The 72089-nt window shown below is 42.0% G+C and overlaps 3 protein-coding genes across 3 annotated transcripts; all 3 read left to right on the forward strand.

The window, feature by feature from the left end:
* Positions 1-30336: 30336 nt before the first annotated feature.
* Positions 30337-32824, forward strand: LOC147864946 (tubulin alpha-1 chain). Its single transcript, XM_087317623.1, has 4 exons — positions 30337-30488; positions 30909-31143; positions 31241-31611; positions 31896-32824. The coding sequence occupies exons 1-4, from the start codon at positions 30396-30398 to the stop codon at positions 32550-32552; spliced, it is 1356 nt and encodes a 451-aa protein (XP_087173749.1). The 5' UTR covers positions 30337-30395; the 3' UTR covers positions 32553-32824.
* Positions 32825-34964: 2140 nt separating this feature from the next.
* On the forward strand, positions 34965-37434 carry LOC147864947 (30S ribosomal protein). The gene is made up of 5 exons (XM_087317624.1): positions 34965-35359; positions 36120-36266; positions 36375-36596; positions 36716-36824; positions 36918-37434. The coding sequence occupies exons 1-5, from the start codon at positions 35030-35032 to the stop codon at positions 37025-37027; spliced, it is 918 nt and encodes a 305-aa protein (XP_087173750.1). The 5' UTR covers positions 34965-35029; the 3' UTR covers positions 37028-37434.
* A 12031-nt stretch (positions 37435-49465) lies between these two features.
* Positions 49466-59261, forward strand: LOC147864948 (mitogen-activated protein kinase kinase kinase YODA-like). Its single transcript, XM_087317625.1, has 10 exons — positions 49466-50448; positions 51346-51574; positions 51661-51989; positions 52428-52515; positions 52612-52674; positions 52789-52949; positions 53896-53971; positions 57338-57397; positions 57541-57648; positions 57859-59261. The coding sequence occupies exons 1-10, from the start codon at positions 49907-49909 to the stop codon at positions 58471-58473; spliced, it is 2271 nt and encodes a 756-aa protein (XP_087173751.1). The 5' UTR covers positions 49466-49906; the 3' UTR covers positions 58474-59261.
* Positions 59262-72089: the final 12828 nt, after the last annotated feature.

Here is a 72089-nt window from a genome sequence, read left to right on the forward strand (position 1 = left end):
GAGAGGTGAAGTTTGGAAAGTTTCGATTATTTCCATCACGTAGTAACGCGACATATTTGGTGAACCCGACGTGAAGGGCGGGAAGGGAGCATGGAGATTGAAGAAGACTTCGACTTCGAGGAGATGATGGCAAAGATCATGATGGATGCGCGACGGAAAAAGGCGAGGCGAGATGAGGCTCAACAAGCCGTCAAGAGGGTGGTCAATCGAGTCAGCCGATTCAACGGGGACGATGTCCCGAGGTTCTTGGAAGCGTACGATGCCGAGATGGCGAAAGGGGGCGTAGACAAGGCGATGCGGCTAGAGCATTTTCCTCGAGTGGCGGCCATATCGGTGCACAAGGAGGTCAAGGAGCTACGAGAAGCTCATGAGTCGTGGGTGTCCTTTGAGGGAACCCTATTGGAGGCGTACGGGTACACGGAACCGGAAGGAAGAGGTCGACATGAGTTCGATCGGTGGGGGTGCCGGCAACATGATGCGAGGCGGTCGGCCACAACACGGCCCGCGAGTGGCGGAGAAGAGAGAGCGGTGAGTGGGTATGCACTACCGCCAGAAGAGAGCTCAACGCAAAACGGTTCGGAGGAGCTCGACCTAGAGGTGCTAATTGTTGGAAGACAAGGGGCCGTCAGTGCGGAAGATCAAGAAGCATTCGATTGCTGTTGAGTACCTGCGTATAACAGAATTATAGATCGTGCACAGAGAGAGAGAGAGAGAGGCACAAAAGACTTCCTTATTCACAAAGCAATAATACAACACCCAACCTTACAAAAAGGTTACAAGGTCACTATATATAGTGACCGACTTAGGGCAACTACCATTTATGCTAATTACACAAATGGCCCAAAGGGATAGTGTGAATACGTCCATTATACACTTGTATTCGACACTCCCCCGTAATGGGCGTATACATGGGTTATCTAAGATTACAGGTATAGACTTAGGTTCTCGGACATATCAGCTTTGTTCGAGTCGGCAGGGTCCGAAGGCAGAAGACCGAACTGGTCGGGTCGGAACAGTTGAAGCCGATCATTAAGGAACTGATGTCGGTTGTCGGGAACCATCCTGCGCTGTGTCCGGCTCTAACCGGACTGGTTTGTCGTTACGCCCATCTGATGCCGAAGAGACCGAAAGCGGTCTACCGAAAGACACTTGGTCATTCCATCTGCGACATTGTCAGTTGTAGATATTTTCTCTAGACCGATTTTCCCTGAAATGACGCAGTCCCGAACGAAGTGATATCGAACGTCGATATGTTTGGAGGCGTTGTGGTGAACCGGATTTCTCGACAAGGCAACAGCACCTTGACTGTCGCTATAGACAACTGGGGCCGAGTCATGGTCGACTTGTCGAAACGTGTGCGCCAGCCGACCGAGCCACAAGGCTTCTTTTGCTGCGTCGGACGCAGCTACATATTCTGCTTCGGTCGTTGAGGTCGCTGTGCACTCCTGAAGTTTCGACTTCCACGAGATTGCTCCATTGCCGAATTTGAAGCAGTATCCGGTTGTTGATTTCCGACTGTCTATACAGCCGGCGAAGTCCGAGTCGGTGTAACCGACTACGCCTGAGGTTCGGTTCGGACCGAAAAGAATGCCGTGGTCTTTTGTGCCAGCCAGATATCTGAACACATGCTTGACTGCGTTCCAATGCGATCGGCCAGGATTGTGCATAAATCTGCTGACGACTCCTACGGCGTGAGAAATATCAGGCCGTGTCGCGACCATCAGGTACATAAGGGAGCCGACTGCCGGTGCATACGGTACCGACTTCATATCTTCCCCCTCCGGACCAGATGTCGGGCAGTCTCGCTGAGAGAGCCGAAGATTCATGGGGAGCGGGGTTGAAGTAGATTTGGCTGATTGCATGTTGAAGCGTTCCAAGACACGTCGGATATAGTCGGTCTGAGACAAAAAAAGATGTCGTTTATCGCGATGCCGACTAATCTTCATGCCGAGTATGTGTCGTGCCGGACCGAGGTCCTTCATGGCAAACTTCAACCGCAGTTGCCGAATGAGATCGGCAAGTTCGCCCGCGTGGCGTCCAGAAATTAGCATGTCGTCCACGTAAATGATGAGGAAGATGGGTGATCCATCTTGAGCTGTGTTGGTGAAGAGACAATGGTCCTCATCGCTTTTTGAGAAGCCGATCGATTGGATGAAGTCGTCGAACTTCTTGTACCATTGTCGTGGTGCCTGTTTGAGGCCGTATAGACTCTTCCTGAGTCGGCAGACTAGATGTTCTTGGCCAGTTGCCACGAAGCCTTTTGGCTGCTCCATATAAATTTCCTCTTCAAGATCACCATGGAGGAATGCTGTTTTGACATCTAGCTGAATCAGTTCCAAGTTGTCGGCTGCCACTACGCCGAGTAGAAAACGAAGGGTTGTCATTTTCACCACTGGTGAAAAAATCTCGTCGAAGTCGACGCCATATTCTTGTCGGAAGCCCTTCGCAACTAATCTGGCCTTGTACTTTGGGGTGGTCGAATCAGACGTCTCTTTTAGTCGATAAACCCACTTGCAAGGAAGAGCACGTCGATTCTTAGGTAATTCGACCAGATCCCAAGTCTTGTTTGCCCGAATGGAGTGCATTTCCGACTCCATCGCCAGATGCCAGGTGGCTGAATCGACAGATGTCGATGCTTCTTCGTAAGACGTCGGTTCGCCGGCGTCGGTGAAGAAAATTCCAGGAGAATACCTCTCCGGAGGTTGCGACAGTCTCTCGGATCGTCGAGGTATGATTGGACTAGTCGCATCGGGTATCGAGGTCGGATGGTCCGACAGCGGATTGTTCTGCTGTGCCGAGTCGGAGTTGTCCGAGTCGGTAGTGTAAGGTTCAGCTACCCGTGAAGCTGACCGTGTGTTGAGAGCGGGGCCTTCTTGAAGGGTCGGCACATCGGAAAATGTTACCCTTCGGACTTCGATCGGTTTTTCGACTGATGGATTCATAGCCGACTCGTTGAACACAACGTCCGAACTTCGAACGATTTGTCTGCGTTCGGGGTCCCAGAGTCGGTATCCCATTTCGCCGTCGGATCCATATCCAAGGAAAATGCATTTCCTGGACCGAGGTGCAAGTTTTCGGCGATCATCTTTCGGAATAAGGACGTACGCCTCGCATCCGAAGATCCTCAGCTTGTCGTAATTCGGCTTACTGCCGATCCATAGTTCCTGAGGAATTTGAAGTCCTAGAGGTCTACTTGGCGACATATTGATTATGTGTACTGCCGTGAGTAGAGCCTCTGCCCAGAAGCCATCCGACAGTCCGGAGTGTTGGAGCATGGAAACTATCCGTTCTTGGATTGTCCGATTCATTCGCTCTGCAATCCCGTTTTGCTCCGGACTGTGTGGTGTCGTAAATTCACGTCGGATGCCGCGTTGTCGGCAGAATTTGACGAATTCTTCTGATTTGAACTCTCCCCCATTGTCGGTCCGAAAGCATTTCAGTTTTCGGTCGGTTTGATTTTCTACCATAGCGAGCCAATCGGAGAAGATCGAGAAGACCCGATCTTTGGTGCGAATCGGATATGCCCACACCTTTCGAGTCGAATCGTCAATAAAAGTGACGAAGTAAGAGGCACCGCCGAGAGACTGATGCGGCATTGGGCCACAGACGTCCGAGTGGACCAAATCGAGAGGTCTCGTTTCTCTTGGTGCTGATGTCGGGTGTGATGCGGCTGCTTGTTTGCCATACTGGCAATGCTCGCAGAATTGATGGTCGGAGAAGGAGAGTTTGGGGATGTATCCGGCTCTAGATAGATGCGTAATGCCGGCCTTGCTGAGGTGTCCTAATCTTCGGTGGCATAGGGATGACACAGGAATATCCACCAAAAACAGGTTACCCTCTCTGAGCGTAACATGTAACGGATACAGTGAGTGTATCTTGGGTCCTCTAGCAAGTAGGAGGTTCCCCCTGTGGAGTGTCCACCCTCCCGAAGAAAAACCGGCACGAATGCCGTCTTCATCTAGTTGTCCGACTGAGATCAATGGCCTTGAGAGCTCGGGTACATGTCGGACATTGTGGAGTACAAGTGTAGAGCCACCTGCAAGGTTGAGCTCTACTGTGCCGATTCCGATGATGTCACAGTGTTGTGAGTTGCCGACTCGAACTGAGTCGGAGTGACGGATCGTATATTGCCGAAATTGGGATCGATGAGGAGTCACGTGAAATGACGCGCCCGAATCTAAGAGCCATGTGCTCGACTCTTCAGTCGTGAGTAGGACTTTTGATTCGACTGGATTTTCGATTGATAGTATATTCGGGTCGTCTGGTAGCACATCAGCTGAGAAGCTGACGTAATTGATCTCCTCATGCCGGCCACTCTTCTTGTTGTTCTTGTTCTTGAGTGTGCGGCAGTCGGCTTTGATGTGTCCGGGTTTCTTGCAATAGTTGCAGATTCGGTTATCCCGTGACTGGCTCCGTCTTCGCTGATTGTTCGGCGGCCGTGAGGAATCTCTTCCTCGTATGTTCGATCGGTCTGTCGAACCTTGTACTACATAAGCGTCGTCTGTTGAGTCTTTGGCGAAAGACTTTCTCCGAGCTGCTTCGGTCAGGATTGCGCTCGTGACTTCGGAGTATTTAACAGCCGTGGTTGACGCGTTGCACACGGTTGTGACGAAAGTTTCCCATGATGAGGGAAGGCTACTCATGAGTATCATTGCTCTGAGTTCATCCTCGATTGCCGTCCCCTGTGACGAGATTTGGGAGCTTATGCTTTCGTACTCATTGAGGTGTGCTTGAACCGAGTCGGATTCTTTCATCCGCAAGTTGTAGAGGCGCCGGATCAGAAACATCTTCGTTGCGGCGACCTTCTTTTCGTAAGTGTCCGACAGTGTTTTCCACAGTTCGAATGTTGTCGTACACGATTGCACCGTAAAGTATACCGATTCCGATAGGTGCATCCGAATCGTGGCGCGGACGATTCTGTCCAACTTCTGCCACTCAATTGGTTTGTATCCTTCTGGAGGTTCTTCATTTTCGATGGGATCGATTTGCCCCTTGACTATGAGATAGTCTTGCATTTGCTCCTTCCAGAAGTTGAAGTTCGATCCATCGAACTTTCGTAGACTCATTTCTGACGAGCCGGATGTTGATGCCATCAAATTTGGTTTCGGTTGACGAAGCTCGGTTCGGAGTTGACTACGAACCTTGTTGGAGTACAGCCGGTTGGCTCACCCGATATCGTTCTAGTCGGATTTGAACCCGAGTCGGTTCGGCTTCGGATATATGTATTGTTGAACTTGCTCGAATTGACTCCGGTAACTTGAGGGACAGAACCGACTGGTCTTCCCGAATGTTGCCGAGTCGGAGTGAGCCCGGTTCGCTTCGGATATATATGCCGAATACCGATTATTGAAACCGATTATCTGGACCGATTTTGCTTCGGTTGACTGCAGCAACGAGAGAGACGGATCCAACTGATCCTCCCGAATGTCGATCAGCCAGATGAAGCACGAATTTGGGGTTGTTGTCTTGAGACCGATCTGCACCGAGTGGTTACAACGAGCGGCGAGCAGCGTTCAATGACCTTTTCGGATGCCGTTTAACCGAGTGGAGCACGATCGTGTCAATGTTGCACAAGAGGATTTCACCTCGAGCGTTGCGATCACAAGGAGCGGAGTACAACCGGCTGGCTTACTCCAAGCGAAGATGATCTGACGCGAAGAGATGCAGGCCTCGTTTCTCTTCTTCTTCTCTCTTCTTCGAATGACGCAGGAAACCGAATGCTGTGCAGGCTGAGACGACTGCCGACAGCAGATTGAAGGACCGACTACTGTGCAGGCTCTGATACCAGATGTTGGAAGACAAGGGGCCGTCAGTGCGGAAGATCAAGAAGCATTCGATTGCTGTTGAGTACCTGCGTATAACAGAATTATAGATCGTGCACAGAGAGAGAGAGAGAGAGGCACAAAAGACTTCCTTATTCACAAAGCAATAATACAACACCCAACCTTACAAAAAGGTTACAAGGTCACTATATATAGTGACCGACTTAGGGCAACTACCATTTATGCTAATTACACAAATGGCCCAAAGGGATAGTGTGAATACGTCCATTATACACTTGTATTCGACACTAATACGGGAGGCATGCGAGCTTGTGAAGGCGAAAATCGGAGCCGAAGAAGGGCTTGTTATGGAGACGGGCTGGAGGCAATCGGAGGATGCGGAGGAAGAAGCCTCCCTAGACGAAGAAGACGGGGCCTATACGGAGGCCGGGAGAGCGTACGATGGTGACATGGGAGAGGGTGCGAAAAGAGCGACTCTCTCGTCTTGCGGCGAATGGACGGCCATGGAGGCCGGTAACTACGGATTCGGGACATGGCAGCCCGAAACATCGAGGGAGGAGGAGACAAGCGGCGGTGCCGCGACCTTACACACACCGGTCCTAGAGGCACTGGCGGTCGGCCCGATTGCCGGCGTGAGACCTAGAGCAACGGGCGGCAAGGCGGCAAGGCGGGCAACCGAGACAACGGTATGGAGACCGTGGAAGAGGAGGCGGCAAGCATAATTGATGCTTGCATATACGGAGGCGGGGTAGCCACGGACGACGATGTCCGAATGGAGGTGGCTACGGGCATAGCATCGACGAGCGGTGGCGTTGCTACCTTACACACACCGGTTCAAGAGACCCCGGCGGCCGGCCCGAGTGCCCGCGTGAGACTTAGGGTAATGAACGGTGGCGGCGGCAAGGCAGACGACCACGGCGACGATGTGGGAGAGGGTGCGGAGTGAGCGACCCTCTCGACTTGTGGAAAGAGGACGACCATGGATGAGGCCGATATCTACGGAGCAATGGACGCCACTTCGAGAGTGGGTGAAAGTTTCGGGACGCGGTTGCCCGAAACGTTCTACGAGGATTTCGCGAGCATACTCGAGGCTTGCGAAATCGAGGAAGAAGAGGAGACGAGCGGCGGTGCCGCGACCTTCCACACACCGGTCCTAGAGACTCCGGCAACCGGCCCGAGAGCCGGTGTGAGACCTAGAGAGACGGACGGTGGCGGCGGCAAGGCGGGCAACCGAAATGACGAAGAGGAGGTTTGTAGCGGACGGAGGCGAGATCCCTCGACACCGGGGCCAGAGACTTTGGCGGTTGCGCCCGAGCGCGGACATAAGACCGGGGAGATGGGCGGTGGCCGTGAGGATGAGAGGCCCGGAGTGGGCACATGCGAAAAGACCGAAGGAGAGGTCCGGAGCGGCATCGAGGAGCGAGTCGGGAACCGACCCGACAGAAAGATGAGCCGGTCGGTAATCCGACCCGACCGGGAGGCGGAGCGGAAGAAGAGTGAAGCGGGGGCTGGTCAACCGGGCACGAACCGAAGGAAGCCGGCAAGACCGGGATTGTTTGATCGATTCGTAGCCGACGGGGTACGGTTACGGTGGGAGCCGGTGAGAGCGAGAAGGAGGCCTAGTGGGCACGGTGATCACGGCTTGCTAGAAGACCGAGAGCGAGAGGGACCTTCCACACCCATTCTAGAGACTTCGGCGGTTGCGGATCAACGTGAGACCGGAGAGACGGCGGGTGGCGGCGAGGAGTTGGAGACCGACGCGGAGGTCGGGTCTACGGCGGAAGCATGACACGAGACGCATGCAATACGGCCGGTGGAGGGCCAAGACACAAGCATGCATACGGCGGATGGGCGACAACGATTGACCGACGATGACGGTCGGGTCAAGCCTTCGAGAGGCAAGCGCGGGACGAAGGACGGCGCGGCGAAACACCAAGATCGACGACATGGGCCGAGCGCGATCGGCATGAGCGGAGAGTCGTATCTAGGAAAACGGAGGAGATGCGCCGAGAACAACGGGGCACACACCGGGAAGAGAAAGCGCGGCGGCTTCCCAGAGGGCATACAAGGCCAAGCGGGCCAAGAGGGCGCAAGTCGAGACGAGGCGATAACGAGAGCCTCGAGGGACACCGACACGGAGGTCGGGATGACGATACGCTCTACTACAAGAGAGCACGGCGAAAAAGGGGAAAGCGAAAAACGCGTGATGGGGTCATCGAAGGACCGAAGCACGAGCACACATTCGGAGGGCAACATTGACATACGGGGAAAGCCTACGGAAGGCAAGCGCGGAGCGGAGAGAGTCGGCACGCCGAGGCGTGCGGCACGCAAAGGGTGGAATCCGGCATGCGACCAGAAGCGCATCCGGGGGATATACGAGGCGGACAAAGGAAGAGCAACCGGGTCGGCGACGACGTTCGGGAGGACCGAACGGGGAGGAAAGCACGGGCATCGGATACGGCGGGTCGGATGTAGTCAGTGGTTCAAGGACCCACGGTGGACGTGGCGGATCGGGTGGAGGCAACGACTCGGCGAACATCGTCGAGTGTGGCGGATCGGATGGCGCCGACGGTGTCGTGCCTTTCGGCTCCGGATCGTTGCGTGAGTCGGGTGGGAACCACTGGGGTTTTGGACTAGGAAGAAGAGAGTTTTAAGGCTAATAAGAATATAAATATGTTGTAAGAAAGAGTTATAGCAAACTCGTGAATCCCACGAGTGTATTGTATTAGATTAATCAATATGAATATAAGAATATAAACTTCGGTTGAAAGAGAATGATATAGAATTCTCGTGAATCCCACGAGTATAGTTTATTAATTGGTGTTTTTTAGAAACATATCCAGTTTCCAAATATTTTTCACACGCCTATTACATTGTGCTCCCCATCCTTATGTAGTGATGGGAGAGACTAAGCATAGCTACATGCTTTTTTTTTCTAATATGTTCATGCACACTAAATGTGCATGTGATGCTTTTCTAATCCTTGCTTTTATTTGCTAAATATAGTGCTCATGCACGCTAGATGTGCATGAGTCACTTTTTAGTTGCTTGCGTTTTTCTATAAAATATTCACACACTCTAAAAATGCATGATTTACCTTTTAATAAAGGTAGGCGTAAATAAAGCAATTATACTTATTAAATCTATTTATAGAACACTAAAGATAAGGTAGCATAATGGTAAAGTTGAAGATTGTCTACGTGGAGGTACAAGGTTCAAATCTTGCCTTATGCACGTGATAAATATCTTGATATTCTTATTTTATTTATTGGTGATAAATATCTTGATATTCTTATTTTATTTATTTATATGTAATTAAATCGGTTATATTATTTTTACTTTTTCACGTAGTGTATGAAATACACTACGACACTCGCCCCCTCCGAACCCGCACATCCTCCGGTATGTGCCGAAGTTGCCGATGCTCGTTGTCTCCCCTTCATCCTCCGTTTGTCCCGCTATGTCAACTTTGTCTCTCCATTTTGAGTAGACCCATTCTTTCCACCCGAACCATTGTTGCCATCCGATCCAGCATATTCTTTGTTCTCTCTCGTCATATTCTTGGCCCTTGTCATTCGTGGTAGTGTCTTTTACTGGCCTCTTTCTTGTCTTCATCAACCTTGACTTTTTTCCGGATCGCTCTCGTCCGATCGACTTTCGGTTTGATCGGCTTCCGATCGGATTCGTATTCGGCCGAATCGGAATCGGTTGTTCGGTTTCGATTGAGTCGGTCCCCTTCCGGCCCGGTTTCGATCTATCGGTTTTGGTTTCGGTTGGCTTTCTTTTCCTCGTTTTCACCAGCCTCGACCGGTCCAACCTACGATTGAGTCGGATTAGCTTCTTTCCGGATCGGTCTCGTCCGATTGGCTTTCGGCTAGGTCGGCTTCCATCCATATTCGCGTTCGGCCAAGTCAGACTCGGTCGATCGGTTTTGACCGATTCGACCCCTTTTCGGGTCGGCTTTCTTTCGGGTCGTCTTTCGGCCGAATCCTCATTCGCCCGGTTCGGCTTTCGTTTGTGTCGTCTTTCGGCCGAATTCTCTTCCTTTCGGTTCGGCTTTATTTCGGATCGGAATCCCGTCTGGATCACCTTCCATCCTAATTGGCTTCCGACTTTACCTTTCTTGCCGCCACCTCCCGTCTCTCCGGTCTCACGTTGCTTCTCAGACACAACCGCCGAAGTCTCTAGGATTAGTGGGCAGGAATCCTCGGTATTATCATCCTCCATTGTTTGACCCATAGCCATATTCTCGGCTATCTCTCTGTCGTATGCATCGACTTCGACCTTTGTTTTCTCTCCGCCACCTTCCGTCTCTTCGGTCTCACGTTGCCTTTCGAACGCAACCGCCGGAGTCTCTGGAATTAGTGGTGGGGAAGTCTCGATATGGCCATCCGTCGTTGATTCGTCCATAGCCACCTTCGATTCGATGTCATCTTTCGTGGCGACCTCCTCAATCAAGTCCTCCTTGCTCTTTTTCACTGCATCAATTATGCAAACATCAATTATGCTTACCCCTTTTTCACCCGATGTTTCGGACACTTGTATTCCGAAATCTTCTTCTACACTTGGGTTATCGGCCTTATCCTTCACTGTCGTTCTTTCGCAAGATAAGAGGGTAGCTTGTTTTACACCCTCTTCCGTCACACCATCATGTTGTATTTCGGCCTTCATATCGGCTCCATCGTTTGTCTTCAATCGACCATCCTTCATCGGCCATGTCGTTGACAAGATTCTCATCTTCCTCTCATCATGTCTCCGGCATACCCTTTCGACTTTGGCCCAATCCTCGGTAAGACCGTTCGCACCGTCATCATCTTCGAGTTTGATCCCGATGTCCATCCTTTCTTTTCGATCGATCGATTTTACGAACATTAGGACTTTATCCTCCCCCACCAATCGTTGTTCCCGCTCTGAGAGTTGAGCAAGACGATGCTCGAACTCTAGGAATGCTTGTGTTGCACTTCGGTGGGTCTTCTCCGATGCCACCCATTTGTCAAACTTGCGTTGATCTCGTCCCTTCGATCTCTCATAGTCATATGCCTCTCGTAAAGCTTCTTCAAAGGACCCCCATGTTGGATTTTGTTGCCGTATCTTGTAGATTCTTTCTTGTAACTCATCCGTGGCTACCCGATTGAAGGATGTCACTTGCAATCCTTCCGGTATCCCACATCGTATCATCTCCGCCTTGTAGTCACGTAGATAGCGTGACACATCGTTTCCGTTGAATTGTCCGTTTCGTTGTACGAGCCGCTTTACTGCCCCCGTGATCTCCGACATCACTCGTTGTTCTTGTAGCATCCGCTCGAACATCATCATCATCGTTATACTCATTGCCTCTTGTTGATTCTCCATCTCCTTGCCACCCGCCTTCACGTCGGGTTCACCAACTGTGTCGTGCCTTTCGGCTCCGGATCGTTGCGTGAGTCGGGTGGGAACCACTGGGGTTTTGGACTAGGAAGAAGAGAGTTTTAAGGCTAATAAGAATATAAATATGTTGTAAGAAAGAGTTATAGCAAACTCGTGAATCCCACGAGTGTATTGTATTAGATTAATCAATATGAATATAAGAATATAAACTTCGGTTGAAAGAGAATGATATAGAATTCTCGTGAATCCCACGAGTATATTTTATTGATTGTTGGTGTTTTAGGAAATATATCCAATTTCCCAAATATTTTTCACACCTATTACATTGTGCTCCCCATCCTTATGTAGTGATGGGAGAGACTAAGCATAGCTACATGCTTTTTTTTTCTAATATGTTCATGCACACTAAATGTGCATGTGATGCTTTTCTAATCCTTGCTTTTATTTGCTAAATATAGTGCTCATGCACGCTAGATGTGCATGAGTCACTTTTTAGTTGCTTGCGTTTTTCTATAAAATATTCACACACTCTAAAAATGCATGATTTACCTTTTAATAAAGGTAGGCGTAAATAAAGCAATTATACTTATTAAATCTATTTATAGAACACTAAAGATAAGGTAGCATAATGGTAAAGTTGAAGATTGTCTACGTGGAGGTATAAGGTTCAAATCTTGCCTTATGCACGTGATAAATATCTTGATATTCTTATTTTATTTATTGGTGATAAATATCTTGATATTCTTATTTTATTTATTTATATGTAATTAAATCGGTTATATTATTTTTACTTTTTCACGTAGTGTATGAAATACACTACGACAACGGTTCGAGACCATTCGGCGAGGATGGTGGGCCGGAAGGCGGCGGTGGTTCGTGTGGACAGGGTGGTCTTGCTCGAAGTGGAAGACAAAGTCGGGCGGGCCCACGAGGATGCTAAGGACTCGGTCGGTCGTCATGGCCGAAAATCTTGTGTTCTCTCCCCTATGTTTTGGCACATACCGGAGGATGTGCGGTTAGGTGGGGGCGGATGTCGTGAAGATTTTCGTCCACAAGCGGAAACCCGAGCAACGAGAGCCAAAGAGCGATGTGCAACGTTGCACATGTACATAATGTATTTGTAATAGTAATAAAGGTATAAAGGTGATGTGGTTGTACGCACATCCACGCGAGAGAGAGAGAGAGAGAGGTACTATGCGGTACATAGGTACCTAGTTGTTTGTGAGGAGGTGGGAGTTAAGGGGCCATCAATCTCACCCTCCCCCAAATCAAGGCAAATATCCCCTTTGAATGAAAGGGGATATTTTAGTCTCACTTTTGTAAGCGGTCTTCCCTCCTTGTGCTATAAAAGGAGAGAGAAGGCACCATTGTGGGGGTTGCCTATTTTGAGTGTGCGAGGTATACCACATAGGTCGAGCGTTAGGGTTCGGTTAGGGTTTTCTTCTTGGGTTTTCCTTTAGGGTTTTCTTATAGTCGTTTGGTGCGGCCATGGCGGCCACCATTGTAAAGCGTTTATGTTTTCTTAATCGAACTTCTTGTTGAGTATCTTGACTCCATCTTCTTCATCTTCTTCTATCATAATGTCATATTCATTCTCTTCTCCTCTTGAGCTATGAGCTAATCTTCCATTCGTTGTCTTAACCTTTCTCCTCTTCTCCCTAGTCCAAGATCCCCGTGGTCCCGCCCCTTCTACACGCACGCGCGTAACAACGTGACAACGTGGTTGCCGACTATTTGAGCCCGTTAGAAACCGGCGAGACCTGTTATGGCGTACCAGATGACTTTTCAGACGTTGAACTGTTTAAAATCATGAAAGAAACCACGGCAGATAGGACAGTTCTAGACGAGGACAAATGGCTAACAAACATGCATCAGTTCTTAAGCACAGGATTACCACCGGGAAGAGATGAACAGGGACGAGCGGAAACGATTGGCGGTCCAAAGCCGGCATTTTTGTTTATTACAGGACACCCTATACCACAAGGGAGTCGATGGGATATGGCGGAGAGATGAAAAGGACACCATATTACGGGAAGCACATTGCGGAGTCGCCGGAGGACACTATGTTTGTGAAGCTACAACAAGAAAGATATGGCGCAGTGGGCTATGGTGGCCAATGACATTGAAAGATTCAGTCTGATATATGAAGGAATGTGATTTGTGTCAACGAATGGGCTAATCGACAGAACAGGCGCGGATGCCTCACCAGCCGGTGCAACCCTTGGAACCATTTCAAAAATGGGGGATGGACTTCGTCGGACCATTCAAGCCGCCAGCCATGCGAACCGGCAACAAATACGTCATTGTCGCTACGGATTACTACACCAAGTGGGTAGAGGCCAAGGCTTTGCGCGACAATACCGCAGCATCAACAGCGAAGTTCCTTTACGAATACATTTGGTGCCGTTACGGATGTCCCATCGAATTAATTAGCGACCAGGGTGGACACTTCCTCGACCAAGTAGTGGAGAGCCTAACAACGTTCTACACGGTAGTACACAAGCACAGCACTCTGTACTACCTGGAGGCCAATGGATTGGCCGAGTCCACAAACAAGACACTACAGAACATCCTCCAGAAGATCGTCAACGAGAACTGGACCGATTGGGACACGAAGTTGCACAGTGCATTATGGGCTACCGGATGGCATATAAAACAAGCATCAGGACAACACCATTCCGGTTAGTGAACGGGCACTTTGAAAATGTGTGGTTGGTGGCTAATTAAAGCCTCTTTAAAAGCCGAGCATGTGTCAACCGACTACTATAATAGTACACGACGTGCATGCATGGGAATCAAGAAAAGGCGCCAAGCATGGAGAGACAAAACCTCCGCCTCACAAAGTCCCTCTCATTTCGCAAGAACAGAGCACTAAGTGCACACAACCGATTAAGAGTGATCAAACGAACGCAAGAGGAACGCACATACGTACTAATCCTACCAAGTCCCATAGACTCAAATGGCGAGATGGAACACATGGCACTCTCGGAAGTAGCCAAGAAATGGTTCAAACAACATGACTTGGAAGGGTTCCTAAGAATCGTCGAGGCACCTCCGCACAGCGAGGCAGAGAAAGTCGTGCAGGAGATCAATACGGAGGTCATCACAGAAGAGGCCATCTGCGCCATGACCGGCCTACTAGAGGGTGGATTATTCTCGATCGACAACCCTTCCCCGCAGATGCTCACGAAGTTCTTCGGTGAGTACTCCCTGGCCAGCAAGGTGTACCGCACGCAAGGTGGCCAGGACGTTCTATTCTGAGAGGTTGCTCGTGTGCTTCATGAGTATGGGCATGTACACCCTTGACCAAAGAATATAAAGACTTATGAGGGGGTACAGGTGGATTGGCCGGTGATCATCACTGACAATCTGAGCGCGACCATAGCCTCAGTAAAGGATGGCAAGAAGATGTGGACGGCGGTGGCGCAATGGCTCACCCTTTTAGCGCCACCGGTAGAGCCGATGTGGCCGAAGAAGCGGGGGAGACCGACTGAATCAACCCCCAACCAATCGTCAAAAAGGCAGCAACTACTGGCTAAACATGCGATCGGATGGAAAGCGGTCGGCTCCTCACAGAAGGCGAAGGAGCAGCCTAGCCAGAAGCGTACGGTAGAGAAGGAGACACCGGTGGAAACACCGATGAGACCCTTAAAAATTAAGTTGCGCCGACCCGAACCACAATTGGAACAACCACAAGAGCAAGACCCCTTGGCGGCGTTAATCAATAGCGACACCCTAGCAGAGGAGCAGGAAGAAGAACCTGTCGAGCCCCTAGTACGTCGCAAATAGACACACGACGAGGGCCACAGAGGGGAGGAATCAAGTCCAGTAAGGGACAGTATACCAAAGCCCCGCCCCAAGGAGCCGCAACCAAGGGAGGAGTCAGAACCGGGTCAATCAGAGCCAGTGTTATTAGCACCTGTGTGAAAAGAAATAACGGAACCGGATGTTCAAAAACCGGTGATTGAATTGTCGGTGTCGCCAACGCAACAGCAACAGCAAGAACAGGAATTGTCGCTAACCACCCAGAAGAGGTTCCCGACGAGTGAAGAAGCCACCCCACAACCAGAACCAGCACGGCAACAAAGCACCGGCAGCCAATGGCTACGGTGGATAGGAGAGCAAGTGACCGGGGTGGTGTGCCACATAGAAGCAGAAGAGAGGGCACATATGGACCGGTTGCTCACCACAACCGAAGAACTAGAGAAGGCCAGGTCGAGAATCCGGAGCATGGAACAAGAAGTGGAAAGGACCAGAGAAGAAGCGGCGAAGCTGGTCATCGAAGGACCACAACAATTCGAACTGGTGGCACCGGTGAGTGTATAGAATAATAAGACCTCGGTGACTGAAACAGTTCCAGATAAGAATAAGGCACAGGAACAAGAACTCGCCACGCTGAAAGAAGAATTGGAAGCCCAAGAGGCATTAAAGGCTAGAGAACGTGAAGGGAAGAAGGCGGCGGAGGAAGAACAAAGAAAATTAGCCGAAAGTCTCCGACGAGTCGAAGAAAGCCTGCGTAAAGGTCATCAAGCATATGACCGGCTGAAGGAAGAAAAAGAAAATCTCCTGCAGGAAAAGGACAAACTTTGGCACTTGGCGGAAGTAGAGATCGAGCGACTCAAGGAAGAGCTCTGACAACAAAAGGACCGGAAAGACCATGCTCGCCGTCTGATCAATCAAAGGCTGAAACAAAAAATAGACGACTTTGATCGGCTGCACCGGGATCACAAACATTTGGATGCGAAACACAAGAAATTGATCACTGAAAGTGACCGGCAGTAGGAGAAGTTACAGGAACTTCGGGATGAGGTTAACCGGACCGTGGCAGCCTTGGTAGCGGAACAGTCGAAGGGGGCTGAAGCAGCGAAACGACTGGGGGAAGCGGCGAAATAACGAATAGAGCTAACCCGGCAGCACTCGAAGGCAACAGAGCGGGCTACAATGGCTCTGAACAAAGTTCATACGACCTATTAGACACAGCTCATCCACTACAAAAGCCAAGAAGCGGCAATCGCGAGCCTTATCAAACAATTGAAAGACGAAAAACAGGTTGCAGAGAATAAGTCGAAGATGGAGCTGGGGCGAATCCGGGATCTGGTGCGGACATGGAGAGACTAGACGAAGAGACTGGTGGAAGAAATTTCAGTTCAATGGTGGTCTCAATGGGCTAAGCAGGCACCGGAGTTACAATTGCTGAGAGCGGATGCGGAGAACCGGCAGAAGGACGACGACGATTTCTATAAACTAGACGAGGAAAACATTGTAGCCATAAGGGAGGAATTGTCGGACGACTTCCTATCGTTATCCGGGGACCAATTGGCGGCGGTGAGGCGATTGGTGGAACAATTGGACGACGACCAGCTGGATACCCAACTCCAGCTCGAGCAATATGAACACAAATGGCGACAGCCAGAAGTGGTGAGAAGAACTACGGCGATTAATATCAGTGATGAAGAGCAATGTTCGGAGCAGGCGTCGAATGAAGCCGAAGTTGGGGGAAGTCAGCTAAACATAACTCCAAAGGAGCAGCCGAAGGATGGAAACCTGCACACTGGAAACCATCAGCAGGACGAGCCCAAACCAATAAAACCATAACCGGAAGCCTCGGGACCAGTCGAACCGGAGATACCAAAGGAGGAGCAGCAGCAATAGGAGCAAGAGCAGGAGCATCAACGGACGATGGAGCAGCTACCCGAGGAGCCTTTAGAACCCTTGGACTAGAGCATTCTTGACATTTTGGAAGAAGAGTGAAGGGCGAACCATGGGATTCAATGTACAAGGTACTGTCCCACGAGCATGCCATGTGTTGGCCGGCAAAGACTTAAAAGTCGGATAAGGTCTAGAATGGGAAAGGGATAATTAATCTATAATTATTATTATTTTGAGAAATGAATGGACGGACTCGGAATCGGTATGCCGATCCGGATCCGGACCAATTCGTAGCCGGTTGTCGGTCGGCTCCGGTTCGCACCCAGGGTCGGTGACCTATAAAAGGACCCGGTTAGATTGTAATTAATTAGTGGTTTATTAATGAAAGTGTTGTTCTGCTACATCTTGTTAATCTGTGAAGCTTTTAGTTAATTACCATTTTGTACTTAATATAATCTATCTTACGCGTGTATTATGATCATTAACCACGCCGGTTAATAACTGGTTAGGAATACGTTTGCATTACGGTCTGCGCCTACCCCACTTGCTCCACCCTTTGGTGAAGTATCCTAGAGGGACACCCTATGTTAGGGCTAGTCCGGCCCCAAGAGGTAACAGGAGAGTTGTGAGCCGTTCCGACAGGAAATCGATATGGTCGGTAATCCGACTCGAATGGAAGACAATCCGACCGGTATTCTGGCCCAAACGAAAGAAAAACCGAACGGGAGCCGATCAACTGGGCCCAACCCGAAAGGGAGCCAATTCCGTTGAATGCAAATACAGAAGAAGGCCGACCGAGCTGAAAATCGATCGGTCGAGATTGATCCGGACAAGGGCTAAGCCAGCCTAACCAAAGATCGAGGAGAATAAGCCATAACACCCGGTTCAAGCCTGTGAGCACGAGGAGGAGGCCAAGCGGGCACAATGACTAGGACTCAGAGGAAGATCGAGAACGAGAAGAACCCTCCACACCTACTCTTGAGACTTTGACGGTTGCGGATCGATGTAAGACCGAAGAGACGGCGGGTGGCGACGAGAAGTTGGCAGGCCGAGCGGATTCAAGAAGTGTTCGTCGGGAGGAAACAACGATTACGGAGGCTATAGCAAACGCCAACAAGGATGATGGAGCGACGGTACACAAGGAAGGGCGAAACGAGAAGTGTGCAATTCAATCACGTAAGGGCCTAGAGACGGGCACATATTTGAATGAGGTCTACGTCGACATACGGGTAGAGCCTTTGGAAGGCAAGCGTTGTCGTGTGGTTTTTCACACACGATATGAAAACTAGTAAAACAATTACTTAAGATTAGCTTAATGTATTCATATAGATAAATGTCATGTGTTTTTTCACACACGATATGAAAACTAGTAAAACAATTACTTAAGATTAGCTTAATGTATTCATATACATAAATGTCGTGTGTTTTTTCACACACGATATGAAAACTAGTAAAACAATTATTTAAGATTAGTTTAATGTATTCATATAGATAGATGTCTTCAAGAGCTTCATAGTGTATTTTACTACGCATGAAACGGATAAACAAGTATTAAGTTATGTGAGTGTGAAGTTTGAAGAAGAAGAAAGAAAAGACAAAATTGTAAGATATCCCACATAGATAGGACAACATTGGAACCCAGGATATATAAGGGAAACCAAAACATATTCATTCTATCAATGTGTGGAGTATAAAATGTTCAAGGTGACGTGGGCTACATTGTGTGGTGTGCATGCTTTGGGTGGATGTGCATGCTTTGGGTGGATGTGCGTATGCATGGTCATGTTAATGCTTTGGGCGTATGCGCTTGTGCATGGCTACGTGTACGTTTTCAAATGTACACGTGTGTGCAAGTTTCGGGCGTACACGTGCACGGACGCATATGTGTGAACGAGCGCGCGGATGCGTACACGGCGCAGTCAGGACATGTGCATGTGTGGATACGTACACTACACCACGGTCGGGACTTTTGCGCGCAGACGCGTGTGTGCGAACAAGGCGCAGATGCGTACACAGCGCAGTCGGGACGTGCACATGCGTAGATGCGTACACTGCGTGGTCGAGACTTTTGTTAATGCTTTGGGCGTATGCGCTTGTGCATGGCTACGTGTACGTTTTCAAATGTACACGCGTGTGCAAGTTTCGGGCGTACACGTGCACGGACGCATATGTGTGAACGAGCGCGCGGATGCGTACACGGCGCAGTCAGGACATGTGCATGTGTGGATACGTACACTACACCACGGTCGGGACTTTTGCGCGCAGACGCGTGTGTGCGAACAAGGCGCGGATGCGTACACAGCGCAGTCGGGACGTGCACATGCGTAGATGCGTACACTGCGTGGTCGAGACTTTTGCGCGCGGACGCGTCTACAGTTTGGTTGTGACGCACGTATGAATCGCGCACGAGCTAAACTTTATGGATGATTGGGTCATTTGGCCAAATTATACGGACGGTCGCATGCAACTAAAAGCCAAGGCCATGCAAATAAAAGTAAAATGCATGCATCTAAAAATAAAGGCCATGCAACTAAACGTGGACATGCAAAGTAACATTGGGAAGGAGGATCAACAAAGAGTTTAATATATGTTCCATTTTTTTCCCTCTACTTTTTTTTTCCCACTTCCTTCTTCTTCTTCTCTCTCACATTTCCTTGGGGAACAAATTATCTCTTAGATTGATATCAAACTCTTGGCTTGGCTTGCCTAATCTTTCTTGACAAAAATTATCTCTCATATTCATATTGGACCACTCCTTACATGGCTATTGGCTCCTTTCTTTAAAAAAAATTATCTGTCATTTTCATCTCCAACCCGTTGTAACAAGATTCTTGAATTATAAAAGAATCTATTTTCTTATGCAATAAACTAACGTTTTCTCTCATCTACTCGTCTTATATGTGAATTGCTTGTGTTGTATGTGTTGCACTAAATCCTTCCAGTCCAGAACCCCGGCAATTCCGCCTCACGATCCGCACATAGTGACGGATTTTCGCGACAACGTGGAATGGAGGGAGACGGCACGCCGAGGTGCTTGGGACAAAGAGACGATCGGTTCGAAGGAGGGACATGAGGTGCACAAGGGATGGTATCTGACATGTGGTTGGAGTGGTCGGGAGTCCAACCGTAGGTCATGTGCAGAGGACAAAGGAAGAACGATCGGATCAGTGACATTGTTCGGGAGGTCTACTACAATCGATCAGGGAGGAAGGTGCGAACACCGGATATGGTGGATCGGATGGAGCCGATGGTTTGAGGACATGTGGCGGACATGGTGGATCGAGAGGCTACGGTGGTTTGTATGGAAAGGATGGGCATGCTTGAAGTCGAAAACTAAGTCGGGCAAGGTCAACGAGGATGTGAAGGAACTTGGTTGATCACTATTGCCGAAAATCTCACCTCTTCCCCTTTCTTAGCACATACCAGTGGATGTGGGGTTTGGTGGGGGTGGATGTCGTGAGGATTTTCAGCTATGGTGAGAAAACCCGAGCGGGATGGATAAAACGGGATGTGCAACATTGCACATGCACATAGTAAATTTGTGAAATAAGAATAAGAAACAAATGTAAGGTGCTAAAAGTGCACTACAAAGTTCATGACGTGTAAATGTGATGTGCAATTATGTGCACATGCACATGTAGACTAAACGGGAGTACGTGGAAGTATGGGTGTAGTGAGTAGTGGGCATGGTTGTGTGTGTATGAGAGGAGAGGGAGTTAAGGCCCCATCAATCTGTTCTCCTAAGATCAAGGCAAATATTCCCCATTAAAAGAGGGGAATATTTGGCCTCTTCTTTTGTAATGAACCTCACTCTTTCTACTATAAAAAGGAGTGAGGGGTCACCATTGGGAGGGTCGCCATTTTGTCATTTTGAGGTAGTCGGTTGGGTTTTAGTTATTCTTATCCCATTTCGTTTTAGGATTTTGCTTCTAGGTTCCACTCTCCATCATTTCCTTTCATTAGGGTTTAGTTCTTCTTCTTCTTCTCCTTATCGAGTTAGGTTTTGTCTAGCGGTGCTTTAAGTTCGGCCTATATGGCCACGGTTGTAAATCATGTGGGGTTTGTAATACAATTTGTTTGATGAATCTCCTCTTGATCTAGCCCTTAATCTTTCTAATCTTTGCACATTGTTCCTCCCCCTTTTGTGCTCGGAGGCTCGGTTAAGCTCCCTATTTTCTTTCCCTTCTCTTATCCCTAGTTTATGACCCCAATGGTGCCGCCCGGATCCGACAACGCTACAATGAAAGTTTGATAACCTTCAGGGGCCCTCTGACGCGAGTGAAGAAGCTAGATACTACATCCTGCTAAAATGGAGAGGTGTTCCGATGCTACATATGGTGGATGGCAATGCAAAGTGGATTTATCAGCCACCCTGGTGGTTGTTTCCTCCAAGGGTACCAAACATAGTGGTGGGTGTTGAATTGTAGAGATTGGAGGATGTCTTTGCTGAATGTGGGTTGTTTGAGGCTCATGTTGAGGGGATTATGTCGAGTAATACTATGATGAGGCTTTGTTGCTTCATTTATACATGTGTCACATACGTAGACAAGGGCAAGGACAAGTAGGCGAGCTCAATATTAACAAAGAGAGAAAGATAGATATATAGATAGAGAGGAGTGTAGACAAGAGAACAAGAGAGAGAGCGAGGGTAGACAAAAGAGCGAGAACTAAATTATGCTTCCGTAACTGGTGTTGTTCACCTTGATTGTAATCAAGGTGCCCCGAAGTATTTATACAAGAATGTGGTGGTATGCATGTAAGCTAGGAAACATCAAGAGAATGCATGGAAACTTCTAGAGAGTGCATGTCTATGCATTCTCTAGAAGTTTCTTGAAACTTCTAGTGATTAACTTACAATGTAATAAGTTGAAACTTATACAATACAATAATGCATAGATGGAATGTAGCTCAATTGGTAAGATTGCCCAATAAGACCAAGGGGTCATGGGTTCAACCCCCTACATTCCATCGTGTCTATGATATTATCCTCCCTCTAAGGCCGTCTCTTAGGACTCGAGGATAGCTAATGTGGGTATTGTTGATGAAAATCACGAATGGCCTCTGGAGCATTTTGTAAATGTGTAATTGGTTCCCATGTGGCATCCGAAATGGGGTAACCTTTCCATAAGACCAAATATTGGAGTTGTCGACGACGATATCGAGAGTCGAGGATTTGGTCAACCTCATATTCTTCGCCCGTCGACAATTCCATAGGTGGCGGTGGAGGAGGGTGTCGTCCTGGAATTCGAGAAGGATGGTAGAGTTCGAGGAGGGAAACGTGAAAAACATCGTGAATCCTGAATGTTGGAGGGAGTGCTAACCGGAAGGCGACTGGGTTGATCCACTCGATGATATGAAAGGGGCCTAGTCTTTTGTAGTCCAATTTAGCACAAGGACGTGTGGTGGCGATGTGACGACATAACAACCAAACCATGTCGCCGATTGCAAACGTTGGTGCAGCTAAGCGATGTCGGTTCGCTTGATCTTTATAGTGGTCACCAACAACACAGAGCTCCAAGGAGAGGTCACAATGGACATCGTGTAAAGCGCGGGCATGTGTCTCTACCGAAGGATTGACCGAAGTTGCAGGAATGGAAATGTTGAAACGAGGGTGAAATCCATAGTTTGCAAAGAAGGGGGAAACCTTAGTCGAAGCATGGATACTATTATTGTAAGCAAATTCCTCCATTGCAAGGAAGTTCACCCAATCCTCCTGTTGGTAGCTCACGGTACACCGAAGGTATTGTTCGAGGATTTGGTTGACTTGCTCCGTTTGTCCATCAGTTTGAGGATGGTATGCTGAGGACAATTTGACAGAAGTCCCGAATGTTTGTAGAAGTCGTCGCCAAAAGTGGGAAATGAACTGAGAACCTCGATCAGAGATGATATCCTCAGGTAAGCCATGTAATCAAACAACATTTTTAAGAAAAAGATCAGTTGTCTCTTCCCCGTAAATGGTTTTGGAACATGGAATAAAGTGAGCCATCTTCGAAAACCGATATGACTAGCATCGTGTCATGTCCACCAACCAAAGGGAGGTCGGTGATAAAGTCCATGGATAGAGAGACCCATGGTCGACGTGGAATGGGGAGCGGGTGGAGAAGACCATATGGCTGATGGTGAGGCGTTTTGGACCGAGCACATCCATCAGATGTCTTGATAAATTCCTTGACAAATTTCCAAGGTTGGGGCCACCAAAACCCTCGAGATAGCAATTCTAGGGTTTTCGTAACCCCAAAGTGGCTGGCAAGAGGATCATCATGACAGTTTTGTAGAACCCGTGTACGACATGAACCTTCGGGAATGTACAAGAGATGATTATGATATAGTAACCCATCCCGGGTTGTAAATTGGTTGAGATATGAGCTTTTCCTGTTCAGAGATGGATCATTAATGCGGCCCATGATTTCTTTGGTGAATGGGTCTGACACGGTTGTCGTGGGGATCTCGTTGAGCAAAGAATCATCATGTAACATGCAGGTGGCGAACATTTGAAGTTGATCGGGTCGCAACAAACAATGAGATTGTTGTGAATATGCATCATCTCCTAGGCGCAATGCAAAATCAGGTCGTCGAGAGAGGGCATCAGCTTTCCCATGTTGATCTCCGAGTCGAGATCTCAAAGTCGTAATCGGCGAGAAAAGATGACCATCAGGCTTGACTCCAATTCAATGTACGACTGGTGGTGAAGTAAATTAGATTTTTGCGGTCACTCAGCACCTAGATGCGATGTTGGGCCCCATCCAAATAGGGTCGCCATTCGGTGAAGGCAGATATGATTGTTGCCAGCTCCTTGTTCTAGACTGGATAATTGATTTCCGAGGCGGTAAACTTCCGAGAGTAGAAGGCAATAGGACGTAGTGTGCCCTCGTCGTCTGGTTGGGACAGGACAACTCCAATGGCAAAGTCGGAGGCATCGGTTTCGACTTGGAAGGGCCTTGTGGGGTCGGGGTGGACCAACACTGGGGCTATGAGAAAAGCTGCCTTGAGGGCATCAAAAGCACGTTGCGCCACAAAGGTCCAAAGAAATGGAGTATCTTTTATTGTAAGGATGATTAGAGGTTGTACTAAAGACGAAAAACCATTGATAAATCGTCGATAGAAATTTGCAAAACCAAGAAATGATTGTACCTCTTTCAACCGAGTAGGGACAGGCCAATCGGTGATTGCCGCTACCTTGCGTGCATCCATTGTGATTCCGGAGGGTGAAATCACGTAGACTAGGAATTCGACAGAGGTCTGAGCGAATTCACATTTCTCACTTTTGGCGTAAAGTCCATGTTCCCGAAGTTTGGATAGGACCAATTGGACGTGTCTGGTGTGCTCCTCTATGTTGGAAGAAAAAACTAAAATGTCGTCAAGGTAGATCACCACGAAGTGATCAAGATACTCCCGAAATATATTGTTCATCATGTGTTGAAAGACCGTAGGGGCGTTGGTGAGACCAAAAGGCATCACCTTGTACTCGAAATGTCCATAGTTGTTATTGCTAGGGCCGGACAACAGCCTAACACAGGGTGTCCACTTAAGACACGTCACCAAAGGGTGGTACGGCAGAATGACTTACAGCACAACGCTTAATTAGACCTTAATCGATTACTTAGCCATCCGTAATTAACACGCGTAGGATATGACAATAATCACAGAACGGTAATCAACACTTGAAGATTAAGACCATAAGCTTTATTAATTATCCGCTCCTGATTACATTGTAACCGGGCCTTTATATAGGTCTCCGGTGCGAAATACAAAACGGTGCCAAACGGCACCTTTACGGAATCATTCCGGATCCGGATCGGCATACCGATTCTGGTCCGTCCGTCCACATCTTCTTATATAATAATATGTATATATTAAGACTACTAATTCCAATAGTTCCCAAATAACTATTCCTTCACACTTTGGTTTGGAGTTTGGACCTCCTTTAGCCTTCTTTGCCGGCCGGTAACAATAGCGTGTTCGGAAGGCCGTTTTCCACACGTCGCCTAGCTTGATACGCACCAGATTGTAGGCTCCTCGAAGGTCGATTTTGGAGAAGATACGCTCGGTTTGAAGTCGATCAAGAAGTGTTGGAATTAAAGGCAAGGGGTAACGATTACGTACCGTAATTTTGTTGAGACCCCGATAATCCACACAGGCGTAATGAATCATCCTTCTTCTTGACAAATAAGATTGGGGCTCCATCTGATGATTTGGAGGGTTGAATGAAGCCCTTGCTTGGCGAGGTTTTCATCCAGATATGTGTGAAGGGCCTCAAGTTCAGGTTCAGATAGCCCATAGATGTGCCCAAATAGTGGGTGTGTGCCATCTTGGGGTTTGATTGGGCAATCATAGGGGCAATGTGCCGGCAACCGGTCTGCATTTCGCTTTTCGAACACGTCCAAAAAATCGCTATATCTTGCGGGCAAATTAGTGACAAAAGTAGGGACGCCTTGTGACACAACGAGCACGGAAGTGACCACGCTAGAATCGGCCACAACGGAATCGGCAACGTCGGAGACTGAGTTGAAATCAGAAGAATGTGCACCCAAGTTGAAAGCAGCCCCCACACAAGTAATAGTGTTTGTGGAAATTTGATGAAGTGGTTACACCAATCCACCATCGGATTGTGTGTTTCTATCTCTCTGAATGTGGCTTCGAGCTCCACAAGGAAGGTAGGAAAGTTGTCTAGGAGGGGTGATGAGGTCTCGATCAATGGTGCAAACCACGCTTGTGTCGGCCCAGAGAGAAAGCTGCCAACAAGGCCGACCCGAGAGAAATCACTAGCATAACGTTGGGGTTGTAAGCGGATGATAAGCCGAATTTGATTGATGAGGCCACGAAGATGCGCCCTCGAGCCATTGAATTTGTCAGGTAGGTTGACGTTAGGTTCGAGGACATATGAATGGGAAGAGGAAGGGGTTGGGTTAGATGTTGACGGAAGGTGAGGTTCAACGGGTGAAGGATTGTTGGATGTGCTATTTTGAAGCTCTCACAATGACTAGCGATGGCTTTCATTTTCTAATTGAAGTTGCTCCAAGGTTGCCACTACTTGGTTTAAGGCCAAGTTGGACATGGTAACAAGAAGGGAAGGTGAACAAACTGTCACGGGCGTAGACGAGAGCAAGACAAGTAGGCGAACTCAATATTAACAAAGAGAGAAAGATATATATATAGATAGAGAGGAGCATAGACAAGAGTACAAGAGAGAGAGAGAGAGAGAGAGAGAGAGAGAGAGAGAGAGAGAGAGAGAGAGAACAAGGGAGAGCGAGAACTAAATTATGCTTCCGTAACTGGTGTTGTTCACCTTGATTGTAATCAAGGTGCCCCGAAGTATTTATACAAGAATGTGGTGGTATGCATGTAAGCTAGGAAACATCAAGAGAATGCATGGAAACTTCTAGAGAGTGCGTGTCTATGCATTCTCTAGAAGTTTCTTGAAACTTCTAGTGATTAACTTACAATGTAATAAGTTGAAACTTATACAATATAATAATGCATAGATGGAATGTAAGTCAATTGGTAAGGTTGCCCAATAAGACCAAGAGGTCATTGTTCAACCCCCTACATTCCATCGTGTCTATGACAACATGTCGTTTTCTTGTAGCCATGCAAATTGGCTTGTAACATATGAGTTGTATATTATCCTATGTACTTTTTCTTAACTAATGGAAGTAGTAATGTTTTTTGGGAAAAAAAAAAACTTCGAGAAATCTAGAGGTCAAGAATTTGAGACTTGAGATTTTGTTACCCATTTTAGCGGTATTCTTAAAGCTATAAACATAAAATGGTTAGCTTGGAGAAACCAAAAACTAATTGTGCTTATCAATAGACTAGATTTGCCTCCCGAGTATAATAGCATACATACAACGATGTGTATTTTCTATATTTCCACATAATGGGCATATTAGAGCATCCATTCAACAATGTGCATTTTCCATATTCCACATAATGGGCATATTAGAGAGATTACAAACAAAACATGCTAGTGATTCAACAAGGTTGTCCATTTGTATGCACCTTCTACAAAGCGATTTAGTTCTCAATTTAGACTTTATTATAAAAAAGCAAGACAAACAAACTTTGAATGATGATTTTGTGAGCCTTATTTTTGGATAAAACAAAAATGATGTATCACTTGTTTTTAGACTTGGTTTGAATAAGGCAAGGTAAATCGTCTTTGAACGATGCCCAAAAAACAATTGGTGGTCGTTGTTTTTGTAGAATACTGTAAGTAAATTCTAACATCCCATAACATATAACATAGTATGCCTTCATCATATTTATAATATGAAATAATGCTTCTCACCTACATAACCCTCTTCTTTTCCCATAGTCCTTGGTAAAGAGCCAAATAAACCTTAGGCTTTAAATGTCTTCCACATACATGCCTATAGTTTGTAATATTCGCATACATCCAATTTAGTAACATACATTCATGTGCGTATGATACGTGATATTCGTTTCCTTTTTCTTGCCTTTTGGGTTTTTTTTTTATATACGCGCATCGCAAGTTTGAGATGGACGAAACGAACAAGGCGCGCGACCTCCACTCGCGGCTGGACCAACCGATCATGTTCATCTTCTGGTCCATCTCCTTTTCTGCAGAAGATGAACATGACAACAACCATGATGATGATGATGGTGGAGCAACAACCATGGCTCCTTCTTACTACCTCCTTCTTAAATATAAATATGGACGAATGGATTTTAATCATAATTGGAGCCATTTCACGTGTGAGTATGACACGAATGGGAAGTATGGCTCGAACTATGTACATGCCCAACACACTTTAATGCACTTGTACGATGTTCTTTCACTTCGTAGTAATGTGTTGTGTTTGTGATAAAAAGACCATATTAACTACCAAGGAAAACCCTTTAGCTTCAACATAAATATGGTTGCCTTAATTGTCATTGATAATCTATCCTTCAGTTGCCCCCAAACATATCTTTCCATAATGCCAATGGGATTATAAACATGGACATGCACACTAGTTGCATAACCATAGATACACATATTATGATTAATTATATCCATTTAAATGTGATGAAAGCAATGAAGAATAATGTGCTCAATAGTAATTTAGATAAAATCTAAGATGGATAATTGGTTACATCTATAATATGCAATGAAAGCAATTGAAAACAATCTATTCAAGAAATATTTCTATAAATATAAGTCGGAATTATCCATTAAATGGGATGGCATCAATTGAAAAGATTGTGGTCAACAAACAATTAGACAAATACAAGTTGCATTCTTTGTGCTCAATGAGGAAAGAAGATTAACAACATTCGTACATGTAATTGAGGACAACCCGTACATGCACGAAGTGTGTGGAAAGCATAAAGATAATCCCGTTTAATGTTGAAGGGTGAATGTTTAACTAAGAATGGTCCGATGCATCTTTGTTTCATTCTCAACACTAATACACGTCTTGTCATACTTCCATTTAGTTTTGGTGCTACGAATTTAGTGATATTATCCCTCTTATTGTAGAGAGGTAGTATACAAAACCTTAAAAGCTACATGCAATTAACTAACATTATTCCTAGTATTCAAAGAAATCTACGTATGAAGTTTACAATATATTTAAAATTCTTTTTTGGAAATATTATATATATATTTATTTATTTATTTATTTAAAATTCTTATTGATATTTCCATCTTATCGTTATTTTACTCTCTTCCAAAGCTTCACCGATTTCATCTCACAAAAAAAGAGCAATGTGTCACATTGTGCCATACACCTAATGTCTAGTTATTTTATTGATAAAATCATATTAGTAGTGGGAAACCTTAATATGAGGTTGAACATTTCTTTTGCAAGGAAAACTTTAACAAATTGTCGTGAACTTGGGATAATCATGCACATCACAAGCACTTATCCTGTCACGCCCATGAACTAAAAATAACCAAAAGTTAAGTAGCCAACTCATAAGCATTGGATCAATTGGATTTAATCGAATAGCACGCACTCGCAAGACACCTCATTTCTAGTACCTATAACACATGTTGAGATACAAGGCATGTGCTTACTTGATTCATACTTTTAATAAAAAATGCATACAAAAAAATCATACCTCAAAGTAAGAGCTCTTATAATGATCCCAATTTCGTGGTGGACGATGAGTGTCAATGTGAAAAGTCATATCCCAAATCAAGTAGGGCATCCTTGCTATAATGGTCCCTTTAGGTGAAATATACGATTTCTAACATTTAGAAACTTGTATCACAAAGTAATTGTTTGAGAGTCGTAGAGATGATGATCTAACAACAAAACTTTTGATTCAGAGCCGTCCACCTTTGTGGATAAGCTGAATGTGATCGAGCTCCATCATTTGCTTGCCTTACGAATTATCCTCAATGATAGTAGATGCCAAGCTTGTTAGTTTGACAAGGTTCTCCCATTGTGAACATTATGCCATGTGGGTTTCTTAAGAAAGAATGTAACATAAGTTTATTGGTGGTGGTCCAAGTGTGATGTGATCATACATGTCTAGTGAGCTTATGTCCGTTCTCAAGCACACAAACAATGAACATGCATTAATCTAATAATCACAAGGCCTAGATGTGTGCAACCAGATGCATGACTAGCATGTTAATATGCGTCATATTCCCTCTAGTGGTTAAACAAGCTGCAAAGGTGGCTATACCCTTTTGTAATTATTTGTAAGGCTAACATTGTAAGCGTTTTCAAACGAACTGAGAGCACTATCATGTCCAACATGACTCTTGATATGACCAACATATCCGGTGCTCTGACGATTGTCTTATGGCAGAATTCGGCAAGATTCATCGAATAAAATATAGGGGTGGCGACCGATGCAACCACAGAGGGAAGGCAAATCGCAACCTGAACGAAGAAACAAAAAAAATTGCGATGATGCTTTCCGGGCATTTTTATTCTGTCAACTTGTATGTCCAATACCGGGTGCAAACCCAAGCCTTCTTAAAAGACAGAACAACGTAGGGGAAAACGCATAACTAACGTGACCGCGTGTGCGCGTTGCGTGTGTGTCCGGAGTCCGGACGGAATGACAAGGTGTGGATGGAGGGAGGCCATATCATGGGATTAGGGCAAATCATGTAAATCAATTTGTATCTTCAAAAGGAAGGAGAAAGAAAGAAAGAAGAAGAAGAAGAAGAGGCAAAGAAAGAAAGAACAAAGATCTCGGACCTAACATAGACCTAAAATTCAAAATTTGAAGGGAGCGGAGGCCCCCCCCCCCCCCGCCCAACACACACACACACACACACACAGACGGTTGAGAGAGCCCCCCCCGTCACCGTTACACTAACGGATCCATGGCCGTCATCGTTAGGCTAGAATCGACGGCCACTTAACGGCGCAACCCCCAGGGCCGCCGTTACCGCCCCGTCAAGTCTCCCCTGCCTTCTCACTATAAACCCTCCCAACGCACACCCTCAGCTTCTCCATCGCCATAGCTGTCTGCCTCCTTCCTTCCTTCCTTCCTTCTCCTGCTTCTTCTTAACCTGAGAGCGTCTTCGCACACGCTTCTCTGTCACTCCTCCTCCTTCGCTCTCTCTCTCTCTCCCCTTCCCCCTAACCTCTCTTCTTCCTTTCGCCTTCTTCTTTACCTCCTGTCAACATGAGAGAGTGCATTTCCATCCACATCGGTCAGGCTGGTATCCAGGTCGGAAACGCCTGCTGGGAGCTCTACTGCTTGGAACATGGCATCCAGGTAACCTCCTCTCTTCACTCCTGCTGTTGAGACGCCTCCCCCCTTTGTGGATCCGGTCTTGTTTGTAATTCCCTCACTAGATCTATTCCAGAGCCTGGAGCTGTTCATCTGTCTCGTTATCTTAGATTTTCTTTCTTCGACACAGTATGTTTTGTTCACTGTTCCGTTCTTTCTTCTGTGAATATCTTTAGCCTGAACATCTACCATGTTTTCCTTTAGAAAACTATGTAATTTCCACGCTTCTCCTTTAGGATATCTAGCGCACTTTCCTTTAGCTTATGGATCTGTAAAAGTCCTCAATTTCTTGTAAATTCCGCACTTAATTGTACAGTGCAGCTACTTTGCTGTTTGAGTATGTAGTACATTTGGATTGTAAATATGTATCTTATTATTAACAACGTGTTTTTCCTGTTTTAACAGCCCGATGGGCAGATGCCCAGCGACAAGACTGTCGGAGGAGGTGATGATGCGTTCAACACTTTCTTCAGCGAAACAGGCGCAGGGAAGCACGTGCCGAGAGCTGTTTTCCTTGATTTGGAGCCCACTGTGATCGATGAGGTTAGAACCGGTACATACAGACAACTTTTTCATCCGGAACAGCTTATCAGCGGCAAGGAAGATGCTGCAAACAACTTTGCCCGTGGCCATTACACCAGTAAGTTTATATTGCCTAATCTTCCGGTAGGTTGCGTTGCGTTCAACTTGTACTGTGTTCTATGATTAATAGTTCGTGCTTTTGCGTTACTGTGCAGTCGGGAAGGAAATTGTGGATCTTTGCCTAGACCGCATAAGAAAGCTTGCAGACAACTGCACTGGTCTGCAAGGTTTCCTTGTCTTCCATGCTGTTGGTGGAGGCACTGGATCTGGTCTTGGTTCTCTCCTCCTGGAACGTCTGTCTGTAGACTACGGAAAGAAGTCGAAGCTCGGGTTTACTGTTTATCCTTCTCCTCAAGTCTCAACATCTGTGGTCGAACCATACAACAGCGTGCTCTCTACACACTCTCTCCTCGAGCATACGGATGTGTCTGTGCTTCTGGATAACGAAGCTATCTACGATATTTGTCGCCGTTCCCTTGACATTGAGCGTCCGACATATACTAATCTCAACAGGCTTGTTTCTCAGGTACATTATTCGTAATCTTGATATTTCTTTATCGGTATCGTTTTCTGCTGTCCTTGTCTGCTGATGTGAACCTTCATTCAAATGCTAATAAGAAGTATGCAGCTTTATCATTAGTGTTTCCTGCTGATGTAAAGCTGCATTTTAATGCTACCTCCTTTATCAATGGTGTTTCCGCTTTTTGTCGTCTGTTGATGTGAAACTGCATTTTAATTAAATGCTGATTACTGAACAGCACTTCGATATCAAAACTAAAAGTGTGAAATAAATTTTCTGTTTTTCCGCAGGTTATTTCTTCTTTGACAGCCTCTTTACGTTTCGATGGAGCGCTTAATGTGGATGTGACTGAATTCCAGACCAACTTGGTTCCATATCCCAGGATTCATTTCATGCTTTCCTCGTATGCGCCTGTGATCTCAGCCGAGAAAGCATATCATGAACAGCTATCTGTGGCGGAGATAACAAACAGTGCGTTCGAACCTTCATCCATGATGGCCAAGTGCGATCCAAGGCATGGCAAATACATGGCTTGCTGCTTGATGTACAGAGGAGATGTGGTCCCTAAAGACGTGAACGCAGCGGTGGCCACCATTAAAACGAAGAGAACGATTCAGTTCGTGGATTGGTGCCCCACAGGGTTCAAGTGTGGTATTAACTATCAGCCTCCTACTGTGGTTCCTGGTGGTGATCTCGCCAAGGTGCAGAGGGCTGTCTGCATGATCTCCAACTCCACGAGTGTGGCGGAGGTGTTCTCGAGGATCGATCACAAGTTCGATCTCATGTATGCAAAGCGTGCTTTCGTGCATTGGTATGTGGGTGAAGGTATGGAGGAAGGTGAGTTCTCGGAAGCTCGTGAGGATCTTGCGGCTCTGGAGAAGGATTACGAAGAGGTCGGGGCGGAATCGGCCGAGGGTGATGAAGGCGATGAAGGAGAGGAGTATTAGGTAGTGGTTTTGCTATCTGTTAGTTATGGGGCAGGTAGTTAGTTATCTTGTGTTTGTTTTAGGTCGCCATGGTTGTGGGCTTGTGTGAGTAGGTTAAGAGTATGGTTAGGGTTTGCAGTTATTTGAATTTGCAGAAAAGAGCATGCTCGCTCTTTGGAACAGGGAAATCTCTAGTTGTTTTGGTGTGTTGTCAATCTCCTCTCCATATTCTAATGCAAGTAATTTTTTGGACAAGAAGGAAAATCACTAAATTTGTTGCTCTTTGTTTGTTATATTATTGTTGTCATCCCTAATTTCTCGCATCCTGCTAAAACATTTGTTATATTACTGTTGTCACTAATTTCTCGCGTCTGCTAATTAATCTTCATTAATGACACCTCCAAAATTGCGCGCCCTTTTTTGTCAGTATGCAGTGTGAATATGTTTATGGCGTGATTCCAAGTTTCTTTCATCGCACTGTGCGTAATGATGAGACGCGTGTCTCTTTTCACCCTGTTATAAAGGCTTTTGCTCTTCTTCTTTTTAACAGCATGTTACAAACTTACTACTACCTCCTCCTCAATGATGTGTAAAAAAAGCTTCATAAGTTTATCGCCATAGTCATTGCCTGTGTTGATGATTATATTGTTCTAAATTTTTTCGAGTTTTGTTCTAAAACTTCTGCTCCCAACAAGTTTATGAAGTGTATGGCGTAGAATAATGTCCACCACCATGCTTGATGAGGTGTGTATAGCCTAGAATGATAATCAAATGACCTGGACGAAATGCACCAAAAGTAATGATAATATCTACGTAGTTTAAGAATGGGAAGTAGACAACGACATTAAACCTACAACTTGAGACTAAATTGTATGCTGATCTTGTCTGGTGTCTTGAGTGAATGAGATATTAAAGGAGGGGAGATATCTGCGTGACACGATGGGATCTTTTTGACTCCTTGGTTTCGTTTAATTTACGGCTGGCGTGTACTAGTGGAAAATCAGGCTTTAACTTTTACTTCTTTCCTTTTCTTGCACTCACCATCCCTACCTACTACACCCACACCTTCTTTTCACGAAAGCTCGATGGAGTAATATTATAGAATGGAAAAGCATGGTATGCAATCTATATGTAAATATCTTGTTTATTGTTCTTTGTGGATTTTGTGACAAGAGGGGTTTGGTTTACTTACTACCCTTGTCGCTTGGGTCATGCATACATATAGTTCTATTGATTTGTATAATGGGTTCAAATCCTACTACTCAATTCAAGTGTTACCTTTCTCTTTGCAGTGTTTTTGGTTGAACATAAGTTCTTGTCTACTGATTTGGTCTAGTGTCTCAAGTGAATGAGATATTAAAGTAGTAGAAGAAGAGGAGATAGCAATCATAGCACGACACAATGGGATCCTTTTGGCTCCTCGATTTCATTCAAATTGTATATTGGTTTATCGAACTCATGACCTTGAAACAATTGAGCAAACTACAACTCAACTCATTTCGCCTTTTATTTTCACAAAATCAACTTCCCTAGACTACATGCCACATCATTGTATCAAACTCACAATCTCCAAACACATGATACAATCATCTCAACTATTGCTAGTCTGTACTTGTATCTTTTTCATGGTAAACCATATTCCTAGACACATTGTGAGATGACTCTATGAAGGAATCCAAATATCCAAAAAGTTCTTTAAAAAATGATGTCTTGAGAAACAATTTGATGAACTGCTGAACAACTAGATAATGAGGTGTTGCCTCCCCCTTTCCAAGATGTGCCCAAAATTGTGGCCAATCCAGAGCTATTGATTAATCAATTTTGGACTAATTTTGCATCTTGTTGTGACAAATGTCTTCATCGGAGGTTTATCCCAATTGATAAAACACATTATTTGTCCAATTCCCAATCTTATCATTGTTGACTCTATAAAGTCCAATTATATAGTGGCATAGCCTTTTTCTAGATCAACTTGCATAATAACTATATCTTATTCTATAGATTTTGGACGTCCCATTCTAATGATGTAAGCATTTGCAATATTATCAAGTTACATGTCGCCGAGATATAAAATCCATATTGATTCACACGGACTTCTTTTGACTAGGCAATCTTCAATTCTATCAGCTAAACCATGGGCCGCATTTGAGCAGGACATGGTTCTGAGACAGTTATCCGTTTTCCCGAGAGTTAATGCGGATGAGGGTGTGGTTTAATGACCGCCTGGGTAGTATATTGGAAAGCATGTCCAAATTATGTCCGGGGTGGACGGGCGGTCAAATGGCCGGCCAAATGTGACAGCAGATATGTAGACACTGACGGAGAGAGAGAGAGAGATATGTATGCATTCACCACATAACATTATCTTTTCCATGTCATCTCTCTCTCTCTCTCTCTCTCTCTCTGTGTCTTCTCTCTCAGGTATATATGTATATGTATATTTATCTTTAGCAGTCTCAGTCTACAGAAACGATAGAAGAAAAGACTTAAGCTCAGAAATGGCGTTCGCTGCTCAAGCTTCTGCAGCTCTTGTGAGCTGCTGCTACTTCTCAGATCCAAGCTCAACCACAAACTCGAACAAAGCTTCCCCTTGCTCTACCTCCTCCTCCTCCTCCTCCTCCTCCTGTTTAGTCCGACCTTCTTCTCGCTTTCTCTCTGGCGATGGTTTAGTGCCGTCTTTGCGAAGCTCCCTCTCAGGACTCTCTGTCTCGGATCCTTCCCTTTCTTTGCCGAATTTCTCTTCAGGTAGACGAAGAATCACAACCTGCATGGCTTGGGGCGGCACACTCGCGTCGGTTCGCCTTATCATCCAAGGAAAACATCTCGAGGTAGGATCTTTCTGTTAGATTGTGCATCCATTTACTGTTGTACTTATATATTTATATTCTTTACTCGGTTTTCCAGGGTTTTGCAGAATTTTTATTGAGAGGACTGTCTCATTTAAAGTTTCATTTTTACTTAGAATCGTTTATGCGTTCGTTAACATGTATATCTCGTTTTTTCTTCAGTGATCCATGGTTTTCTGAATTCATTGTGCTTTGCGTACTCTGATTGAGGGGAAATTGTTGGTAAAAACATGTCCATTTTACATAGGCAATTCGGGATTAGAATGGTTATTGTAATGTAGAGACATGTGTTTTTAACATTTTTTATTTTACATATTAAACATTGTATCACAATTGAGACTTCATTTTCTGTCATGCATATAAGCAGGATGACTTTTCTTGTTCCAAATAATTCACTGATGGAGTTTCTGTATAATAAAGAGAGATAAGAATTGAGACTACATTCTCTTCAAATGGATGCAAATGTGTTCTGCTTTCATGCTCAGGGGGAGGCTAATACTAATGAACATTGTCTTTTTTATGGAGGAAAATACTGAAATAATCATCCTAGACTTGGTAAATCAGATTTCAAGGCCAACTCATCCTTTTAAACTAAAATCTGGAGAGAGCCAGACTGGTTGCAATAACTTTATGCTCACATCATTTCGGTTTTCCTTTCCATTTATTTTTGTTTTGGATCATGATACATGATGAAATTTGAGAAAAAAACAGAAATATATTTGAAACATTTGGTGGTTGTCAGCTCACAGACGCGAATAAGGCTTATGTGGAGGAAAAGATAGGAAATGCAATTCATAATCAATACAATCTATTACGTGAAGTAGATGTCCGAATGTCTGTTCGCGGTGGAGAGTCTGGTAGTAAAGGTCCTAAACTGCAAAGATGTGAGGTAAGCGGCCATGTATTAATATGGTGTCTTTCTTCTGGTAGTTTCAATTTGTATAAGATAGATTCTATTGTTTCAATATTTATGAGGTAGGTTTGTTGAATGTTTTAGGTTACAATGTTTACTAAAAAACATGGAGTAGTTCGAGCTGAAGAAGAGTCTGATTCCATGTATGCTAGCATAGATCGAGTTTCAGATGTAATCTCGAGAAAGCTTCGGAAAATCAAAGAGAAGGATGTTGGGAGACCCCGGCATCAGCAAAAAGTAGGAGAATTATTGACAACTGAAGAGGTCCAATTCAAACACCAAGAACCAAACGATCTACCAGATGAAGTTAGTACTCTTTGAATTGATTCATTAATTCATCTGATAATTCTTCCTCCAAATATGCTTGGATTTCATTTGTTTAATATATTGTCTTTAATCTAGCATAAATCCTCTTCCATATTCAGGTTGTGAGGACAAAGTACTTCGAGATGATGCCTATGACACCTGATGAAGCACTAGAGCAATTGGTGAATGTTGGCCACGATTTCTTTGCATTCAGGAATGTTGGAAGTGGTATGTTCATCTCTAGTCTCTGAATGCTGTCTTTGTAATAACCAAGAGAAGTGTAATGAGCTTCTTGGTTTCTTTTCTACTGGCCTATTGTAGGTGAGATCAACATTTTATACAAGCGCAAACATGGTGGCTATGGCCTTATCATTCCAAGAAATAATGAAGCATGGGAAAATACAGATAATGGAGCTAGAAGGAAAAGTTAGGCCCAATTGTGTGGAATTTCATTTCTGTTACTAGAGTGGTATAGAAAGCAAAGAAAAATATCTGCTTTTTTACCATGTTGAGAATCCTTCTTGACAAAAGTACTTGGTTTTTGGATTGTGAATGAGATGCTCAGGGAGTACAAGGATCTTCAATAGTTGCATTGGAAACGAACGGTAAGATTGAGTTTTATTGGCCTTATCAATACATCTAGACTAAGCAGATCACTGGGTAATGCACGATGGTTAGGTTTGTAGTTTTCACATGATACATGATATCAAGCTTTAAGTGATACTCAAGCCCTTTTATGTATGCTAGGTGTATTATATTGGTTTTTAATTCCTGCTATAGCATGTTGAAGATCTTGTGTGATTGCGCGCAACCTGTATTATACAGGTTTATTTTGTTATTCATAGAAGAGCATCTTTAAGTACATGTCCCTCTTACTTCTTGTGGCTACAGTGGGGGAGTGAAGACTTGATATCATCTATCAAAATGCTTGTATTGAACATCTTTGTTCATCTCAATCCTACCATTTGTATGCAGGTGTGCATCGACTGACCCAAGTTTTTAACTTGCATTTGCACGTATTGAAATTTACGGCCTTTGCACATGTTAAAACTTAACAACATTGCACACGATTGATCTACATATATTTGAACCCATGATTCCATCGCTATCTCACATATTGTCTTCTTTTATGTAACATTATAGGACACTACTTGATTTAAAATATTCTAAAATGCCAATGCCTACTTTTTAGATCATACATGTTTTATTTGTAAACTGATCAAATATGTTTATTTGAATTAATGTTGGACTACTTATTGTTCATAAGTAATTAGCCTCGTTTTTCTCATTTTAGGGGGATTAATCTCTCATAAAAACTGAGCATGTGCACATAGCAACAAAATATTTGCCTATTATTATATACATATGCATATTGGTGGTGAGCACTATCATCTCTGGACTGTATTTATAAGCTTGACATTAGATCTTTGTTCAATATATGTTCTATGGATACTGTTCAATATTTTACCCTTATCATTGATGCTCACAATATCCATGGATGTCATGGATACTAATAAGATTTTTATTACTCTTCGAAACTTGCCACTAGATCTTTATTTAATATACTTTGTATGTATGTTTTCCAGTTTTACTCTTATTGTTGATGCTTAATGCATGGATGTCATCAATGTCAAATTTCTTTTGTGAGCGATGTAAATTTGTAAGTGAATCTCTGTTTTGTTTGACAAGTTAAATTCAACATCTGAAAAGGTGTTATGTACAATCAGCTATCATTGTTACCATGCTATTCAAAGTATTTTTGTTGAGTAATAGAGAAATGTTTGGGACACCACAATACCATTAGAATGTCTTTGGTTAAACAACGAACAGGTGTGGTTTTGAATGCTAAAGAGATGTTTGTATGCCTTAACTTGTGTCCCTTTACATCAATAACAATGTTATTAAAAGTCATGAGTGTTGTATCCATTGGTTCCAATATGTGACAATTAAACATGATGATTTATTTATTTATCATAATATTCAATATTACATCTTATATGGTACATGCGTAACTATTATCTGATCAGACAGGTTTTCTGTAGTTTTCCCTAATCTTATGATGAGTACATGTGGTGGTGTGGTTTTATGAATGCCAAAGAGATGTTTTGTATGCCTTAACTTGTTGTGTCCCTTTACGCCAGTAAACAATGGTGTTCAAAGTCATGAGCATTGTATCCACTGATTTCAATATGTGACAATTGAACATGATGATTCATTTGTTTATCGTAATATTCAATATTACATCCTATATGTTATGCTCATAACCATATTTGATCATGAGATAAGTTTTCTGTAGTTTTCCCAAATCTTATGATGAGTACATGTGGGTTATATTGAGGGTATGAATTGAATTGCAATTCTACAATGTGAAACATGAATTATTCGTGTTTAAACACACTAGGGCCTAGGATTTTTTCCAATTGAAGAAGGTTGGCTACCTTCTTCTCAAGGGAGGCTTGACTTATATTGATACTATGTAAGTTTGGATATTAAACACATGATATCCTCACGGAACCCAAGGTACAACTCGCATCAACACTTGATGGTATGGAACATTGTTACATGCAAAACCTATCTCATTTGTTATGCATATAACAAACATCATGGAAGTTGGATATGCCTCACACCGTCGTTAGGTGTTGGTCCTTTCTTTGGTATATAAATCCTAATGTTTTACTTAAATAATTAGTTGCACGCTAACACTTTATGACATCAATAACGAGATAATTGAGATGTATAGCATCCTCTTAATGCTTTTTACTAATTTAACTTATGGAATTATTATTAACTCTTATAACTCATACATGTCTTATTGTTCTCTAATTATATAGTATTATGAAGGTATTGCAAGTAAACCTAGACTACCTAATTTTCATTCCTAGAGAATGACAATTGTCTTAATCAAAGGCTATATGTACACCATATGCATGTTTTAAAGTTGGGGGCACTATTTGTAAAGATTAGATGTCACCTATGTGATTGACCCTTTGGAAAACACCGTATATAGAGACCTATAGACTTTTTCTTATGCATGTTTATATGAAAACTAATACACACTTTTTGAGTATGTTAACACAACTACAAATTTGTCTTACATATGTACTATGTTGGGAAACGATTTGCAACATACTAGTCTAGACCTAAACAAGGAATATAAGGTGCTCCAAATAAGGTAATTGAAACTTAAATAGCTGAATTGTACTCCAGTTTACTTAAACGTTCATCGGGGGGGGAGAAACAATGCACTATTGCAACAATAGGAGAGTAGGTGCTATTGCCCCCCAAATGGCTAGAATTTCAAGTAGTTCATAAATCTTTGGTTCTGGAGAACGATAATAACATGAAAGATGGTCTTTTGTGTGAACTTATGGTGCTCTAAGGGTATATGAATCACAACCTTAAGAAATAACATGCTAAGCATAGATACATCATACATATATCCATTGTAGTATAGTCAAGATTTCTCAACATATGTTTCACGTGTTTACACATAACTCCCTTGTAGTTTTATAATCTTATCCAAAGACATACAAATTGATAGTTTCATGATTCATCTTATCCAAGAGCATGCAAATTGGCCATTTTCTCCTCAATATGTATCTGTAGTCTCATCTTATCCAAGAGTATGCAATTTGGTTATTTTTGCTTAAACCATGGTGGTATTGAAATTTGCTTTTGAGAACAAGTTGTTGAAAACAATGACATTGCTTACGCAAGACGATATAAACTACTTTCAAATGATTATGTGTCTATAACAATGATGATTGTTTTTTAATAGGTTGCCTTTTCACTCTCAAAGATCGATCGGATATTTCCATCACAAGCATTATTATATCCTAGACTCTAGGTCTCACGTGATATAGGGTCCACTCATGACATTGTAATTCAAAAATATATTGGATTGCATCTTGCACACTTGTGAAGTTAACTGATTCATGTTTTATGATTTGTCTAACTGCAACATTATTTTCTATTTTAGATTCAAAAGTAAATGAAAAATATTGTATAGCGTGTATTATTACATACCAATCCCCCCTCTTAGGTTAAAGACGAATATTCAAACACTTGCTTTGATACGTGATATTTGGCATCCAACTTTTTGAAAGTAGCTCAAATAAAAGCACATAACATTTAGAGATAGACAATTCAAAGCTAGATTGTTGTTACAAAAGATAATCAACGTTGCTCATGCTGGAACCTTTGAGAGAGAGTACATACATATATTAATCTCTTGAATAATATATTGTAACACATCATACATGTTTGATGATTGGACCATTTGCCCTAAACTAGCCATCCAGTGTTAGCGTTTACCGAACACATGTTTATATACCTTTCAAGCCCCGTCATTGTACTATTTTTCCATGGTTGTGGATCTTATCAAGAAATTAATCATGTCTAGACTCCACACACACACATACACACATCTTTCCATGTCATTATCCTAATTTTTGTACAACCCATTGACACATATTATCATCCGAGATGCTCACCATCTTGATTTCATCTTAGATGCCCTCTGATTGTATACGTGCATTCATTTATGGTGCACTTCATCTATATAAAAACTATTAATTTGCCTAGAATATTAACTTGTGGTCCTTCGCTGCTTCATGTCATTATCCATGAATTGGTCATTGGAAGGTCTACATTCCTTTACCTAAATTATCATTTTCTTCCCCTTGTTATTCTTTGCTCTCTGCCCTTGTGATGTAATAACATGTTGCCTTATGTGTATGTGCATGTGAGGAAGAGATGTTGTAGATGTGGAGTCAAATAGATACATATTCATGACATCAAAGCATTTGTTTTACAGAAATGACATATCTACCAGAAAGGCAAAATAAATATATTTTTATAAAGCTCTTTATGAAATTAGTCAATCAATTTCGATAGTCAAGTATAAAGTTATCAACCTTTACTATGATAGGAAGGTCATTACATTGTTTTTCATCACATGTTCTCTTTTCCAAAGGTGTGCCCCTACAGATATTGTCCAATCCCCCCCCTCTTTCTAAAGGATTAAAGCTAATCATACACGTACACATGGATTATATGTATGTCGATAATTGACTAATGACATTGCTTCTCTTAATATTTCTTGAGATGTAAGGTTGATTATTCATATTCATTAACAATGTTTCTTGATACCTTTACTTAGTTGGGTGGTTGGTTGTTGTACATTATAAACCAACCCCCTTTTTAATTTACTAACTATAGAAAAATAAATTTATTCAAGAGAGGACATTTGTGAGCTTGTACCAACATATGTTGTCTTATTCATATACTCTTTTGAGTGTGATGAGTAGTTGGCCTATATGTTTTGTTAATTCATAACATGTAGTGATTTTTATCACATTCATTTTTATTTTTTTTCCAAAACAAAACTCCTTCCATTAGTTATAAAATTTTACAAATGAGACGATTATGTACAAATCCCTGATCAAAACACATATATGTTTAACCCCAAAACGAAACACAATATTTTGAAATAGTATCTGTTTATTGAACCACTCACAAAAGTTCGATAAAGACGTACAGACTATCATAGCATATGAACATTTCTTGCTCGAAGATGAATGGTTACAAATGTTATCAAATTTGATATTTGCAATCTTGAAAATTGTATAATAAAATCAAGTTATGGGGAGATTACTATAATATGTATGATTTTTGATATGTTGTGCACTTTTATATGGAATACTTGTCGTCAAATTGAGTACATCTAATCCTCGCACAAACATCTTGATAGCAACTAGTCACCTAAAATCATTTATGAATTATTCAAGGTGAAAAGATACAACATATCAACTTAATGTGAATGGTGATGTATGAAATGTGCTGGTCAATTTTGATTGTAGAGGGCTGAGGTGGCAAAATAGAGCTCTGTATCAAACTCGTCAATCAATTGCGTCGATATAAAAAATGGAAAACAAAACTGAAGCAAATTCTAGCCAACTAAGGGCAAAGAACATTTTAAAGATGGGATTCGTAAAGTGCGTAAAGCATGAGCAGTACAATAAATATTTCACATTAAATGTTCCTTCTACAAGTAGTCTGTAACCAATATGGTTTCTAGAACAAAGGTCATGTATGTGATCTACGTTTGTTTACATTAAAATATATGTGCATTTTGAATAATCACACAATTTGTGTGCCTCAAACAGAAATGTTTAAGGCTAAGATGAACCCATTGCAAAGATATCTTCTTATTTAAGAATATGGGAAATTTTCAAATTTATTATGCTTGTCTAAAATTTGGCAACCAACAAACACATGAATTGAATGTCATGATATCATAATATTTGAAGGACTTGAACTTTCATACACATTATTTCAATCTTATAAACTCTCTCTCTTTCTTTGATAATTCCTTGTAAGAATATGTAGTATATGTTTTTACGATGAACTAAGAACATGCAGTATATGTACCCCTTTGAGTTGTGTACGAACTAAGAGGCATTTCAAGCAAGTTAACTAGGATGTCACTCATCAAGCAAATTCCAATGCAAATAAGTTTTGAAATAGGTGACTTTTTGAAGTATTTGGAAATTACTTGACATGGAGCTAATGGGGGTGTTAGGGTGGTCTACAAGGACTACGCGTTGTCTAGGAACTGGACAAAGGCTTGATATTGGGATTCATTCCTCATAGCCATTTTATAGAGATGATCCTTGTGTTGATGACAATGTATCGATGGTCAAATTAGCTTGTGTTTTAGGATGTGCCTAAACAATAAACCCAATGGGTTGGTTGGCGCCCTTGGTGTCAACCTATTCATCTTGTCTAAGGCTTTGCATAGGTGCATCCAAGGATGAAATATCCTTTCTAGTATTGGCATTCACAACTAAATTAGGGAAGGGTGCTAACTTTGCAAAGGGTATCCAATCAATATCCCTATATGAAGATAGACATGTATATAGATAAACAATTGTACTTTTGCTTGGAGGATTGACTAGAACATGTTTTCAATTAACACCACGTGAAAAAAAGTTTGGCTTTATTTATGACTATCCAGTTTTTGTCTTTTACATTACTGTAGTTTGAAATATAAACATGAAAGATGTAATGGTAAAATTTTGTTTCACCCAAGTTGAATGGGTAAGTTCAATTGCCAAGCAATGGGTTTAATATCTCATTAGTCATGGGAAAAACTCTTCAGAACTTCAATTTGTGATTATGTACACTGATGTTTGCTCCCAAAAATTTGAAAAATGTCTTTACAACGTTGACTTCACTTCTGAGACATTTGTTTGCTCCAAAAAGTGAGAAATTGCTTCACAACATAGGCATTGTCACATTTTACACAGCCCAATAAACAAAAATGATAGCATTGTTTATTGTCTAGTTAGTTATGGGAATAACTCTTCATAACTTCAACTTGTGGTTATGTACATTGTTTTTGTTTCTCCCAAAACTCCAAAAAATGTCTTTACAACATTGACTTTATGTGTGAGACATTTGTTTGCTCCAAAATATAAGAAATCGCTTCACAACATAGGCATTGTCACATTTTACACAATCCAATGAACAGAAATGATAGCATTGTTTTAGATAAACAAACTTCCCATTATGTTCATTTTAATTTTCATAAACCTATTTAAGAGTATGACTTCTTCATAATCCTAACAAGAAAAGCACAAAGACCTACTTGACAAAGTTCTTTACTAGGATAATTCAAGATATATGTTGACTAAAGTCCATTTGTTCAACAATACATGGGCATGCTTGTTGATTGCATGCATATCTATATCACACATTACATGAATGATAACGCAAATGTATAACATGAAATGTTTTTGGATTTGGCAGCATAATGTATACCCTATCTATCTAACAAGCTTTCTTCAAAAGCCTTGAAAGCTACAAATACATTGTCTACAAGCACGAGACATCACAACCAATAGTACACTCACATCTTGATTACATTATTATTGTAAGATTATTGTTGTTCTTAAGAATTGGTTAAGTGGATCACACCAATGATGCAATGAATTCAATGCATGCTATATTTGTATGATGTAATTAATATGTACATCACAATACACGATGTATCAACAAGTTAGGTAGACATGATAAAATAATTGGGTTAAATAAGGAGAAAGCTGAAATGGAAAAATAGTGATGATGGCCTGTCATTTATCATAACATGTCCACCAACAACATCCCCATGAAGAAAGCACGCAAAACATCTTTTTTGTTGATACATGCTTTCATAAATCCTTTGTCCAAGGGACATGTAAAGACTACAAGCTTTGTTTTAAATGGGCAATGAATTTTTCGCAATTCTATATGATGTTGTCTATATTCCTCATGCAACGTATTTCGTAAGCATGCATTATGCCCTTTAAACATGAGCTAATTTTATGTAGACAAGTAACCTACCAATAGAAAATGATGATCTTAAATTTGTATTATGAATTCTTTTCTTCTTCTTCCTCCTCTTCTTCTTCTATGATTGTATAATAAGTTATTCCACTTTGCAAACTGCCCATACAAATCATTGTAATATGGTACAACATTTTTCGGAGTAAATATTAAGGTGTGCAATCTCAAACTAAATTATTGAAAAAATAAAATTCTATGATAAAAACGAAAACATGTTGCTCGAGACCCGAACCCACATTCTCATGTGACTTTATTAGTACATCATCTTGTACATAAAGGCAATGTTTGAACTTAGGTATGAATCTATAAACAATAATAAGGGTGAATGACATAAAGGCAATGATTTCACATTCTGGTTTAACGCGTATTGTCTTGTCTTGATCCTTGATACCCACTTTAGAGTGGACTTTACAAGACACATGAATTGAATCTACAATCGTTGGTCTGTTTGGCGTAAAACTTCAACCACATCACGCTTTTATACTTGATTATTTCAAGATTAATACATATTGGGCATTTTTCAAATTGAGCATGGATTTTTCAACTATCAAGGTCTATGATATGATATTGTTTTGTCACAAACTATGACGAGAATATATAAAGGGCAACAATGCAACCTTATATACATTTGAAAAGGTGTGCGTAATGTAAACTAGAATTTGGAATAATATTAATATATTACAATAAGTCAAGTGCTCTTTCCCTATCATAGGCAAGCATACATTTGTATGAAGTTTGTAAAGAATTAGTTGGAGTTAATGCAAGCAAATTAGCAATGCATTTTGCCATGCCACATGATATTTCTCAGTGGATTGAGTCGAATATTCTACGTGCTTGTTTCATTGTGAGGTTTATTCAACCATGAAGTTCCCATATTCTCCTTAGAGGCAAAATGGATGGGTTAGTGACGACGTCCTATTTATGTGTTTGTGTGTGTGTGTGTGTGTGTGTGTGTGTGTGTGAGAGAGAGAGAGAGAGAGAGAGAGAGAGAGAGAGAGAGAGATGGTAAGGTTGCCCGATGGAGACCAGGAGGTCATGGTTTCAACCCCCACATTCCATAGTGGCATCTAGTGAATCAAGGGATATGTATGAAGTATATAATAGAGAGGTGGAAATTTGGGTTTCAAACCCAAGACGTAGTGTGCTTGTAGCATAACAACTTACCGATAGGGTAAGCTAATTACGATAAAAAATAATAGAGAGATGGTAAGGTTGCCCAATGGAGACCACAAGGTTATTGGTTCAACCCCCACATTCCATAGTGGCATTTAGTAAATTAAGAGGATATGTATAGAGTGATAAAGAAGTGCGAAATTTGGGTTCATGAGAGAGATCGAGCATGGTGGCATCGAGTAAATTAAGAGGATATGTATGAAGTTATAGGGAAGTGAGAAATTTGGGTGTTGAACCCAATACCTAGAGGTAGTAGTCTAAAGAACTTACCACAATGAGATAAGGCAATCACAATAAAACATAAAGTTAATAACTTACCACTATGAGACAAGGTAATTACAATAGAACATAAAGTCAATAACTTACCACTATGCGATAAGGTAATTACAATAAAACATAAAGTTAAGGTATAGTTATAAAACATAATAACAGTTAGAAAAACTACCAAAATTCTCAAAAACATAATATACATTATGTGTGAAAGCCCAAAGTGAAAACATTGCCTTGTATGTGAAACCCCACATGTGATACTGCAGACATTGTGTATAAAGCAAAGTTAGAACTTACTAGGTTAAAATGGTGCTAGTATTGTTGCATTGAAGCCCATTTTTGAAAAGCAATTAAAATCTCCAATGGATCCACAATGTTAGAACTTACTAGGTTTGGGAAAAAAATGGTGCTAGTATTATATCATCAAAGCCCATTTTTGAAAAGCAATTAAAATCTCCAATGGGTCCACAATGTTAGATCTTGCTAGGGTTTGGGGAAAAAAATGGTGCTAGAATTGTTGCATTGAAGCCCATTTTTAAAAGCAATTCAAATCTCCATTGGATCCATAAGTACTCCATAACATTAGATGTATGGTTACTTTCATGTATGGAAATTGGATTCTAATGATTTTCTTGTGATTCTCCCCATCAATTTGATCTAACAAAATTACAATGGCATATTAATGAGTTGATGCACGAACTCAATGATGTCATGGCCAACTTTCCAGTTTGCCACCTACCATCATCATTTGCCTTTGCAACGAAAGATTTCCATGTTTTTTTTTGTTTCACATCATGCAGGTTAAACAATTTGTGCCTCCAAATATGGATGTTAAAAATTCCATTTTCCCCTTGAAAGTATTGCTTTACAAATTCGCTTTCTTCAACCGAAAAGTTTGAAAACAAAACATTATATACAACACAATGTGAAAACTTTGACTTTAGGCATCTCCACCCAATTGTTTAGAGAATCACATGGCTATTGATGAAAGTTCTAAATTCAAATGTAAAACATGATGATGTGAAGGTTTCCTTTTGCGACGTTAAGCTTGTTGGTTCGATGGCTTGAAGCAATGGATTTGATTTATGCTCATTATAAAACCTATTCATAATGTTACTTTGCAATAATGCACACTATGAATTTGCTCTTTAAAAGATAGCCTCAAGTGGATAATTTTTGCATAAATAATAGGAGTAAAAACGATAGCATCACCCTTCAAAAGGCAAATGTTATCAATGCACCTCTGTTTTAAGTCAATGCTAATATAGTTTAAACTTTAGCTAAAAGAGAGTGATAATATGTACGTACACTATGAGATTCCATTCCACTAACTTGGGTCTCGAAAAAGCCCAGAGATTGCTCAACTTGTGGATCCTGTGTGATATCGCTCTTGTAAAACTATGAATGACCAAATATAAGAGAGGCAACGGCCATAAGAAACAATCATGATTTTGCAAATTGGCATAGAGTCCCCCCATCACTTGCTTGCCGAGAAGAGCTAACACAACAACCTCACTAAAGTAGATAAATCTTTTGGGATCATAAAATAATCACAATTTTTTATAGCAGATAAATTTATCTCCTTGTAAAGATTGGCAGAGATGAAGTAGATTTAGATGATCAACCGACAACATGATATTGTATAACAAAACATACACCTTTACAATTTGTGGCCAAAGGACCGCCAGTGGGTTTTGGACTCCCAAATGTATGTGATTTTTGTACACAAAGGTTTGGGGATCACACACACACACACAATGTTGTTTAAATCATTAAGAGGAGAGGAGACTAGCTTATCATACCACGGAGGCGTCATTAATTTCCATTATGTACTTCATTGTCCTTTTTTATTGGGTTGCATGTGATGAATAGGGGTGGTGGTGTTAGTCAACATGAAGAATATCTTCAATAAAAAGGTAAGAAAGAAGTCATGCTTTGTGCACCACAAATTCACTTCATTGACTTTGAAGCAATCGATTTAATAGACCCACCCCTTTCCTTTCTCCGCCCACCCCTCCAACCTCTCTCCAACACCCTTTCGTGGTCGAAGAAGCATATATATATATATATATATATATATATATGAGTTGATGAGATAGTCAATCTAAAACGAAACACAATTGACTATAAAAGGGAAAAAACCGAAATCAATCCATGGTTTCTAGGTCAACTAGTGAGCGTGCATGCATGGCCACATATTGAAAGCAAAAAGCAAACGAACGTGTAAGTGGGTTGCAAGTTGCAGAAAGGACACCGTGTAACAATTGGTCTCTCTCTCTCTCTCACACACACACACACACACACGCATGCACGCACACCATCACCATCACTGGCTTGCCGACACCACTAACATCACCAACACATCATGTTATAGACATAGACGTACAAATATACATAGACAGAGATAGATAGTAGACACAGACATATACACATGCACATACAATACACATGACCCGTACACATACACATACACATAACACCTACATACACATACACATACACATACACATACACATACACATACACATACACATAGGAGAGGGGGCATGGTAGTGGTGGTGTATGTCTATCATATGTAGAAAAACAAATAAAAAGAACAAAGAAAGAGAGAGGGGGGGATATAAAACAAACATTACATATGTACATACCAACATATTTTTTTAGCTCAATAAACAAAGAAACAAAGAAACAATAAATAAAACAACAAATATAAACAAGTAAATATGTAAATAAATAAAACAACAAATATAAATAGGTAAATAAATAAAACAACAAGTATAAATAAGTAAATAAATAAAAACAACAAATCTATGTATGTAAATACGTAAATAAAGATAGAGCAGAGAGAAGAGAAGAGCTTCTCTCTCTTTCTCTCTCTCTCTCTCTCTTCTCCTCCCCTTCTCTGTCAGTCTCTGCAAGACGCGTATCTTCCTTCCTTCGTCTTCTTTGATCTCTGTCTGTCTGTCTGTCTGTTTTAGAAGGATGCTTCTACGCAGGAGAGCCCTTTCCTTTTTGACTCGTTTCTAGCAGTCTAGCAGGATTCCATTCCCCACCGATCTCTGACGAGGGTGGGGGGGGGGCCGCATATGACCACCTTCAGACCTGATCGATCCGTACACAAGTGGAGCTTTTCGAAAACCCAATTCGGAGAATTTTAGTTTTCTGTGGGGGTCATGAAGGCTACATGTATACATAGCCTGCGTATGTTATTCGACGAAACCCTAGACCTTACTCTGAACAGAGCATCGTCACCATCATTCAACACCATCCACATAGTGAACTCGATCACCATCAGATTGGCGATTGAATTTGATAGACCTATAAAAAGTCATTGTTACCGCTGGCCCTCGAATCTGGTAGACCTATTGGAAATCATCGGCAACATTATTACCATTTCCAGGCTGCTCAATTTTGGATAAAGAAAAGAAAAATCTCAAAATTTGGCTCGATTTTTACAACCCTATTTTCGTCTCTCAACGATGCACCTCTGGTTTGGAGGCGGAGGGGGGGCGAAATCCTCTCCCTCTTCTACATCAGGGGAGAAGACGAAAGGTGGGCTCTGGATCTTGGATGGTGCCTGGAGGAAGCAAAAATCAAAGAATCTTGAGAGAGAAGAACAGTTAAGGAAATTCAATCTTGATTCTTTCAATGAAGGATCCTCCACAAGATCATCGGATTCACCCATAACACCCTATCCATTACCATCTGTGCCTTCACCTTCTTCTTCTTCCTCGTCACAGATGGGCCCAGCTGCACCACAAACTGCAAGCTATTCTACTGTGCCTGTCCAGTCTCCTATGATCGGTTCTTCAAATGCTGAAGAAGAGGATTTTGACTTTCAATTGGGGTCAACCTCGGGTTCAGGATCAACGTCGAGTGCTGGATCTCAAGAGAGTAGCTTGTCAGCTCCTCCTCGGGACCCCTTCTTGCAATCATTTATGGTTACCCCTGGAGCTGATCCCAATGGTCGTGCAGTGGCTGATCTGAGTGGCAGTGCAATTGCCACCCTGAATGGATCTAGGTACCTTTTTTTTCCTGAATTTTTTGTCTCTTCCTCATGAACTAAATAGAAACCCTGATGGCGTAAAGTAGATCTAGGTGTGCTAGTTTGTATGAGATTGTGGGGGAGAGAGATTTGTATAAGCACCATGGCAGGCAGCTTGGTAAACATTTGCGGGCATTGGTCAACCGCCACACACCGTCGCCAAATCTGGTGACCCAGAACAATAAGCATATATAGTGTCACAAGATTTGCATGGAAACATTTATTGAGATTAAATGGAAACTATGGCAGTAGCATTGAGTAGAGGTCACCACTTTAACAAGCATTATAATGACACGAGCTTAAATGGAAAGGTTATCTGATACCATCATGAAGGTCTCTCTACTTTAACCAGTATGTATAATGACATGAGATTAAATGTAAAGGTGATTGGGATTGCATCGCGATGGTCTCTACTACCAAGCATATGTAATGAGATGAGATTAAAGGAGATATTATGTGTACAATACTCTCACAGAGGTCTCTACCGTATGTGATGAGGAATGTAGAAAAGCTTTTACAATGTTTTTCGGTTCATTGTCCAAAAACCTTGATTTCTATGGAATTCCACCAATTTCTTAGCTGTCTCTGGCCAAAGATGTTGCTTAACAGTGATTACTATTCTGATGATAAATGTGCAAAAGGTTGTTCCACCTCTGTTTTACAACTGAAAGGGATAGTGAGGCCTCACACTGATGTGGTGTTTGAGTGTTTGCTAAGTTAAGTGCTTATCTATATTCTCATTGTAAAGTGTGCTATTCTTGTTGTTTGGACTACTTTTGCGTGTCTGCATATATTAATCCTCATTGTAAGATGTGCAAGTCTTGTTGTTCAAACTTTGTTTATGATCTTTTTTGGGTCTTACTTTGGCGACAGGAAAGCAACTGGTGCTACCTTATCTCCGAGGTATGGCAAACAAAGACAAGAGCATTCTCAAGACAATACTTGTGAAAGCCAGCGCCTCCCATCTCCTCTGCGGGGATCTGGTCCCCATGGAGGCTCTATAATACCAAGAAATGCATCAATAAGCCCTTTGGAAAATCCCATAAGGAGTCCAAGAGGAGCAGGATTCAGGAGAGAAGAGCCAGTGGGAGCCTCGTATTATGTAAGATCTTCATCCTCATACAATCTTCATTTTAGTTAATAATATTGTTTAGTAGTCTTCTGTACCTAATGTATATTCATTAACAGGCACAAAAAAATCCAGATGCATTACCAGTTCATAGTCCAAGGAAGAGTCCTGGACCAACTCCTAAGATACAAAGCACAGCAGCTTCTCCGCTTCATCCAAAGCTGGGAGTCCAAGACTGTACTAACCTTTTCCAGGATAAAGAATTTCATCTTTTACCTTTGCCCCCGGGTGCCCTCAATGGTTCTCCACTTCCTTTATCACCTACTTCTTCGCCATACACATCTATCCCTCGCAGTCCAGAAAGATCTACCAATCTTCAACCCAGATGGCGCAAAGGGTCTCCTCTTGGTTCAGGAACATTTGGTCAAGTCTATTCTGGCTTTCATAGGTAAATATTTATATTTCCTTCCTTTGTTTCCTTTGATGATAAAATGGGAGTTTTTGGATTCTTCCCATCTGCAGTTCAGCAAATACAATGAACTTTAAATGTATCTGTCCCTTTCTCTCCATCAAAGACAAGTAGGAAACAATGATTTTAAACAAATATATGTAATATGTCCTCCACTTGCACCATCAAGTGGGATTTCCCCCTGCATTTCATTTTGAAAGTTGTTGATGATTTGAACATCCATGATTTAGAAACTTGCATATTTATACTCATTAATTCATAACCTCTAGGAAGAATGTATACACATATTCACACTCTCACAGGCATTGTCTTTCTGAGTATGCTGGCAGTAATCACAATTATTTAAGTCATCAAGTTAATTTTAAATAGATGTTGCAGTTGAGGTTTTAATAATTAGATTTATGTTTGTGAAAATAGTGAAAATGGACAGTCATGTGCGATAAAAGAAGTGCTAATCATTCCTGATAATGAGTCCTCAGTGGAAAGTGCGAAGCAATTAATGCAGGTGGTTATTATGCTCCGACTCATTACATAATAGATCTAGACCATACACTACTTAAGTACTTTCTTGGTCTTAAATTATGATCTTTATTTCATTCAGGAAATCTCTCTTCTCAGCCAGATGAAACATGCAAATATTGTGCAATACTATGGATCTGAGATGGTATGTTTCCAGAACTTTTTTGGTGCATATTCTAATGATGTTATATTAGGGTCTTGATACATTATCAAAGTTCTTTCTCAACTATTGTTGATACCTGTGAATATGGTATTACAGTTTGAAGATCGGCTCTTTATTTACCTCGAGTTCATGTCTAATGGTTCAATTCACAACATTATCCAACAATATGGCCCATTAAGTGAAAGTTGCATCCGTGCCTACACCCGTCAAATCCTCTTGGGGTTATCTTATCTTCATGGAAAACACACTGTGCACAGGTGTGTTTGTTTTTATAGGCATAGAACCTTTTTGAAGAAGCATATGCTTAACTTTCATGAATGAAGGATGGCGTTTGGTAGAGCATGAGAGGGAGAGCTGTCAAGTGTGTTTAATAGGACTTCTACTAATGCAAGAGTATACTGTATACAAACATGAAGGATTGAATTTGGATATTGAGAATTGTGTAGCAGCTGCCTGGTTTTTACATCTGTTATGACAGTAGGGGGATGAAATTAGTTCTCGATTCTGATGAGATAATAATAAGAACTAGGATGCAAGGAATCATTGCTTCTGGAATGGGAAATTTACCATCTTTTCCTTTTAACCATTGCAGATACATGACCAATAGTTTCTGAATATGAAGTAGGCAACATATTTTCTGAGTAGCCAATAACAATTACAAGCCTGGACTCACATCGTGCAAACAAGCATGATTCTAGGAATAGGAAGTATGCAACACATTTTCTGAGTGCCCTATAGCAATAAAAAACCTGGGTTAGTTTTTCCCAGACAAGAATGGTTAGTATATACCCAAACAAGCATATATTCATTGGATCGGTTCTGTTAAATGCTGCACTGAAAATGAAGTAATTGGAATTCTCCCCTATATGATGGATTGTTGACAGTGTGTGACAAAAATTCAAGGATAAGAAAGAAAAATCTTCAGTTTAATCTGGTTTTCACGAAATGTGATTACCTTATAATCGTATAAATGGAATGGGCAATCATTCAGTTTTGACAATCTTGAGCTTATTAACAGAATGTAGACTTGTGCAGTCTGGATAGTTGTCCTAAATATGATTACTTCTAAGTACTGTACCTTTTCCCAGATATTTTCATGAGATTTACCGGGATGCTCTAAGGACTTGAATTAGAATTAGTGCATTCATTATGCTCTTGTTATTTGGATGTCTTTGATATGAAATTGTATGGTTGGCTTAACAGAGATATAAAAGGTGCAAATATCCTCGTTGACAAAGGAGGGGAAGTGAAGCTTGCAGATTTTGGAATGGCCAAACATGTATGGTTTTTTCATCGCATTGTTTTGATACTTTTATATTTATGCAACTGAATGGGAATGATAGTTTGATGGGTATTTTTGTAGAGAGATTGTATTCCTAACACACACACACACACACACACACACACACACACACACACACACACACACACACACACAGACACACAAGCATGTAAAGAACTTTTAACATGGTGAAATCTTGTAAATAGAGTCCAAATTTATATAAATAGAGTCTAAATCGACAGCATATTTATATATTGTTGGGCTCGTGTAATGTGTATTGCTCGATTCAAGGAGATGAGTTTTCTCCTGTGACAACAATACTTTACATGAGGTAACCCCCTTCTCTAATCTATCATAGAAATCTTAAGCTGCCTCCATTGTAGTTCTGACATATTTAAAAAGATACCACAAAGAAATATCTCTCATTAAAATGTCATGCTGGAACTTACCAATGATCAAAATAAAATTTGATATAAACTTGTACTATCCATGTTCACAATAAATATTTTAAAAACTCTTGAAAAATCTGTTTGCATTTGAATATCGATCTTGTCAAAAGCTTAGAGAAGACCATTCACATCAAATATAAAGAGTTTCTCTCATCCTATATGTAACCATTCTAATCCAATGATATACATATTTGGGGTTTTATAATTTAGTCATGCAAGTTGCAATGAACTCTTTCAAAATTCCTCTCAATGGTTTGGGGTTGTTGTGTCGAGCTTTATTGAAAGCTTCTTATGAATGATTGGGAAGTTTGAACAATAACGAATTACTAGAAACTTTGTATGTTGATAACATTCCATTTAGAAAGCTGCACTACATATGGCCCTCCCTTTGTTCTCCATAAATGAAGATTTGTTTCTTCAAAACAACATTAAATAAAAAAATTGTATAGTTTTGCTGGCATGCAAGGCTCCGTCCATTGAGCCTTGAGAATAATAAATGATGTTCACACACACACATAGATTGTAAGAGGGAAGAAAAAGAGGGCCTTGAAAATTAGGAAGGAGAGGAAACTGGATAAATGCACGGAGAAAAGAAATCACAACAAGATGGAGAATTTGTATTAGCAAAAATATTTCAGAAAAAAGAGAGTACAAACACTAATTATCTGGAGACAGATGGTTCACCACATGTCTAAAAAGTATCAATTATATTATAGGATGGGTTCAACAAAGTCATTGTAATTGGAGGAAGACCATGGAAACCTAAATACGTGTACTTGGGTTATAGACAAAGTCATGTAGGATAACGGTTTTGATGAGACTAACTTGAACTGAAGTGGATGAAACCAATGTAAAGATAAAGATAACAAATACCTAGACAGTTGCAGCTCAGTCAGTAATACCTAGATAGTTCAAGTTAGTTTTGATGAAACTAACTTGAACTGAAGTGGATGAAACCAATGTAAAGATAAAGATAACAAATACCTAGACAGTTGCAGCTCAGTCAGTAAGGTTGTTCGGCAGAAACCAGGCTATTATGCATTCACCACTATATTCTGCAGTGGCATCTAGTAAACTAGTGCATATAGTGAGATTTGACTGTGTGCATGGGATAGTAAAAATCTGGCTTGCTACTAGTTATAGCCCTATGCAGGAAAAAGAAAAGAAAAGTAGCAAATCTGTTTGTGCTTTCGATGTTGGTGGCTATAGAAGAAGGAGTCTATGTATTTGTCATACCTGGAGTTGGAAACAGAATATCGAAAAGGCAAGCAAGTTCTACCTGACTTCGCTGGAAAACCATTTTCCTCTCTGTAAATTCTAATGGCTGATTGGAGACTTGGGTTTATAGCAGAGGCTCTTACATGCAAAGAGAAAGGATATTGTTGTGACTGGTATCACTTTATTTGTGAGGTGGTTGTATATACAGATGAGATCCACCTTATTGAGGTATATACAGATGAGATTCTCTGTTGGGTGATGTTCTCTCATAAAATGCTTAAAATTACGTCAACAGTTAAAAAGCAAAAGTTTTAAAATTATTGTCATATTAGCTGTGATAGTACTTCTTGAATTCTGCTCAAAAACTTCCACATAGACCTCGGGTTTGCTCTTTCTAGCAGCATATACAATGGTTTTCTTCTTAATCATGCATAGGAAAGAACATTAGACTAGGAGAACTTTCACATCCCCTGTTGTTTCTTTTGTTCTTGTTTGTAGAGGATATACACTTGGACATGATTTGTTTGATGGACCAATGGTGGCCTTCAGTTGTGAATGACTCATGAGTATAAATGCACTACCGCTGTTCCAATATAGCTTGGACTGTCCCCACCTAAATATGACCAAAGTGGAAGAGAATAGAGTGATCCGAACTGATATTATTAACTTGGAAAACAAGATAACATGGATCAGCCCCAAAATACCACTTGGTACAAAGATGGCCCACTATAAGACACTTCTTACATACATCGGAAGATGGATTCGTCATCAGGCCACCTTATATGGACATACATCTATCCTATGCGTTGCGTAGTGTGATAGGGCAGCTAAGAACTTCATCACATCAGCTACAGATTGAGATAGGTAGATATACACGACTACCTCTAGAAAAGAGAATTTGCCAAATGTGTCATGAAGGAGTGGAATCTGAGGAACACTATGTTTGTCATTGTAGTGTCTTTTATGAAATCAGAGGGAGATACCATTGCCTCTTTAAACAAGGCTTTGGCCCACTACGCAAGGTAATGGAATATGAGGACCAATGACGCCTAGGACTTTTCTTGCTAGAGCTCAAGAGACATTGGGAAAAGTTGTTGATGAATACATCCACACAAGCTCATCCACAAAGAACAATCACAACTTTCTTTAGCCCCATCACTCCTACTAATCCTACGAGTCCATCACGGGATACACAAATGGGCTCCAGACCAGGACATGACAAAGGGGTTACAATTGATCGGGCAATAGCAATTTGCTGTGCACGTAGGCGCGGGCCGCCCCCATGAACCACGCCCTCGACAGATAAAAGCCATTATCTCCCGCCATCATAGGTGCTTCCCTTGCTTCGGAGACATTTCCATTCTGGATCGACCTATGTTAGAGATCTTTCGAAGGCAAAAGCTACAATATACCTAACTTGAGAATCTCACGTGTGCCAAAAACCAGATTCCCTCGTTTCTTCTCTTTTCATCTTATTTACTTTTATATTTACTGTGTAGTATTTATTTTATTTTGATTTGTTCTCAAAGACGAGACAACACTCAAGATGTAATCTCTTATTTGGTCTTATAGGCCATTTTGGCCTCTTAAAAGACGTTAATATATCTTTCTTCCTTCCGTCCTTTCTTTCTTGCTCTAAATTGTTTTCTTATTTGTTGGCTTATGGGTTTACATAAAGTGATTGTTCTTATTGTAGATAACAGAGCAGTCTTTTCTTCTTTCATTCAAGGGAAGTCCCTATTGGATGGCTCCGGAGGTATTATCATTTCTGCCCATGGTTTCAATTGCTAGGACTAATATAATTTCATATAATAAACAGTTTCGCTGTCATGTATACAACATTGTAACTCCATTTGATATGTGGTTAATTCTGAAAGTGGACACATTGTCTCATTGAAGGTTATTCAGAACAAAAATGGTTATGATTTTGCGGTCGACATATGGAGTCTTGGATGTACAGTACTAGAAATGGCTACAGGCAAACCACCATGGAGTGAATTTGAAGGGGTAAAATATCTTCATTCATACCTACTCTAATGATTTTGAATCATCAACTTGAAATTCTAGACATAATTGAACTATCCCAATTAAAATAAAAACCAAAATCATAGAGACACATGATTGAATGGCATTGTTGGTTGTTTTTTCATTTGCTAGATACTTTCTTTATTCATCTTCCATTTTTTCTGTTTATGTTGACATGTTTTAAACTTACAGATAGCAGCTGTTTTTAAAATTGGCAATAGCAGAGAGGTGCCAAGTATCCCGGAGTTCTTATCAGAGGATGCAAAGACGTTTCTGAGATGTTGTTTACAACGTGAGCCACGGGCAAGACCAACAGCTGCCCAACTTTTAGAGCACCCTTTTGTTAGATTAGTAGAAAGGTCCAACTCAAATGTATTATCAGAGGCACTACAGAGGTCTACTCTTAGGTCTCCAATGTCTCCAAGGTCACCGAGGCGAAGTGATACACAGCTGCATATGATCCGGTTTGGATCTGAACCTGGTCACTTTCAGCAAAGCAGCCCGAGGCATCAAAATTTCACTTTGTGGGATGGTATGCCACTGGTTCAAGATGGAGTGATTGGAGAGTCACATCCAATCGGGTTTGGAACTGAACCTAGCCACATTCAACATACTCCAGAGAGCAGCTCAAGGCACCGGAATGTTTCTTTGCGGGATGGTTCAGCTCCCATTCAATATACGCCGGAAAGCAGCCCGAGGCACCGAAACTTACCTTTGAGGGACGGTTTGGCTCCAGCACATGTACCTGTAGATGGTATGATACCTGGAGAGTCGCGAACAATGCGATCCCCTCGACGGTATCGATGATATCGGCCATCATTCTTTTCCATGCGTGCGCTCCTATGATCCCTCTGTCTGCAGGTTTTCATTTGTAGTTTTTTCCAGATATTAAAGAAGAGGGTAACAAGATACAACTGTACATCTTGTTGATGTAAATTGATGATATGGGGAAGAAAGAGGATTCTGCTTGCAATGTCGTAGGGACCTGCCGAGCATAGAACAAGGTAAGTCTTCTTCATTAGTTATCCTTAACCCGAAGAGTTATTCTCGCTGTAAAACACAAATTATGAGGTGGTCTATTGGTTCTGGCCTTTGCATTGTAAGACACACGTTATCTGTTCAGACTCCTGCTCCTGCTGCTGCCCTCCTATTACGTGAATGACAAGTAACTTTGAAAGAGTAGACATTGTGACACTCATATGGAAGATCATTTCCTTCACCACATACTGTTTTGTCTTTGTATTGTTCCTCTTCCTGAAGACCAGACAAGACAGGGGTGGGAATTGAACTCTTGACTTGTGGCTCATAGGCAAAGGCCCAATCCACTAGACGAAACTAACTCACTGAGCCCTTCAAGGAGACAAAAAGAACATGTGAAAAAACAGCACACCATACCATTCATTAGTTACCTTGTTTTTACAGTGCCTAAGCATTTTTGATGGTTGATACAGGAATTTTATGGCCCGGACGCTGCCCGCCTGTATATAGCTCTAACCCATATAAGTGTGTATTGTATTGGAATGGATTGTGAGTGTGCAATCCATTGCCTTTGTATGCTACTCTTACTACTGGTAATATATTTGTTGATTCTAAAAGCTGTTTCTAGTGCTTCTCACCATCTGGAACTGAACCTTATGTGCTAGGGTTTTTTAGGCGTTTAGTTCATGATCTTCTCAATCATATAAATTCAATGCAATTTGAACACAGCTTGCATTCAGTGCTGCACATTAATGTGAATGCGTAAAAAACAAACTCACATCTATTTTTTGCGTTTTCTTACTTGATACAAACCATATAGTGAAATGAGAGCTGGCACACTCTAGGTTGAACCTAATCTTCACCCCGTTTATTGATTGTTTGTATTGTACTTGTGCTTTCTCCGACTTCTTCATATGAATTTGTTGGGAAGCATATATAATCATACCTTAATGAAGTCCATTAATAGTTTATTTGACTGAAGTCCGTTGAAGTCCACATCGTTTAGATGGATGCAAAAAGCTAAGGTTCTAGGCTTGTTGACTACCCCAAATTTGCATTTCAGCATCTAGAGCTAATGATTCTCTTGTAAATACCGATGATTGTTCGCCTCCAATGGTATGTGTGGTGACTTAAGATTCTAGGGTGGTTCACTAATCCGGCATTGCATTTGTCATCTAGAGCTCTCAATTCTCTTGTAAATCCCAAGGTTGTTTCTCTCCAATTTGTATTTGTGTTGAAGTTGAACAAATTTTTGTTCCTAATGATAAAGGCCTCCCCCTCAAAATGGTTCTTCAATCATATGCCCTCTACTTCATGTGATTATTATTAAAATGCTTCTTCGACATATGCTACATATGTTGGAGCAACATGAAACAATCTTTATGGTAGTGTGTAGAAAAAGGATCTTTTTGTTGTATTATGAATTTTTATATATTTTCTCCAGTCCAAGATGAATTTAGGTTCTACACTTCTACCCTCCTTACATATAAATGGGATATTGCATGAAGGCCCAAGAGAAGTGGATTTGACTGAGCATGTTCTATTACATGCAAGAAAGCTTGTTGACAATAGGCCTTGTCACATCTGTGTTAATCAAGGGGGACTTCCAAACTAATGAAAAAATTCACTGAAAATATCCTTCTTTGGTATAATGTAATCTCCACAGGCTACACTTAATGTATCACAGAAATAATGAATCTCATCATATGGCTATAAATGTTAACAAATAACACTTTTTTGTAGGGACCAATGTTTGTTCACATTTTAAAATAATGAAGGTTCAACTTTTTGATGAAAATGAAAGCAAGTTGAGCATATTACATTGAAAATCATGTCTAAAGACAAAATAAAACTTATGTCATGGAGCTTTGCATCATTACAATGGGACAATAATGTGTGGATATCCAATAATCAGGGTATTTTTTGAGCCATGGTAAAGGAAATAAACTCTCTGATGGGATACTAATGATACGTTTGAAGTATGCCATATTACCGGGCTCTATGTGTACATTCTTTGGCAGCAAGTAGTGGACATACATATTTTTCATATAAAATAGTCACGATTGATGCTTCTTTAATTAGTCAAGTTACATTACAGTTTTCAAATGATTCATAATTCTATATTGGTTGAGGATATAAGAATCTAAGATATAGATGTATTTTCGTGTCAAATCAATGTGTATTAGTAGGTGGTTGATGTAAAAGTGCCTTAACCAAATGCAACAAAGTTACAAACAATAGAAAATAACCAGCTTTTGGAAAAAAAAAAGTACTATGAAACAAAAGCAAGTAGGAAACGCCAAGGTGAGTAATTCCTTGTGGATAATCCAACGTGGAAGACGAGCTTCATCTTATAGGCATAGAAAAATACTTCTATTCATATCAAACCTTGAAATTTGTGGATACATTATTTCCAATAAATGTTGGTCAAATGACAAACAAAATTGGAAAGTCGTATTCTCTCACTTCATCTTACTAATGATCAAAACATTACTAAATTATTACTTGTAGATGTAATATTTAATAATGCACTCTCTTAACCATTTAAGGATCACTCTACTACTAAAATCACATGCTAGACTTCCTACTTGATGAATGGCCACAATGTGGGAGCTTTGGGTGAATTGCAACAATTTTTTATGTGCTCGAGCGTTGAGTGAGCTGCAATACCTTCTTTATCCCATTTGACTCGAGCCATTTCACTACCACTAGCTGTTTTGTTATTTGTACCTTAATACACTTATCACTAGTCCTCCCAATGGACTCCATAACCATTTTCATAGTCCTTCGAAAGACAACTCTATTTTTTAAATGTGAAGCAATGTGTTCCTCTAGAATATTTGGTGCCCTATATACTTGAATAATGTTATTCGAAGTAATTAAAATTTTCACGGAGCATGAAGGACCTTTGTGATGTGCACTACACAAGGGGTGCGCTTAAGCTTGACTAGGAAAATAGGGAAAAAGAGAAGATGGTCAAAAGAGGTGGAGAAATCTCACGAGAAAGGATGTCGAAGGGGAGGTATATACAAAGAGAAGAATTCACTATTGATTAGTGAATTTGGAAAGTCAAAAGGAGAAAAACACATGGTTTTGCACTCTTGTGAAGTAGTGGTTGTGTTGTCTCAAGGTGTGCACCATCTATTGATCCATGAAGTTCTACCTCCTCGTTGATACTATGAGGCAATGGAGTGTCGTATACCCAATTGGTAGCGAACCAAGCAAGAGTGGTTATTAATCGCTCTTGAGGTGCGTTTCACAACCATAACCTCACCAACTCTCAATCATACTTCTTTGCGTTAACTCTTAATTAAGAAAACTAATTAAACCTTAAATAAAGCTTGGAAGCTGAACATACATACATTGATGTAAAGACAACGACATAAATATTAATGTCTAGCCCGCCTCTATTAATATAGGAGTCTGCACCACACATATAAGAGGGACTAATTAAGGTATAATTACTTAGTGTTTAACCCTAATAATTCTACAAATTAAAGTGCAAAATCCGGACTAGTTGAGCTGGAGTGGTCAAATGGATGATGAGCCGGCGAGTAGTGAAGACTCGGCCGTGCACTCCCTACACAAGGAATCGAGGAGACGGTTCACGCGCAATGAAAAGGGGACATTGGTAGAGATGAGTCGGAGCGGAGCGAATCCGACTCTAGACAAAACAGCGACGGACCTTTGGAAGAGATGTTCGCGTCGGCCAAGAGGGCCGCGAAATCGGTGAATTAGGAATTGCGCCAATCCACCCGTTAGAAAAACCTCGTGAAGAGGTACAGGTACAATGAGTATATGACGCATCATTATGTGTACATGGTGAAGGTGGTCGCCGTGCGTGAGTCGGAGAGCTACGTAGAAGCGGCTAAGGATCCGAACTGGCAGAAGGCCATAGAGGAAGAGATGCACGTGCTCACGGAGAATGAGACGTGGGACTTGGTGGATGTACCGACATGAGTGATGCCAATCGGTTGCCGATGGGTATACAAAGTCAAATACAACACTGATGGCTCCGTTAACCGGTATAAGGCCCAGTTAGTGGCCAAAGGCTACGTGCAGTAGCACGTCATCAATTATGATGAGACGTTCGCGCCGGTTGCAAAGATGACCGTTCGCGTCTTGCTTGCGGTGGCAACGACAAAGGGGTGGCATCTACATCAAATGGATGTAAAAAATGCGTTCCTACAAGGTGATCTTGAGGAACAAATATACATGGTTCAGTTCCTTGGATTTCAGTCCGGAATGAACACGTCGGTCATTTGCCAACTAAAGAAGTCCCTTTACGGACTAAAGCAAGCCCTGTGTGCATGGAATGCGAAGATCACGCAACAACTGTGTCAGATGGGGTTTTCCGCATCAAAGTCGGATTCTCCACTCTTCATCCGGCAAGGTCAGAACGCGCTGGTTAGTATTATACTTTATGTTGATGATTTAGTCATCGCCGACGCCGACTTGGACGAAATCGACCACATCAAGTCCGACCTCGTGGCATTGTTTGACATGAAGGATCTTGGGGACCTTCATTACTTCCTCAGGATCGAAGCGATCCGCACCCCGGAAGGCATACTGAATAGTCAATGGCATTATTGTAGAGATTTTGACACAGGATACAAGATTATGGCAAACGGGAATTATGGAATAACTTGGAAAGCAATAAGAAATTGATTAACAAAATAGGCCAGTAAATACAACAACTAAGAGTGATGGATAAAAGAAGCAAGGATGCAGAGAGCACACCCAACAGGTTCCCCAACTTCCTCTTCATATAACAGAGGAAGTGGAGGGAAAAATGAGGTAAGCTTTTTGAAATACAACTAATATGAAAAACTGTTTTCTTTTACTAATAATAACTTGGGCTGTGGGGTTATATTTAGTAATTAACTAAGTAGTTGCTCACTGACAACTAATTAGTTAATTATAACTTCTAACAACCCCCCTTAACACCAACACCACACTTGAGGCCAATGTTTTGACAACATGACTAGTGTTTGAGAGAAGGGACTGGTTTTGTCAAAAAATCAGCCCACATGGTAAGAGTGGGAGTATAACTAATATGCAAGACACCATTTTCAGATAATTCACACAAGAAATGATATTGAGCTTGAATATGCTTATTTTGATCAATGATTTTAGGATTCCGTGAAAGCTTTATGCATGATTGGTTATCACACCAAAGTTGAAATTCGGTTATGTGGATGATGTCGAGTTTCGAAAACATTGATTGTAGCCAAAGTTCCTTAGCCACCAAAGTAGCCGCAATATATTTTGCTTCGGTGGAGGATAGTGCCACGATAGCTTGTTTCTTGGTTCTCCATGTAATGGCACCACCAGCAAAAGCGAAAACAAACCCAAATGTAGACCGAGATGTGTCCTTGTCACCCCCCCCAATCCGCATATGTCCATCCTTGAAGAACCACCATGTCTCGTTTAGAGGAAGGAGATAAGGCTTTATAGGTTAGTGTCATATCTCTTGAATATTTCAAGTAGCGGAGGACACGTTTCAAAGCTTCCCAATGACGAGGTCTAGGGTTCTCCATAAACCTAGATAAGAATCCTGTAGAATAGGATAGGTTTGGCCTAGTGCAGCTCACCAAGTATCTTAAACTCCCTAGAATATGGCAGTAGGGTATACTTTGCATGAAGGATTCCGTCTTCATTTGTAGAGATAGAGTCAGAGGTGGAGAGATGACAAGGGACTGGGAGGGGAGTGGCAATTGGAGAACAAGTCATCATATCATATTTATGCAAGATATTGTCAACTAGTTTGCATTGAGATACCGATAGAGTGCCAAGACTTTGATTCCGGTTGACCTCCAGTCCAAGGAAATATTCTGGTTCACCAAGATGTTTGGTGCGAAAAGTTTGTTGTAAGTCGTTGACAAATTGAAGAATGTCGGCCTTAGAGGTGCCAACAATAGGAAGGTCATCCACATAGACACCCAAAAGAAGAAAATTGCGATCTTTCTTTCGAACATACAAAGTTGGCTTGGACTATAATTGAACAAAACTATTTGTGAGAAGAAATCTATGAAGTTTTGCATACCATTTCTTGGGAGAATGCTTTAAACCATATAATGGTTTGTGCAATTTGCAGACATTGTTGGGACGTAATTTGTCCTTCAAGAGTTATGGTTGCTCCATGTAGATTTCTTCCTTCAAATCTCCATGGAAGAAAGCTGTCTCAATATCAACATGATGCAATTCTAAATTTAAGCAGGCAGTGATTGCAAAAAAAAGACGGAGAGAGGTGAGTTTGAGTGTAGGAGAAAAAGTCTCATGATAATCCACACACCGGGAATTTGAGTAAAACCCCTTGCAACAAGTTGTGCCTTAAAGTGAATATTCCCGTGGGCATCATATTTCTTTGTAAACAACCACTTACAACATACCACATTTGAGTTAGGTGGCTTTTGAACAACTATCCATGTGTGATTCTTGTATAATGCATCGGCCTCAACTTGTATTGCATCCAACCATTTGTCTTTTTCTGGACTTTGTAGAACCTGTCTTAGTGTAAGTATGGGAACAAATGCAACAGTATCATTTGTAACACATGAATGTAATGTAGAAACATCTGAATCTACAATAGATATGAAGCAATTCTCTATCATATTTGTAGCATCATAGATTTCGTGTAGAGATCAAGTTTTCCATTTCTTTGTCTGATCTTGTGTTGATGTTGCTATCGATCGTGAGCAAGGTGGTGAGTTTGCCCAAGCATGTACTGCCTGCTTCCCAAGCATGAATCCCTTCCCATGTGGTCTTGTACTCGTTGCGATTCTTTGAGCATCCTTAATTGTTGTATCTTCTTCGGCACCATAAGGTTGTAATACTTGTATAGATGCTCCTCCATCCATATGTAAGGTTCCTGATGATGATTTACCTTCATCAAATAACCGGTCTTCATAAAATTTAACAGATCTACTATATACCACCTTACCAGTCTGTGAGTTGTAGATTTTGTATGCTTTCATGCCATTGGAGTCACCATATCCAATGAATCTTCCTTTGAAAGATCGATCATCTAGTTTGGATTTGTGGTGCTCATGGACATACACATATGCAACTGCACCAAATACTCTAAGATGAGAAACATTAGGTGGATATCCATACCATAATGTAAAAGGGATTGCATTTCTTAATGCACTGTGTGAAAATCTGTTTTGCAGGTAGCAAGCAGTGGAGATTGCCTCCTCCCAAAAGTGTTGCTCCATGTGGCTAGTTTTCAGCATGCAATGAGTTGCATTAAGCAAGGTTCTATTTTTTCTTTCTGCCACACCATTTTGTTGTGGTGTGTAGGGGAATGTTTTCTAGTGAAGTATACCATTTTCTTGACAAAACTTCTCCCATTCATCAGAGATATACTCCCCTCCATTGTCGTTGCGAAGTATCTTGATGGTGATTGATGTTTGTTTTTTTGCATATTTTTTATACTTGCAGAATGCTGCAAATGCTTGATTTTTTTTCTTAATAAAGCTTACTAATGTGAATCTGGTAGTATGATCTATGAAAGAAATGAAATACCTTGCACCAGATAAGGATGGTATCGGGAATGGTCCACATAGATCTATATGGACGAGTTGAAGTAGACGCTCTGTCGTTGTACAAATGTCCGTAATTGGTTGGTGTGTCATTTTCCAAATAGACAGCTTTCACACATGAAATCTGAATTGAAGATTTTGGATGGCAATCCTTGAACTCTTTTTAGTTGTTGGCATTGTTGTAGTGCTTGATAGTGTACATGCCCAAGCCGACAATGCCATGATTTAGTTAGTGAAGATATTTTCTTGTGATGTATTTGCAAGATTGCTGAGAATACATTTGGAGGATGACTTCGTATTGGATATAAGTGCTTCTCCTTAGGACTCACCAACTGTGTAGTTGTGTTTCCATTTTTGAAAAATAGAATTGTTTTCTCTTTACAGAATTGTATTATTAGTCCATCTACAATTGCTTGTCCAACTGATAACACGTGCTTAGCTAGTCCTGGTACATAATAGACATTTGGGACTATAATCTTGTGATTACCTAACAATCTGAGTTGAATGCTTCCTTTGCCGATTGCCGTTTTCCGTCCGTTGTCTCCAAAAGTAACTGATAGTGGATTGGACCGAACCTGATAGCAATTTAACTAGTCCTTCCGATTGTGAGGTGATGTGTAGCTCCAGTGTCTAGGTACCATGTATCATGTTTAGTTTTTGTCTCTTTTGCAGTGACATGGTATGCTTGCAAAATATTGTCATCTTCTAGTATTTCATCTAAATCTCCAAATTCTGTGTATTCTTCTGACTTCGAGTTTGATTTTTCTTCTAATGTTGCATTATTTGCTTGTGATTATCTTTTTTATTCCACAACTTGTTTGAATTGACACACCCTTTCTGTATGCCCTTCTTTCTTATAGTATCTGCAAATAAATTTGAAACCACCATTGGACTGTTTTGTTGAAGCTTTCCAAGCATCATTTACCTTGCTAGTACTTGATATTTCTGCACTTCTGTAAGCATTTGTTACTCCAAGGCTGGACTAGCCACTAACACAGGTGTCCTTCCGGATCACTTCACCAAAGGGGTGGTTGTGGTAAGGATTTCCGACTCCAATAGGCTTCAACCAGTTAACGTCTAGTGGAGATCCGACTCACAACACACAGTGTTACACGCGTAAGATCAACACATTAAACATAGGATAGAATAAAGATCAGATAGACAATAATAACACGCTCTTATATTAATGTTCCGTCGTTCATACAATGATATCCGGATCCTTTTATAAGCATCCGGTCTGTGCTACAAAACGGTGCCTAATCGACAATCGGCTATGAGTCCGTTCGGATCCAAATCAGCATACCTCTTCCGGATCCGTCTATTCCTAACATAATTCTTAGTTATTTAATTATATTTCTAGGAACCAGCTCGCCTCTTCCTCCGTTCGTACTTGGCCGCCATTGGCCAACACATGGCACGCCCGTGGGACAATACATTGTACGTCGAACCCACGGGTTAGCTCCACTATTCTTCATCAAGTATGTCCAGAATGCTCTGGTCAAGAGGTTTGAGGGGTTCCTCGCTTTGCCGCTCTTGCTCCGGCGCTTGCTGATGTGGCTCCTGCCTTCCTTCCTTCCTGCTGCGGCTATTGCGTCTTCTCTAGCTTCATCTGTTCTCAGCTTCGCTCTTGCCGCTTCCGGCTGCTCCTGTTCGACTTCTGATGGCTATTCTGGTACGGTCTCTCCTGGTTGATCCATTCTAGCTTCATGTGGCTGCATTTCTCTGGCTCCGGCTGGATTTGGTGGTTGCTTCGGAGATTGCTCTCCATCACTTATGTTGATTGTCGTTTTCCTTTGCGACGCCTCCTGCCGTCTATGCTCCCGTTCGAATCGCTCGAATTGGAGTTGAGTTCAGAGCTGGTCATCATCTAATTGTTCCACTAACCGTCTTACAACCGCTAGTTGTTCTCCTGCCAGGGACAAAAAATTGTCCGATGTAACTCTTCCCGGATGGTTACAATACTCTCCGCATCCATCTTATAGAAGTTGTCACTGTCCTTTCTCCAGTTATCAGCATCCACTCACAGATTCTGTAATTCCGCCGCCTGTTGTGCCCATTTTGACCACCATTGCACCGAGCTTTCATCAATTATACTCTTTGTCCTTGCTTTCCATGCTACCACAATGGCGCGGATCTGGTCGAGCCCAATCTTGGATTTGTCCTCCGCGGCATGCTTTTCCTCTTTTAACTTCTTTATCAGGCCCACGGTTGCCTGTGGTTGCACCCCATATTCCAGCAATTGAGTATGATAAGTTGTCTGAACCCTATTCAGAGCCAAATTTGCTCGTTCCATCTCTTCATAGTGCTGTCCGGTGAGCACCGTCCTTTCCCTTGCTGCTTCCTCTAGCAGCTTTGCCGACTCAACTGCCTTAGTTCGTTCTTCCGCTAACGCCTCTGTTTTCTTGGTTACCTCATTCCGGAGTTCTCTAATCTTCTCTTGTGGCTAGCCACATTCCGCCATCAACTTCTTGTGCTCCGCTCCACATCGAAGTGCTTGTGATCCCGATGCAGTCTTTCAAAGTCCTCGATCTTCTGATTTAACCTCTGGTTGATTTGACTTCTTGCTCGGTCTTCTTTGTCTTTCTGTTGTCGGAGGTCTTCTTTCAGTTGTTCAATCTCTCCTTCTGCCATCAGGCGCAACTTGTCTTTCTCTTGTAGCAGTTTGTCTTTTTCCTCTTTTAACTAGTCGTTGGCTGTCTGAGTCTTTTGAAGGTTTTCTTCTATTTTCCGCTTCTCCTCCTCCGTTGTCTTCTTTTGCTCCCTTTCTCTGGTTCACAAGGCCTCCTGAGCTGCTAACTCCTCCCTTAGGGTGGAGAGTTCCTGCTCTCGTGCATTATTGCTTTCTGGTTCTATAGAAGCCACCGATTCAGTGCTTGTTTGTAAATTAACCGGTGCCACCGGTTTTGATATAGTTGGCCTGGTAAAGACGTCCCTGGCCGTGTTTGCCTTGGCCTTCTCTAGGTCTTCCTCCAAGCTCCCGATTCGTGTCCGGGCCTTCTCCAATTCCTCGGTGGTGATGAACAACCGGTCCCATTGCACATTTTCTTCTTCTTCTATTCGGCTCACCACCCCAGCCACCTACTCTCTGATTCAACGCGGCCATTCACTACCGGTGCCTTGTTGTCTCGCCGGTTCCGGTTGTGGTGCCGGCTTTGGTCTCGCCTCAAACCTTTGTTGTACTGTTGGCTCTGACAACAATTCCTATTCTTGCTGCACCTGTCGACGTGGTGAGATGTGTAGTTTTGTCACCGGTTCTGGTATAACCAGTGCCACCGCTTCTAGCCGAACAAGCCCGGTCTCCTGCCTTGGCTCTCGTCCCTTGGCGCGGGGAGTTGGTGTGCTGTCCTTGTCCGAATCCGATCTGTCCCCATGCTCCTCCGCGTCGCGTCTTCGCTGGTGCCGTTGGAGATTGTCGGCGGGTTCTTCGTCCAACTCCTCCTCCTGGGTTTCAATGTTAATCTTTTGAGCCAAGGTGGGTGGCTCTTGCACTTGCTGGCACAGTTTTATTTTTAGGGGCTTCACTGATAGCTTCGTCGGTGCCTCCTTCTCCGCCTGCTATTTCCGGCTTGGTTTTTCCTTTTTCGCCTGTGTTGACGGTTCCTGTTCCTTTTGTGCCGATCTTCCCTCTAACCATCCCGGAGTGTGCTTGGCGAGGAGTTGTTGCCGCTTAGATGGCTTGGTGAGCGTTGTTTTCGTTGTTTGAGCCCACTTCCTGTCTTTTATGGCTAATACCGGGGGTGCGAGAAGGGTGAGCCACTTCGCTACCACGGTCCAGACCTTCTTTCCATCCACAATCGATTGGATGACCGCTCGCAATGAATCAGCAGTGATCACCGGCCAATCCACTCGAATCCCATCGTGGTCACCAAAAAGTGTTGTATGTTTTAGGGTTAGGGTTAATACTTATGATAATGATAAAGATAGGAATAGGGTTTACAATGATGGTAGATTGATAATGAAGATGTGTGTTGATGACAGATTGATGACAAATATTACGAGGTGATAGCGAGATTGATAAGCATTGCGGGGTGGGGGGTGGTGCCTAGAATGGCTCCACCCCCCTCCCAAGGGGTTTCAACGTAAGGGAAGAGAGAGAGAGAAAGAGAGATGACAAGAGAGAGAGAGAGAGATTCTGAGAGAACTATTTCTTTATTCTTCATTCATTCCCCCTCAGATATTCACACCAATCACTCACTCACACCTCCTCGTATCCGTACACATACGTAAGTACTCACACTCACAATTACATTTACACATACACATAAATGACATTATAACATTCCATCCTCGCTCTCCGTACATCTCGTACGGTAACAACATCTGATTTAGCTCTATATCTATTATTATAAGATGATTTTTGTGTTTTGCTAAAAGATGCAGTCATTGCCAAAGACAGAGTGGATTCTTTAAATTGTCATCAAAGTTTTTCATGGCGGATCTTGGTAATCAAATTAGACAAAGAAATACCGTGGCTATTCATGGTGACAAATGTGCTCCAAGATTCTGGAAATTTACTCAATAGCAGCCCAATCTTCATTTCTTCTGAGATTTTGTTTCACACAATGGTGGCTTCTTCGAGATATGTCTCCCAGGTTTCCAAGAAGGTAAGAACATCTTCTTCTTCCTGCAAAACACACATGTGAAACAGGGTAGCAAGAGTATGGATTCTAGTAGTTACACCATCTTGTGGTTCAAACATTTATTTTAGTTTGGACCACATTTCTGCTGTAGTTGTGAGTTTTCGAATGGCATTAGCTTGCTTGTCTTCTACATGTAGCATTATTTCAAGCTTTGCCCGTTTGTCTTTGTTTTTCCAATCTTTCCATGCTTCTGATTGTGTATTTTTCGGTGCTTGACAAGTTCCGGTAGTGACTTGAAGTAGCTCTTCTAGATCAAGTAGTAACTCCACCCTTGGTTTCCAAATTCTGTAGTTCTTTCTAGTAAGTTTATCTACCGAGTATTTCCTTGTCTGAGTGGAGCTTGCCATAATGCTAAGGTGGTTGTCTTTTTGCTATGTATATATATATTTGAACAACAAAAGTAGTGTATGGAGCGGGTGATATTTCTAAGCTTCGTACTACTGGCGCTCTGGTACCATGTAGGATTTTGACATAGGATACAAGATTATGGCAACTAGGAATTATGGAATAACTTGGAAAGCAATAAGAAATTGATTAACAAAACAAGCCAATAAATATAACAACTAAGAGTAATGGATAAAAGATGCAAGGATGCAAAGAGCACACCCAACAAGTTCCCCAACTTCCTCTTTATATAGCAGAGGGAGTGGAGGGAAAAATTAGGTAAGCTTTTTGAAATACAACTAATATGAAAAACTGTTTTCTTTTACTAATAATAACTTGGGGTGTGGGGTTATATTTAGTAATTAACTAAGTAGTTGCTCACTGACAACTAATTAGTTAATTATAACTTCTAACAATTATGTGTTGAGTATATGCTCTTCAAATTCAGTATGACGGAATACAAATCTGTCTCGACTCCTCTTGACCAGAATGTGAAGCTTCGCCCCGACTCTGGAACGTCATGCGACCCGAAAAGGTTCCGACAAATAGTCGGAATCCTTATATATCTGACCATCACCCGACCGGACCTTAGCTATCTGGTCGGATTGATCAGTCAATTTATGGAGCATCCGACCGTGGAGCACCTTCAGTGCGCGCACCGCATCCTAAGATATGATAGCGGCACTAAGGACAGGGGGGTTGCTATATCGGACCGGTGTAGCCAGACAACTTGTCGGCTACATGGATGCCAATTGGGCCGGAAATGCTAACGACCGTAGGTCTACATTCGGATATGCGTTTTCACTTGGAAGCGCAACGGTCACCTAGAGCATTAAAAAACAATTGACATTAGCACTATCGAGCACGGAGGCCAAGT

The sequence above is a fragment of the Azolla caroliniana genome, unplaced genomic scaffold (assembly GCF_043228905.1).
Source record: "Azolla caroliniana isolate FFs.n. ecotype wild unplaced genomic scaffold, voAzoCaro1.0.p SCAF_4, whole genome shotgun sequence".
In the NCBI taxonomy this organism is placed as follows: domain Eukaryota; kingdom Viridiplantae; phylum Streptophyta; class Polypodiopsida; order Salviniales; family Salviniaceae; genus Azolla; species Azolla caroliniana.

Coding starts and splice junctions, on each gene's coding strand:
- LOC147864948 (XM_087317625.1), top strand. CDS start 49,907: ATGCACCTCTGGTTTGGAGGCGGAGGGGGGGCGAAATCCTCTCCCTCT. Junction 50,449..51,345: donor GCCACCCTGAATGGATCTAG/GTACCTTTTTTT, acceptor CTTTGGCGACAG/GAAAGCAACTGGTGCTACCT. Junction 53,972..57,337: donor ATTTTGGAATGGCCAAACAT/GTATGGTTTTTT, acceptor TTCTTATTGTAG/ATAACAGAGCAGTCTTTTCT.
- LOC147864946 (XM_087317623.1), top strand. CDS start 30,396: ATGAGAGAGTGCATTTCCATCCACATCGGTCAGGCTGGTATCCAGGTC. Junction 30,489..30,908: donor GCTTGGAACATGGCATCCAG/GTAACCTCCTCT, acceptor CTGTTTTAACAG/CCCGATGGGCAGATGCCCAG. Junction 31,612..31,895: donor TCAACAGGCTTGTTTCTCAG/GTACATTATTCG, acceptor GTTTTTCCGCAG/GTTATTTCTTCTTTGACAGC.
- LOC147864947 (XM_087317624.1), top strand. CDS start 35,030: ATGGCGTTCGCTGCTCAAGCTTCTGCAGCTCTTGTGAGCTGCTGCTAC. Junction 35,360..36,119: donor TCCAAGGAAAACATCTCGAG/GTAGGATCTTTC, acceptor GGTGGTTGTCAG/CTCACAGACGCGAATAAGGC. Junction 36,597..36,715: donor CAAACGATCTACCAGATGAA/GTTAGTACTCTT, acceptor TTCCATATTCAG/GTTGTGAGGACAAAGTACTT.